The sequence below is a fragment of the Anser anser genome (assembly GCF_964211835.1).
Source record: "Anser anser genome assembly, chromosome: 5".
Taxonomy (NCBI): Eukaryota; Metazoa; Chordata; class Aves; order Anseriformes; family Anatidae; genus Anser; species Anser anser.
In genome coordinates, this window is record NC_139725.1 from 48,788,919 (window position 1) to 48,860,540 (window position 71,622).

The 71,622-nt window shown below is 45.9% G+C and overlaps 2 protein-coding genes and 1 long non-coding RNA gene across 7 annotated transcripts in view; all 3 read right to left on the reverse strand.

The window, feature by feature from the left end:
• The window catches only part of LOC310900213 (uncharacterized protein), a 6,190-nt gene extending 4,887 nt beyond the window's left edge, over positions 1–1,303 (reverse strand). For both annotated transcript variants that reach the window (XM_083837820.1, XM_083837819.1), the window contains exon 1: positions 1–1,303. This exon is cut by the window's left edge and continues 418 nt beyond it. The gene's annotated coding sequence lies outside the window, so the exon portion shown is untranslated.
• Positions 1,304–12,225: 10,922 nt separating this feature from the next.
• On the reverse strand, positions 12,226–16,897 carry LOC310899839 (uncharacterized protein). 3 transcript variants are annotated; one of them, XM_083836781.1, is made up of 3 exons: positions 16,328–16,897; positions 16,117–16,168; positions 12,226–15,914 (listed from the first exon to the last, which is right to left on the reverse strand). In XM_083836781.1, exons 1-3 carry the CDS (start codon positions 16,478–16,480, stop codon positions 15,079–15,081), a joined length of 1,041 nt encoding a protein of 346 aa, XP_083692907.1. In that variant the 5' UTR covers positions 16,481–16,897; the 3' UTR covers positions 12,226–15,078. The 3 variants fall into 3 exon arrangements, with proteins under 3 accessions (XP_083692907.1, XP_083692906.1, XP_083692905.1); XM_083836780.1 differs by having other exon boundaries at positions 16,117–16,171; XM_083836779.1 differs by having other exon boundaries at positions 16,117–16,897.
• Positions 16,898–35,819: 18,922 nt separating this feature from the next.
• Positions 35,820–58,652, reverse strand: LOC310900775. Of its 2 annotated transcripts, none has more exons than XR_014585381.1 (3): positions 58,115–58,652; positions 55,037–55,098; positions 35,820–36,732 (listed from the first exon to the last, which is right to left on the reverse strand). It is a non-coding gene; the product is annotated as an uncharacterized lncRNA (long non-coding RNA). The 2 variants fall into 2 exon arrangements; XR_014585382.1 differs by lacking the exon at positions 58,115–58,652 and adding an exon at positions 57,027–57,593.
• Positions 58,653–71,622: the final 12,970 nt, after the last annotated feature.

The window sequence follows — 71,622 nt, forward strand, 5'->3', positions numbered from 1 at the left end:
GAGGGCGGTAAGACCGAGGAAGCAGTGCGTTTCACCGGCCTGAAGGTTCCAGGAGCCTCAGGGCAGTAGTTTCAAACACTTCCTCAAACTGAAGCAGCTCTCTGCCTGGCAATACCTACTTGACTTGCCGAGGCGACCGGCTCCGGGGCAGACGCGTGCTGCAGCGGAGCGCGGGATCGGGACAGCCAGGGCTATTTTTCGGGCATCGAGCCTACGTGAGGGAGCCGCCAGGCACCGGCAGCCCTCGTGAGGGAGGCTGACGAGGCGTAGGCGGAGCCAGTAGCGTCAGCGACAGCTCCTCCCCCCGGCCGTTCAAAGGCAGCCCTCAGGGAGCGCGAGCGACCAGGAGCGCAGCGACCAGGGCCGGCAAACAGGGAGTGACACGGGGGGAGTGACGCGGCAGTTAGCGAGGCAGTGAGTGCAGGCAGGGCGGGCAGGAAGGGCGGACGCTCACACCCGCCCATAGGGACAACTCCTCTAACGGCACTCTCCCGTCAGCTGGGCTGCGATGGTCTCCACCAGGCACGGTGCTTTCTCTAGGAAGTCAGTACACACCCAGACCGACTGCCCGTCCAAACACGCGGCAGTTCAGGTCTCCGGATGCGGGGAGTGTCTGAGCCTCTTGCTGCCATCGGCGGGAGGCAGAGAGACTGCTTGCGTGAGGTGCGAGCAGGTGGACGACCTGGTCCGCATGGTGGTGGAACTCAAGGAGGAGGTGCAGAGGGTAAAAAGGGGGACGGGGCTCAAACAAGGCTTGTTGGAGCTGTGCCGGGGGAAACAATGGCTAGGCCGGGGAAGAAGGCGATGGCCCAGCTGAAGTGCATCTACACTAATGCACGCAGCATGGGTAACAAACAGGAAGAGCTGGAAGCCATCGTGCAGCAGGCAGGCTACGACTTGGTTGCCATCACGGAGACGTGGTGGGACCGCTCCCACGACTGGAGTGCTGCAATGCCTGGCTATCGGCTCTTCAGGAGGGACAGGCAGCACAGAGGGGGTGGTGGCGTGGCTCTCTACGTTAGAGAATCTTTTGATGTTGTGGAACTCCAGGCTGGGAATGATAAGGTTGAATCCCTGTGGGTTAGGATCCGCGGGAAGGCCGGCAAGGCTAGCATCCTGGTCGGGGTCTGTTATAGACCGCCGAACCAGGATGAGGAGACGGATGAGGAGTTTTATAGGCAACTGACAGAAGTTGCAAAATCGTCGGCGCTTGTCCTCGTGGGGGACTTCAACTTCCCGGACATATCCTGGAAACACAACACGGCACAGAGAAAGCAGTCTAGGAGGTTTCTGGAGAGCGTGGGAGGTAGCTTCCTGACGCAGCTGGTCAGTGAACCTACCGGGGTGGTGCCCCGCTAGACCTTCTCTTCACTAACAGAGAAGGACTGGTGGGAGATGTGGTGCTCGGAAGCTGTCTTGGGCAGAGTGACCATGAAATGGTAGAGTTCTCTATTCTTGGCGAGGCCAGGAAGGGGACCAGTAAAACTGCTGTATTGGACTTCCGGAGGGCTGACTTTGAGCTGCTCAGGACGCTGGTTGGCCAAGTCCCTTGGGAGGCGGTTCTGAAGGGCAGAGGAGTCCAGGAAGGCTGGGCGCTCCTCAAGAAGGAAATCGTGATGGCACAGGAGCGGTCCGTCCCCACGTGCCCAAAGACGAGCCGGCGTGGAAGAAGACCGGCCTGGCTCAACAGAGAGTTGCGGCTTGTGCTTAGCAGAAAAAAGAGGGTTTATAATCTTTGGAAAAAAGGGCGGGCCACTGAGGAGGACTACAAGGATGTAGCGAGGCTGTGCAGGGAGAAAATTAGAAAGGCCAAAGCTCATCTGGAGCTCAACCTGGCTACTGCCGTTAAAGACAACAAAAAATCCTTTTACAAATATATCAACGCGAAACGGAGGACTAAGGGGAATCTCCATCCTTTACTGGATGCGAGGGGAAACCTAGTTACTAAGGATGAGGAAAAGGCTGAGGTGCTTAATGCCGCCTTTGCCTCAGTCTTTAGCGGCAATACCGGTTGTTCTCCGGACACCCAGTGCCCTGAGCTGGTGGAAGGGGATGGGGAGCAGGACGTGGCCTTCGCTATCCATGAGGAAATGGTTGGCGACCTGCTACGGAGCTTGGATGTGCGCAAGTCGATGGGGCCGGATGGGATGCACCCGAGGGTACTGAAAGAACTGGCGGAGGAGCTGGCCGAGCCGCTTTCCATCATTTATCGGCAGTCCTGGCTATCGGGGGAGGTCCCAGTTGACTGGCGGCTAGCCAATGTGATGCCCATCTATAAGAAGGGCCGCAGGGCAGACCCGGGGAACTATAGGCCTGTCAGTTTGACCTCAGTGCCAGGAAAGCTCATGGAGCAGATTATCTTGAGGGTCATCACGCGGCACTTGCAGGGCAAGCAGGCGATCAGGCCCAGTCAGCATGGGTTTATGAAAGGCAGGTCCTGCTTGACGAACCTGATCTCCTTCTATGACCAAGTGACGCGCTTGGTGGATGAGGGAAAGGCTGTGGATGTGGTTTACCTTGACCTCAGTAAGGCTTTTGACACCGTTCCCCACAACATTCTCCTCAAGAAACTGGCTGCTCGGGGCTTGGACTGGCGTACGCTTCGCTGGGTTAGAAACTGACTGGATAGCCGGGCCCAGAGAGTTGTGGTGAATGGAGTCAAATCTGGTTGGAGGCTGGTCACTGGTGGTGTCCCCCAGGGCTCGGTACTGGGGCCGGTCCTCTTTAATATCTTTATCGATGATCTGGATGAGGGCGTCCAGTGCACCCTCAGTAAGTTTGCAGGTGACACCAAGCTAAGTGCGTGTGTCGATCTGCTCGAGGGCAGGAAGGCTCTGCAGGAGGATCTGGATAGGCTGGAGCGATGGGCTGAGGTCAACTGTATGAAGTTCAACAAGGCCAAGTGCCGGGTCCTGCACTTGGGGAGCAACAACCCCAAGCAGAGCTACAGGCTGGGAGATGAGTGGCTGGAAAGCTGCCTGGCCGAGAAGGACCTGGGAGTGTTGGTTGATAGTCGGCTGAATATGAGCCAGCAGTGTGCTCAGGTGGCCAAGAAGGCCAACAGCATCCTGGCCTGTATAAGAAGCAGTGTGGCCAGCAGGTCTAGGGAAGTGATTGTGCCCCTGTACTCGGCTCTGGTGAGGCCGCACCTTGGGTACTGTGTTCAGTTTTGGGCCCCTCGCTACAGGAAGGACATGGACGTGCTCGAGCGAGTCCAGAGAAGGGCGACCAAGCTGGTGAGGGGTCTGGAGAACAAGTCTTACGAGGAGCGGCTGAGGGAGCTGGGCTTGTTCAGCCTGGAGAAGAGGAGGCTCAGGGGCGACCTTATCGCTCTCTACAGTTACCTTAAAGGAGGCTGTAGAGAGGTGGGGGTTGGTCTGTTCTCCCGCGTGCCTGGTGACAGGACGAGGGGGAATGGGCGAAAGTTGCGACAGGGGAGTTTTAGGTTGGATGTTAGGAAGTACTTCTTTACCGAAAGGGTTATTAAGCATTGGAACGGGCTGCCCAGGGAGGTGGTGGAGTCACCATCCCTGGAGGTCTTTAAAAGACGTTTAGATGTAGAGCTTAGCGATATGGTTTAGTGGAGTACTTAGTGTTAGGTCGGAGGTTGGACTCGATGATCTTGAGGTCTCTTCCAACCTAGAAATCTGTGATACTGTGTGATACTCCTGACTTTGATAGCGCTGCTTTTCCTGGCCACGGCTGGGAGGTTCTGCTGAGTTTATGGCAGTTGCTTGACCGGTGGCTTATTGCTCTAGTTTTGCCTTTGCCTTTTTGGCCGTGGTTGACGATGCTGAAGGATTTCTCTGGAAAGGGTTGTGGTGGCGTGAGTCTTGGGGCACAACATCCTCGGTGTGCAAGTACCTTCACAGCTGCATTCCAGGGCTTCGGAAGTGTTGTTTCTGCCTGTTTATTTCCCGTGTTTATTTTTGTTTACTGTTTTATATTGTTGTTATTTTTATTTTGTTTATTTTTGTTCATTTTGTCTACTGTTTCTGTTTTGTTTGTTTGTTTATTTCCCATGCCATGCGCATTGGTATACAGGCAGTTTAGGGAAGCAGCAGGCGCAGTTGCCCCTAGGGGGATGCAAGAAGATTCCGGGTGGGGTATCGGAAACATTACCTTCTCTGAGGAGCCCTCGGACAATCCGATGGGATCCTTTTGATGCAGTGCCCTGACCGGTCCCGCTCCCTGTGCTTGCTACTTCCCTCTACCTCGATGTGCTTCTTGGGGCCTGAGTTCCAACTACTCTCCAGACCCTCATCCCTTTCCTGCCCGAGAGCCTCGAACCTATTACCCAGGGACACCGTGGGGGTTGGTGGCACCATGGGTGTTGGGGGCAGACGCCTCCTTCTGCTTTGAGCAGAGACGAGGGTCCGGCCCCTTTCCTCTCGCGGGCTGTCAAGCTCTCTGTCCTGCAGGTGACCAGCTGGCTCAGCTGCTACCCTTTGCAGGGACTTAGGAGGGGGCTGCTGGGCTTCAGTAGGGGTAGGTTCACACCTCCTACCCGTCTCCCTCAGAGACTCCCAGGAGCCCCTCAGGCTGCCGATTTCTCGCTGCAGCCCACCCATCTGCTCAAGCAGCTCCTTGAGCAGGGCACACCTGCACCCACGACAGCCCTCTCTTCCCTCAGGACCCAGGGGAGCCTCCAGATTCCGGAGCTCCCCACAGTCACCACTCTGGACTGCCGCTTCACCTCCCAGGGGATCCAGCTGGGTGCCCACATGAGCCCAGAGAGGCCGTGTCCCCTCAGTTTGGGTTGCTGCCTCAGCCCGGCGGCTATGCCGGGTGCCCACCAGGGTGAATTATAAGTCATAAGAGGCAGAGTTCCCAAAGGAGAGGAGAGCAAGAGCAAGTGAAGTGGGAAAGAGAGGAGAGGATCCTCCCCGCACTCCTCCCTGCCCCGCTTGAACTGTCCCGCACAAACTGCCTGTGCTAACTGCCAAGCCGGTCCTGTTTGTGCGTCGTGTTCGCGGTGCTCCTGGCACTTTTTTTTAGCCCCTTTATGACTGGCCTGTGCCGCATCAAGGCATGAGGGAACGGTGTGATATGGCCCAGGGTGGACATTGACCAAGAGAGGCACGTCCAATGTGAGTGTGATCCCCCCTTCATTTGCTTGCCCCCATCAGGACTTCCCCTCCCCTTTGGCACCCTGAGGTGGCCTCACCTAATGAGGATGGGGACAGCTAAGACTTTGCTCTCCCAGAGCCATCCTGCGCCTGCTTTCACTTCCCTGCTGGCGCTCCCAGGCCCTCGCAACAGTGCAAGAGCCCAAAGAGGGACATCAAAATGGTCCCATTGTTGGTAATAGAAGATGAAATATACAATATTGCTTAATATGTGTTACATTTGCGATGTACTGTTCCGGGGCTGCGCTTGGAAGACACAAAATATATGTGCAAAGATAGCATGAGGGAACGCACCAGTTCATGATGAGGAATAAGGAGGACTAAAAGAATGCCAAATTTGCAAGACATCTAGATAACTGGGGCCTCTCGGACCCCGAGAACTGGATCAAACCAACCTTGCGGTTTGGACTGAGACCAAGGGCTCAGAGAGCATGCGTAAGAAGAAAAGGTTAAAAGGTTCAACTCTGATGAAGACATCTTACTTCATCCTGACGACCACCCGGACGACCACCAGAGAGTGATACGCAAGCGCAGAAGGACTGATAAGATAATTAGCATACGAAGTGGGGCTAGGCGGAGCTAGGAAATGAGTATGCGTAGATGTGTTGTGAAACTAAATGCATATGTAATATTTTAGGAGATAAAAGAGAACTGAGTGAACAAATCGGACGAAGTTAGATTTGGGCAGGCATGCCCCTAACTTCCGGTGCCTAATAAAGCACCTTCATATAATCACTTTGTGGATTATGTGTTTTCATGAATGCCAACACCATGAGCCCTGCGTAGGGGCTGCTCTCTGGAAGTCCCAGTCTGCTGAGGTGGGCGGCATGGTTAGAGGTACCATGTTCCTCATCCCGCAGCCCTGGTTCGTTGGCGCCATGGGGAGCCTCAGAGCCCTCCCAGACATCTGTGCTCATATCAGTGCAGCCCAGAACAGGTGGAGATTTAATAGGAATGGGTTTAATGGATTTAACAGGGGTAGGAAGAGGTAGTGACGGGGAGGCTTCCACGTTCCCTCGCAGCTTCTGTCCCTCGCAGCACAGGCAGCAGGGGATGTTTTCCATGGGACACCCGCTTTCCTGGTGCCCAGCCCTGGATCTTGAGGGTGGCGCTGAACGTGGAGCCCTGCGCGCTGCTGTTAGGGGACTGATGGCAGTGCCTGGGGTCCTCCCAGCGACCCTGCAGGCAAGCCCCATTGGTGGCACAGCTTCTTCTCACGGATGTGCATCTCCAGGAACTCCCGCACGTCCTCCGGCAGGAACAGGGCCTCCGCTGAGCAGAAGTAGGAGGGGGCAGGACGGGAGTGCAGCGGCGCGGGAGCTGTGCGGCGTGCCATCCTGTATGTGTACCTCCTGTGGGACTGCTGCACCGTGGTGGGGAGGGCTCCCAGCTTCATCTCTATGGACTTCCTCAGGGTGTGCATCCGCAGCAGCTTCCAGAAGCCCAGTCCTTGCTCCAGCCTTTTCATGGGACGAGGATCCACACCAGCGGGCAGGTTGCCGTCCTTGTCAGCTGCGTCAGAGCCTGTGGTGAGGGGCAAGCCAGCCTCGTGGTGCCTGGGAGCCATCTGGGCAAGCTCCTCGGCCTGTCTGAGAGGCCCAGCATCGCAGGGAAGTGTGGTTGCCCCATAGATTTTCAGTGTTGTCTGGGGCATCGCTGCACGCTGGGGAGAGGGTCTCCTCCGCTTCCTGTTCCGCAGCACTGGCTGCCACCAGGATCTGACGGATGTTAGCTTGGCTGGGTGGAATGATCTGGCCGGGGCCCTGTGCTGGCTGGAGTCGCTGGCGTCCGAAGAGGAAGAGGAGCGTGGATAGCAGGAGGCTCTGGCCTGCCTGGCAAGGAGCCGCTGCTGCCTCTCCCTGACAGCCTGGCTGCAGCGTTCACAGTCGCGATCGTAACACAGAAGCTGGCCTAAGGGTCTGCTGCCGATCCAGATCGGGCTGCTCCCGCAGCCGTGAGCGCGCGCCTCAGCATCTGCAAGAGATGGGGGACACGGAGCGCCGTGAGCAAGTGTCTGCTGGGACGGGCCCTGCGCCTGGCCCAGGTGGCCGGCTGGCCTCTGAAGGTGGGGCCCGGCTGCCCGCGGCTTGGATGTGGCCCAGCCCTGGGCGGCAGCGGGGCCCTAGGGGACCCCGGCGCCTGCAGGAGCCAGCGCCAGGGCCGAGGAGAGCTCTACCTGTTTCATGAACCTTGCTGCGCCTTCCCCTGCCTCGGCTCCCGTCACAGACCTGCTGGCAGAGAGCAGAACCCCAGTGAGCCTGGCCCCAGCTGAGCCCCCCGAGAGGCCTCGTGTCCCATCCCCCGGTGCAGTGGGACCCCCCCGAATCCCCAGCCCCCCTGCCCTGCCAGGCTTCCTGAGAAAGGCTGGCCTGGAGCCTCCCTCCTACCTGGTGGCGTTTGCCTGAAGTGCTGCGGCAGCAGCGCAGGGTGGCCCAGGCCACCAGGAGCAGGATGAGGCCGGGGCCGAGGCAGAGGCAGCCGTGAAGTGCCAGCCCCAGGGTATCCAGCATGCTGGGACCAGAGACGAGTGTCTGTGCCATCCTCTGGAGACGCTGCTCCGTGCGACACAGGCCTCGGTGGCTGCTGCCACCGGGGGATAAGGGCAGGAGTGAGACTGTGAGGTCACCGCCAGCTCTGTGACACCGCTGAGCGCATCAGAGAGCCCAGGCGGAGGGCGCAGACGCAGGACCAGAGAGGGGCACCCAGCAGGGCCAGGGGCTGGGGGCTCTGCAGGGAGCCCCTGGGCAGGAGGCTGGGGTAGGCCAGGCCCTGCTGGCTGGGGAGGGCCGTTCGTAGCTGTCAGGAGAGGGCGGTAAGACCGAGGAAGCAGTGCGTTTCACCGGCCTGAAGGTTCCAGGAGCCTCAGGGCAGTAGTTTCAAACACTTCCTCAAACTGAAGCAGCTCTCTGCCTGGCAATACCTACTTGACTTGCCGAGGCGACCGGCTCCGGGGCAGACGCGTGCTGCAGCGGAGCGCGGGATCGGGACAGCCAGGGCTATTTTTCGGGCATCGAGCCTACGTGAGGGAGCCGCCAGGCACCGGCAGCCCTCGTGAGGGAGGCTGACGAGGCGTAGGCGGAGCCAGTAGCGTCAGCGACAGCTCCTCCCCCCGGCCGTTCAAAGGCAGCCCTCAGGGAGCGCGAGCGACCAGGAGCGCAGCGACCAGGGCCGGCAAACAGGGAGTGACACGGGGGGAGTGACGCGGCAGTTAGCGAGGCAGTGAGCGCGGGCAGGGCGGGCAGGCAGGGCGGACGCTCACACCCGCCCATAGGGACAACTCCTCTAACGGCACTCTCCCGTCAGCTGGGCTGCGATGGTCTCCACCAGGCACGGTGCTTTCTCTAGGAAGTCAGTACACACCCAGACCGACTGCCCGTCCAAACACGCGGCAGTTCAGGTCTCCGGATGCGGGGAGTGTCTGAGCCTCTTGCTGCCATCGGCGGGAGGCAGAGAGACTGCTTGCGTGAGGTGCGAGCAGGTGGACGACCTGGTCCGCATGGTGGCGGAACTCAAGGAGGAGGTGCAGAGGCTGAGGGATATCAGGGAGTGCGAGCGGGAGATAGACTGGTGGAGCGACTCCCTGCAGGACCGGAGGGAGAGGGACCAGGGTGAGACGCCCCAAAGGGGGGTGGACCCCCTGCCCTGTCGCCATCGGGCAGAGGGAGGGGACCTGTGAGTCGAGGAGGAATGGAGACAGGTCCCTGCTCGACCTCGCAGGAGATGCCCTCCCCTTCCGGTGCCGCCTTCCCAGGTGCCCTTGAACAATAGGCTTGAGGCCCTGGAGCTGGAGAGACTGGTGGGTGAGGATGAGGTAGGAAACCTACCCAGGAGGATGCCTGAGGTGAGGAAGTTGACTCCACGCCTCAGGACTGCCTCCACCAAGAAAGAAAGAAGGGTGATTGTTGTGGGCGACTCCCTCCTCAGGGGAACGGAGGGCCCTATTTGTCGGCCCGACCCCACACATAGGGAAGTCTGCTGCCTCCCTGGGGCCAGGGTCAGAGACGTTACCAGGAAGCTTCCAAACCTGGTTCGCCCCTCTGACTATTACCCGCTTTTGATAGTCCAGGCTGGCAGTGACGATGTTGAAAAGAGAAGCCTCAAGGCTATCAAACGGGACTATAGGGGGCTGGGACGATTGGTGGATGGAGCGGGAGTGCAGGTGGTGTTTTCGTCTATCCCTACGGGGGAAGGGAGAGGCACGGAGAGGACACGGAAAGCTCACGTGGTTAATAGGTGGCTCAGAGGCTGGTGCCAGCACAGAAATTTTGGGTTTTTTCACCATGGGGAGCTTTACTCGGCACCCGGCCTGATGGCCCCAGACGGGTCCCTATCTCCAAGGGGAAAACGGATCCTAGGCCAGGAGCTGGCGGGGCTCATAGAGAGCGCTTTAAACTAGGTAAGAAGGGGGACGGGGCTCAAACAAGGCTTGTTGGAGCTGTGCCGGGGGAAACAATGGCTAGGCCGGGGAAGAAGGCGATGGCCCAGCTGAAGTGCATCTACACTAATGCACGCAGCATGGGTAACAAACAGGAGGAGCTGGAAGCCATCGTGCAGCAGGCAGGCTACGACTTGGTTGCCATCACGGAGACGTGGTGGGACCGCTCCCACGACTGGAGTGCTGCAATGCCTGGCTATCGGCTCTTCAGGAGGGACAGGCAGCACAGAGGGGGTGGTGGCGTGGCTCTCTACATTAGAGAATCTTTTGATGTTGTGGAACTCCAGGCTGGGAATGATAAGGTTGAATCCCTGTGGGTTAGGATCCGCGGGAAGGCCGGCAAGGCTAGCATCCTGGTCGGGGTCTGTTATAGACCGCCGAACCAGGATGAGGAGACGGATGAGGAGTTTTATAGGCAACTGACAGAAGTTGCAAAATCGTCGGCGCTTGTCCTCGTGGGGGACTTCAACTTCCCGGACATATCCTGGAAACACAACACGGCACAGAGAAAGTAGTCTAGGAGGTTTCTGGAGAGCGTGGGAGATAGCTTCCTGACACAGCTGGTCAGTGAACCTACCAGGGGTGGTGCCCCGCTAGACCTTCTCTTCACAAACAGAGAAGGACTGGTGGGAGATGTGGTGGTTGGAAACTGTCTTGGGCAGAGTGACCACGAAATGGTAGAGTTCTCTATTCTTGGCGAGGCCAGGAAGGGGACCAGTAAAACTGCTGTATTGGACTTCCGGAGGGCTGACTTTGAGCTGCTCAGGACGCTGGTTGGCCGAGTCCCTTGGGAGGCGGTTCTGAAGGGCAGAGGAGTCCAGGAAGGCTGGGCGCTCCTCAAGAAGGAAATCGTGATGGCACAGGAGCAGTCCGTCCCCACGTGCCCAAAGACGAGCCGGCGTGGAAGAAGACCGGCCTGGCTCAACAGAGAGTTGCGGCTTGTGCTTAGCAGAAAAAAGAGGGTTTATAATCTTTGGAAAAAAGGGCGGGCCACTGAGGAGGACTACAAGGATGTAGCGAGGCTGTGCAGGGAGAAAATTAGAAAGGCCAAAGCTCATCTGGAGCTCAACCTGGCTACTGCCGTTAAAGACAACAAAAAATCCTTTTACAAATATATCAACACGAAACGGAGGACTAAGGAGAATCTCCATCCTTTACTGGATGCGAGGGGAAACCTAGTTACTAAGGATGAGGAAAAGGCTGAGGTGCTTAATGCCGCCTTTGCCTCAGTCTTTAGCGGCAATACCGGTTGTTCTCTGGATACCCAGTGCCCTGAGCTGGTGGAAGGGGATGGGGAGCAGGATGTGGCCTTCGCTACCCATGAGGAAATGGTTGGCGACCTGCTACGGAGCTTGGATGTGCACAAGTCGATGGGGCCGGATGGGATGCACCCGAGGGTACTGAAAGAACTGGCGGAGGAGCTGGCCGAGCCGCTTTCCATCATTTATCGGCAGTCCTGGCTATCGGGGGAGGTCCCAGTTGACTGGCGGCTAGCCAATGTGACGCCCATCTATAAGAAGGGCCGCAGGGCAGACCCGGGGAACTATAGGCCTGTCAGTTTGACCTCAGTGCCAGGAAAGCTCATGGAGCAGATTATCTTGAGGGTCATCACGCGGCACTTGCACGGCAAGCAGGCGATCAGGCCCAGTCAGCATGGGTTTATGAAAGGCAGGTCCTGCTTGACGAACCTGATCTCCTTCTATGACAAAGTGACGCGCTTGGTGGATGAGGGAAAGGCTGTGGATGTGGTTTACCTTGATTTCAGTAAGGCTTTTGACACCGTTCCCCACAACATTCTCCTCAAGAAACTGGCTGCTCGGGGCTTGGACTGGCGTACGCTTCGCTGGGTTAGAAACTGGCTGGATAGCCGGGCCCAGAGAGTTGTGGTGAATGGAGTCAAATCTGGTTGGAGGCTGGTCACTAGTGGTGTCCCCCAGGGCTCGGTACTGGGGCCGGTCCTCTTTAATATCTTTATCGATGATCTGGATGAGGGCGTCCAGTGCACCCTCAGTAAGTTTGCAGATGACACCAAGCTAAGTGCGTGTGTCGATCTGCTCGAGGGCAGGAAGGCTCTGCAGGAGGATCTGGATAGGCTGGAGCGATGGGCTGAGGTCAACTGTATGAAGTTCAACAAGGCCAAGTGCCGGGTCCTGCACCTGGGGCGCAACAACCCCAAGCAGAGCTACAGGCTGGGAGATGAGTGGCTGGAAAGCGGCCTGGCCGAGAGGGACCTGGGAGTATTGGTTGATAGTCGGCTGAATATGAGCCAGCAGTGTGCTCAGGTGGCCAAGAAGACCAACAGCATCCTGGCCTGTATAAGAAGCAGTGTGGCCAGCAGGTCTAGGGAAGTGATTGTGCCCCTGTACTCGGCTCTGGTGAGGCCGCACCTTGAGTACTGTGTTCAGTTTTGGGCCCCTCGCTACAGGAAGGACACGGACGTGCTCGAGCGAGTCCAGAGAAGGGCGACCAAGCTGGTGAGGGGTCTGGAGAACAGGTCTTACGAGGAGCGGCTGAGGGAGCTGGGCTTGTTCAGCCTGGAGAAGAGGAGGCTCAGGGGCGACCTTATTGCTCTCTACAGTTACCTTAAAGGAGGCTGTAGAGAGGTGGGGGTTGGTCTGTTCTCCCGCGTGCCTGGTGACAGGACGAGGGGGAATGGGCGAAAGTTGCGACAGGGGAGTTTTAGGTTGGATGTTAGGAAGAACTTCTTTACCGAAAGGGTTATTAAGCATTGGAACGGGCTGCCCAGGGAGGTGGTGGAGTCACCATCCCTGGAGGTCTTTAAAAGACATTTAGATGTAGAGCTTAGCGATATGGTTTAGTGGAGTACTTAGTGTTAGGTCGGAGGTTGGACTCGATGATCTTGAGGTCTCTTCCAACCTAGAAATCTGTGATACTGTGTGATACTCCTGACTTTGATAGCGCTGCTTTTCCTGGCCACGGCTGGGAGGTTCTGCTGAGTTTATGGCAGTTGCTTGACCGGTGGCTTATTGCTCTAGTTTTGCCTTTGCCTTTTTGGCCGTGGTTGACGATGCTGAAGGATTTCTCTGGAAAGGGTTGTGGTGGCGTGAGTCTTGGGGCACAACATCCTCGGTGTGCAAGTACCTTCACAGCTGCATTCCAGGGCTTCGGAAGTGTTGTTTCTGCCTGTTTATTTCCCGTGTTTATTTTTGTTTACTGTTTTATATTGTTGTTATTTTTATTTTGTTTATTTTTGTTCATTTTGTCTACTGTTTCTGTTTTGTTTGTTTGTTTATTTCCCATGCCATGCGCATTGGTATACAGGCAGTTTAGGGAAGCAGCAGGCACGGTTGCCCCTAGGGGGACGCAAGAAGATTCCGGGTGGGGTATCGGAAACATTACCTTCTCTGAGGAGCCCTCGGACAATCCGATGGGATCCTTTTGATGCAGTGCCCTGACCGGTCCCGCTCCCTGTGCTTGCTACTTCCCTCTACCTCGATGTGCTTCTTGGGGCCTGAGTTCCAACTACTCTCCAGACCCTCATCCCTTTCCTGCCCGAGAGCCTCGAACCTATTACCCAGGGACACCGTGGGGGTTGGTGGCACCATGGGTGTTGGGGGCAGACGCCTCCTTCTGCTTTGAGCAGAGACGAGGGTCCGGCCCCTTTCCTCTCGCGGGCTGTCAAGCTCTCTGTCCTGCAGGTGACCAGCTGGCTCAGCTGCTACCCTTTGCAGGGACTTAGGAGGGGGCTGCTGGGCTTCAGTAGGGGTAGGTTCACACCTCCTACCCGTCTCCCTCAGAGACTCCCAGGAGCCCCTCAGGCTGCCGATTTCTCGCTGCAGCCCACCCATCTGCTCAAGCAGCTCCTTGAGCAGGGCACACCTGCACCCACGACAGCCCTCTCTTCCCTCAGGACCCAGGGGAGCCTCCAGATTCCGGAGCTCCCCACAGTCACCACTCTGGACTGCCACTTCACCTCCCAGGGGATCCACCTGGGTGCCCACATGAGCCCAGAGAGGCCGTGTCCCCTCAGTTTGGGTTGCTGCCTCAGCCCGGCGGCTATGCCGGGTGCCCACCAGGGTGAATTATAAGTCATAAGAGGCAGAGTTCCCAAAGGAGAGGAGAGCAAGAGCAAGTGAAGTGGGAAAGAGAGGAGAGGATCCTCCCCGCACTCCTCCCTGCCCCGCTTGAACTGTCCCGCACAAACTGCCTGTGCTAACTGCCAAGCCGGTCCTGTTTGTGCGTCGTGTTCGCGGTGCTCCTGGCACTTTTTTTTAGCCCCTTTATGACTGGCCTGTGCCGCATCAAGGCATGAGGGAACGGTGTGATATGGCCCAGGGTGGACATTGACCAAGAGAGGCATGTCCAATGTGAGTGTGATCCCCCCTTCATTTGCTTGCCCCCATCAGGACTTCCCCTCCCCTTTGGCACCCTGAGGTGGCCTCACCTAATGAGGATGGGGACAGCCAAGACTTTGCTCTCCCAGAGCCATCCTGCGCCTGCTTTCACTTCCCTGCTGGCGCTCCCAGGCCCTCGCAACAGTGCAAGAGCCCAAAGAGGGACATCAAAATGGTCCCATTGTTGGTAATAGAAAATGAAATATACAATATTGCTTAATATGTGTTACATTTGCGATGTACTGTTCCGGGGCTGCGCTTGGAAGACACAAAATATATGTGCAAAGATAGCATGAGGGAATGCACCAGTTCATGATGAGGAATAAGGAGGACTAAAAGAATGCCAAATTTGCAAGAATCTAGATAACTGGGGCCTCTCGGACCCCGAGAACTGGATCAAACCAACCTTGCGGTTTGGACTGAGACCAAGGGCTCAGAGAGCATGCGTAAGAAGAAAAGGTTAAAAGGTTCAACTCTGATGAAGACATCTTACTTCATCCTGACGACCACCCGGACGACCACCAGAGAGTGATACGCAAGCGCAGAAGGACTGATAAGATAATTAGCATACGAAGTGGGGCTAGGCGGAGCTAGGAAATGAGTATGCGTAGATGTGTTGTGAAACTTAATGCATATGTAATATTTTAGGAGATAAAAGAGAACTGAGTGAGCAAATCGGACGAAGTTAGATTTGGGCAGGCATGCCCCTAACTTCCGGCGCCTAATAAAGCACCTTCATATAATCACTTTGTGGATTATGTGTTTTCATGAATGCCAACACCATGAGCCCTGCATAGGGGCTGCTCTCTGGAAGTGCCAGTCTGCTGAGGTGGGCGGCATGGTTAGAGGTACCATGTTCCTCATCCCGCAGCCCTGGTTCGTTGGCGCCATGGGGAGCCTCAGAGCCCTCCCAGACATCTGTGCTCATATCAGTGCAGCCCAGAACAGGTGGAGATTTAATAGGAATGGGTTTAATGGATTAAATGGGTTAAAACAGGGGTAGGAAGAGGTAGTGACGGGGAGGCTTCCACGTTCCCTCGCAGCTTCTGTCCCTCGCAGCACAGGCAGCAGGGGATGTTTTCCATGGGACACCCGCTTTCCTGGTGCCCAGCCCTGGATCTTGAGGGTGGCGCTGAACGTGGAGCCCTGCGCGCTGCTGTTAGGGGACTGATGGCAGTGCCTGGGGTCCTCCCAGCGACCCTGCAGGCAAGCCCCATTGGTGGCGCAGCTTCTTCTCACGGATGTGCATCTCCAGGAACTCCCGCACGTCCTCCGGCAGGAACAGGGCCTCCGCTGAGCAGAAGTAGGAGGGGGCAGGACGGGAGTGCAGCGGCGCGGGAGCTGTGCGGCGTGCCATCCTGTATGTGTATCTCCTGTGGGACTGCTGCACCGTGGTGGGGAGGGCTCCCAGCTGCATCTCTATGGACTTCCTCAGGGTGTGCATCCGCAGCAGCTTCCAGAAGCCCAGTCCTTGCTCCAGCCTTTTCATGGGACGAGGATCCACACCAGCGGGCAGGTTGCCGTCCTTGTCAGCTGCGTCAGAGCCTGTGGTGAGGGGCAAGCCAGCCTCGTGGTGCCTGGGAGCCATCTTGGCAAGCTCCTCGGCCTGTCTGAGAGGCCCAGCATCGCAGGGAAGTGTGGTTGCCCCATAGATTTTCAGTGTTGTCTGGGGCATCGCTGCACGCTGGGGAGAGGGTCTCCTCCGCTTCCTGTTCCGCAGCACTGGCTGCCACCAGGATCTGACGGATGTTAGCTTGGCCGGGTGGAATGATCTGGCCGGGGCCCTGTGCTGGCTGGAGTCGCTGGCGTCCGAAGAGGAAGAGGAGCGTGGATAGCAGGAGGCTCTGGCCTGCCTGGCAAGGAGCCGCTGCTGCCTCTCCCTGACAGCCTGGCTGCAGCGTTCACAGTCGAGGTCGTAACACAGAAGCTGGCCTAAGGGTCTGCTGCCGATCCAGATCGGGCTGCTCCCGCAGCCGTGAGCGCGCGCCTCAGCATCTGCAAGAGATGGGGGACACGGAGCGCCGTGAGCAAGTGTCTGCTGGGACGGGCCCTGCGCCTGGCCCAGGTGGCCGGCTGGCCTCTGAAGGTGGGGCCCGGCTGCCCGCGGCTTGGATGTGGCCCAGCCCTGGGCGGCAGCGGGGCCCTAGGGGACCCCGGCGCCTGCAGGAGCCAGCGCCAGGGCCGAGGAGAGCTCTACCTGTTTCATGAACCTTGCTGCGCCTTCCCCTGCCTCGGCTCCCGTCACAGACCTGCTGGCAGAGAGCAGAACCCCAGTGAGCCTGGCCCCAGCTGAGCCCCCCGAGAGGCCTCGTGTCCCATCCCCCGGTGCAGTGGGACCCCCCCGAATCCCCAGCCCCCCTGCCCTGCCAGGCTTCCTGAGAAAGGCTGGCCTGGAGCCTCCCTCCTACCTGGTGGCGTTTGCCTGAAGTGCTGCGGCAGCAGCGCAGGGTGGCCCAGGCCACCAGGAGCAGGACGAGGCCGGGGCCGAGGCAGAGGCAGCCGTGAAGTGCCAGCCCCAGGGTATCCAGCATGCTGGGACCAGAGACGAGTGTCTGTGCCATCCTCTGGAGACGCTGCTCCGTGCGACACAGGCCTCAGTGGCTGCTGCCACCGGGGGATAAGGGCAGGAGTGAGACTGTGAGGTCACCGCCAGCTCTGTGACACCGCTGAGCGCATCAGAGAGCCCAGGCGGAGGGCGCAGACGCAGGACCAGAGAGGGGCACCCAGCAGGGCCAGGGGCTGGGGGCTCTGCAGGGAGCCCCTGGGCAGGAGGCTGGGGTAGGCCAGGCCCTGCTGGCTGGGGAGGGCCGTTCGTAGCTGTCAGGAGAGGGCGGTAAGACCGAGGAAGCAGTGCGTTTCACCGGCCTGAAGGTTCCAGGAGCCTCAGGGCAGTAGTTTCAAACACTTCCTCAAACTGAAGCAGCTCTCTGCCTGGCAATACCTGCTCCTGACTTTGATAGCGCTGCTTTTCCTGGCCACGGCTGGGAGGTTCTGCTGAGTTTATGGCAGTTGCTTGACTGGTGGCTTATTGCTCTAGTTTTGCCTTTGCCTTTTTGGCCGTGGTTGACGATGCTGAAGGATTTCTCTGGAAAGGGTTGTGGTGGCGTGAGTCTTGGGGCACAACATCCTCAGTGTGCAAGTACCTTCACAGCTGCATTCCAGGGCTTCGGAAGTGTTGTTTCTGCCTGTTTATTTCCTGTGTTTATTTTTGTTTACTGTTTTATATTGTTGTTATTTTTATTTTGTTTATTTTTGTTCATTTTGTCTACTGTTTCTGTTTTGTTTGTTTGTTTATTTCCCATGCCATGCGCATTGGTATACAGGCAGTTTAGGGAAGCAGCAGGCGCAGTTGCCCCTAGGGGGACGCAAGAAGATTCCGGGTGGGGTATCGGAAACATTACCTTCTCTGAGGAGCCCTCGGACAATCCTATGGGACAACTCAGAGGTTTTTCTCTACTATCTTCAGCAGTGACAGCAGTGACAAATTCCCCCAGCTCTTCTGTGTCACATCTAACTCCCTTTCCCCGTCTAACCTAGTTTAAAGGCCTGGTAATCAATCCAGAGAACTTGCTCCCCAATACACTTGTGCCCCACCTACTGAGTTGGAGTCCATCAGAAGCCCACATACCCAGCTTTTCAAAGGCCTGCCCAAGCTCAAAATACCTAGAGCCTTGGTCTAGATACCACCCCCTCAGCTAGTCATTTACCTGTCCCATTCTCCTCCTTCTTTCTGGGTCCCAGTCACCCATTGGGAGGACAGATGAGAACACCACCTGCAATGATGGAGCAATGTCAGCCAGCATTTAGACTGGCAGTGAGCACCTGAGTGCTGAAGGACATTGACACCCAAGGACAAAGGACTTGCAAACCATGCAAACCAGCAGGACTAGGAGTGCAATGGGAAGCTATATGATCAAAAACATGACCAGTAGCATTTATATTCATATGTTTACTATACGGGGCAGCTGGAGCATCTGCAGGGGGCTGGCAGATATGATAGGACCTCTGGGAGACCCTCAATATTTGTGACAGCGACTGGAGGCCAAGGCATATCTCCCTGGGCATGGCTGACACCATATTCATGTCTTTGGGCAACTGAGTCCAACACCGTCTTCAAAACTGCTGTGTAATGTCCTGCTTTTTCTTATTCAGGCACCATGTTTTCGCCAGAGATGGCTGCAGCCTCGTACTGGATGGACCGACTTCCAACATCTCTTACAGACGAGCATTTGCCAAATCCTTCTTGCTCATTTAATTGCAAACATTACAATGCATCACTTCGCAAATGGGTCTAATCCTACAAGGCAGAAAGCACCAACTGCGCTGGGAAAGAGCGACGAGTACTCAGCAGATCCTTGGCTCAGGCCCAGCACCTGAGTCACTCTGTCTGTATCTCTGTTTAATCAGTCTCCAGTTTCCACAGAAACAGTTGTTAGAAATATTTGTTTATTGATTATTCTCTTATTTATCTGACATTCTAAGCACCTTGTAATTATCTCATGATCTGTCTATTTATTTATTACATTTCACTTAAGTTTAAGTGTAATTAGCAGCAAAGCTGCTAGCAACACCTGAATATTTCTGCAGACATTTGAAAGAATAAAATACTCTCATTTTCTAAAGAAATGCTGGCTGTCATGTATCTGCTACTACAGATGGCAATATATAACTTGCCAAGAGCATGAGTAACTATTTTTTTTTTTAATTAGTAATTCTAGTGTGGGTCAGAGTTGTCGTGCCTGATGGGCAGATTGTTGCCCATTGCTTTCTGTCAGATGGTAAGACTGAGATTCTGGTGTTTATGAGAGAGTCTATTTTGTCTGCCCAAAACTTTTCTTATCTGGGCTTCGAAGCAACCAGTCTGCAAGAGCATTCAAGGATTCAGATATACAATGGCCTGTGTGCAGTGGTAAAAATAGAATTGGAGTTAGGAAATCTGGTCTACAATGATTAAGTGAGTATTTCAGACCTAACAGCATCTGTATATAAAGTTGCACCAAAAATGCAGATAATTTCAAGAAGAGTTACAGCACTTTGCATAATAATTACATTTGCACATTGAGGAATAAGGGCATGTTTTCCGCTGATAACTTTTCAGCAGCACACATACGATTACTGTAAATTTCCCCAACGGAGGATCCAGTCAGGTGGAGACAGAGATCACAGCTGATATTTCTTAGAGCACCTTTTCTGAACTAAGCTGGTACCCTGAATAGGATCCAGCTGTTGTTGTGGGGACCAGATAACTATCGTGGAGCACATTCAATTACTCCCTTGAGCGGACACATGCCCACGCTCCCAGTTACCACCTTGGAGCAACAGCTGGGGGGGCTGAGCCCAGCTGGTTCTCAGAAGCAGAAGTTCATACCAATGTACTCGTGGGTTCAGCAGAGCCCTCGGGGTCCCTTGTTTCACTAGGCGTGTTTTTAAGCCTGTAGTTGTCTGCATATATCAGGCCCTGCCTTCTCAGGTGTGGTTGGATTTATAGGCTGTGGTGGATGCTGATGTGTGCCGGTGGCATTGGACAGATTCAGCAGCCTTTTTATGTCCTGAATTTGTGATTTCTTGTGGATTCAACAGTATTGTAAGTCTCTGGAGCTTATCAGCTCTCGGGAGTCTTTCCCATGTTACCTCTCAGCGTGAACTTGCTTCTTTTCAGCCTCTTGTTTTCTGGAAACTATTTCTCCATCCATATGAATGGGCACCAGAGAGGCCATTACCACAGACTCATGGATAAGTGGCTTCTAGGACATGATAAAGAAAGCAAGGACCCAAAATTAAAAACCCTTGGTTTCTCCCTCTTGTATATATGCTGAAGTCTAGAACCAGACATCCTTGTCTGGAGGAGGAAATCCAGCTAACCCAGCCTCATTGGGTGCCTTGGTTCTAGCTCAGCCAGAACTGCAGTTACAAAGCTTTGGGGCCAGAGATGACCACCTCAGAGGCTAGCTGGCGTCTGCACATCTGCATCCGTCAGACAGCAGAACAGAGACAGCAAAACGGGGTGAAATTCCTGGAGGCTCTGCAAGCTCATTACAACACAAGGGTAACATCTCTGGGTTGGTTTTGACAAATGAGCAAATTTAAATTGCAGGCTTCATCTGCACCTTTATGTGTGCAGATAGCACACATACCCAGTGGCAGCAAAGGGTAGTGCTTAGAGCCTCTGAATGAAAGTTTACCAGGGGAACCTAACCCTTCGCTGTGATCCAGACTGTCGTATGTATTTGTTCCTTTCCATTAGAGGGGTAGCTGATCCACAGTGTGAACTAGTCCTCGTAAGGACCTCTGTGCACCTGTCTGTAAAGCCCTGGTGCTTTCGGATGCTAGGCAAATGAAGACTGACATAATCCAGACATATGAGGAAGGGCAGATCTTTCCCAGGGAATATGAGAGAGTAAGGACACAGTTCCTGCTGTAACTCTGTATTTCCTTGCTTTTGCCTGCCTAAAATCCTGGCCTCCTCCTCCTAATTGAGGGAGTGTGTTTTGGCAGGGAATATAAATTGCATTTTTTAGCTCTTTGGTTGGACAGTCTTAAAATATCTGTCAGCCTTAGTTCTGTCAGAGACTGGATAGCGTGGATATTTATAGTAAAATGGATTTGATGGGTTAAGACTAAAAAATTAGAATTTATATTACATTTCAAAATATTACTGTACGATTTGGAGATGCTGCCATGGAGACTGCAGTATCACCCTGCTTTACATGCGCATTCAGTCACTAGGTCTCCCCAGGCTTTCAGAGCAATTCAGTATCCTGATGGTTTTTTTCCCCTTCTTGTTGCAACTTGTCTGTCTGGTGGCTCAAATATTTGCTAATCCCTGTCAGGGGAGCACAGACCTAGACACTTTCTGAGCCCTGGCACTACCGGTGCAATCCCAAGCGCTGCAATTGCAGCTGCTTGTGGCAAGAAGGAAAGGGGTCTGGCCTCACATGTCCCCTCTGACTCCAGGAGCAATTGTGGGCACTCAGTTACTTAAAAAACACTTATAAGAACAGCCAGTTCACGAATTTAATAGAGGAGACATTGCACCTGGGGCTTCACCTTAATCTTCCTTTAAGCCCTCTGGCTTGGCTCCCAGTGACCCACAGAAGGATGCTCATACCCAGCTGTCAGCCCATAACCTCCAAGCCAGGCTCCTCGGTTCACTTCTGTCTCTCTCTGGCCACAGTCCACTTCCAATTTCCTACTATAATGCTCCGATTTGCTTTTCAGTGCAAAATACTCGCTAAAACTGACAAAGCAGCCCGACGCTAGCTCTTCCTGGCACAGAGTGGCTCCCTGCCTCTGCCTTCTCTCTGCTCCACGCCTGGTGGATGAGGCTCATGATTAGGATAACGCTGGCATTTTCTCATCCCAGTCAGAGCACAAAACCTGGGCTGGGAGCAGGGAGCTGCACCACAAGTCGTGCATGGGGCCTGAGGACAGCAAGAACAACCTTTTTGTATGTTCTGACATAGCCCACTTTTACCCATGCTACAACTCTGTCCCCTGGTCTGCACCCACCTGGCAAGATGGGTCTTTCTCAGGGGATGTGGGAGAGTTAGGACAGAGCACTAGACCATTTCTAGCAAAGGGTTAAATACAATGAGGAAATATGCAGCCTGTGGCCCAGTAAAAGATGTGTCTGTGCTTTCCACCTTGAATTTCATTTGACTGCTGTAATGTGCTTCCTTTTGTTCATTTATTGCCTGAGTCGTCATTACAGCAGAATATTATTGATGCGGTTATTCATAAAGTAGCCTCATGAAATATGCGTGTTGTTGTCATGCTGGTCCCAGTGAGCAGCAGCCATACGATCTCCTCTGCAATATACTTCTGAGCAGTACAAAGCATGTAAAGCAAGACTTGCAATTGAAGCTGTCAGGCAACTACACTGAGGGGGCTCTGTTTGAACTGAGATGACAACATCAAGACTTTTGAAAAACTAAAGGAATAAAAATGTCTGGACCAAGTAACTAAGGGGTTTAATTCAGTGAACAGGTTTGGGAAGGCCACTAGCTTGACCACATAATACTCATAACAATATCTGATGTTTGCTACTCCTGATGTATTTGTTTCCTCTGTAACTTAAAAGACATCTGCAAAATATCTAAAGCTAGACATATTTTTATTCTTAAATGAAATAAAACACTGGCAACAATTGCAAACTAGTATCTTTGCTTGAAATCCACTAACATCAATGAAGTCAAAAACGATTTGGATCAGGCCCTGGTACTTTTTCCACTTCAACATCCATATTATGACCAGAGAATAATAAATTCTGCAGTCTGGAGATACCTTCATAATGATCAGGGCAGGTACAATCCTTTCTGTGACCTAGTTAAACAGCATTTGCCCTTGATTTTTGCCAATGTTATGCACACCGTCAGACAAGAACAAGATATAACAGAAAAAAACATACAGTCTAAAAGGCATTGAACTACAAAATTTTATTTGACGATGATCTAAGTCAATGGGAGCATGGCTGTTATACTGCTGGTGACCTCAAAGATGATTGTGTTAATCGCCTGATGTTCATTATTCCAAACAGTTTCACAACCTTTTTGGATTTGAAAGGTGCTCACTTAGCAGAGAGTTTTCACAAAATGTAACTCCCACAACGGTTTAACATTACAGTTTAACAAGTTAGCACAGCATTCTCAATACCTGTGGATAGCCATGAGGCTTCTGCTTTTATATTTGCCATTTGGATATTCCTGTGGAGGATTATAACTGCCTCATGCAGTGGGGAGGGCCTGCACATGATCTAATAGGCTCAGACCTCCCACGCTCACCGCTGTGTTTTCTCTAAAGCACTCCTCTGAGTGGCAACCATCAGCAGACAGCCCAGCACGAGTTTCGAGTGATGGCAACAGAGGTGTCCTGTAAGAAAACCCATTCCCCTTGCTACATAGAGAACAACTTGCTATCATATCTAAACGCTTCCGAGCGTGGGGCACTTGCCTACGTGCAGGTAACAGGGACAATTTAATATTGCAGCACTTGCTGCCCAAGCATCCAACATACCTCACTGCAACAGGGAGAAGCAATGCTGTGTCAGTTGCTCTCCAGCTACATCACATCATGTCATGCAGCACACACTGATGTGACCTAATGCAGTAGGTAGTGGGATGTGAGCCAAGTTACTGAATAGAAGGAAAATAGCCTTTATCTTACAGACCATTTTAACACATTGGGTACTGCTGTCATGTTGAACATATTTCTGAAGGCTTTTGTGGCCAAATAAATTATGCATGCCTTCTATATACATGTGCTTCATTTCAAAAAAAAAAAAAAAGAAAAGAGAGAGAGAGGGAAGTAGCCAGCAATTACCACCATCACACATTCACCTGCATTTTCATAAGGTCAGATGCCCAAAGGCTAATATTTACAGTTCTGCCTGGAATCCTTAGATCAGAACTGTGCCACAAAGACCTCATGAGCACCCAGGTGAACCACAAGGCAGAGAGAGCTGTAATGAGACAACCCCATAATAACCTCTTCTTCCTTGATCCCTAAGCTGTGTATCGGTTGGAGACGTGAGATAGGAGTCCCAGAATATTCAGTTGCATTTTGTGGATGAAAATCTCAGAGGAACCAAGGAACCATCTGCTAGAGCACAGCCAGGGGATGGAAGCTCTCACTGTCCGTATGGCCCATACACACTTCTTGCTTTTGAGCTTGGATTGCAGAACAGACACCTGTAATGTCCTTGAAAAGGTAAATGTGGACTTACATCCTACCTGCTTGCTAACACTTTCTTCGGTATAGTTGTCTGGAGTACAGATGAATTCTGGGGAGCACAGAGTACCTGGGCTTCCAGCTTTTGGGAAGCTCTTCCACCGCTGAACCATGCTGGCACTGTATGCACGTTACCTCACTGACACTGAGCACCTTCTTTACCCCACTGCAATACAGTTCATAAGCCATTTTCAGTAACTGTCCTTGTAACTTCAGTAGTAGAAACAAAGCCACTACCTGAGGAAAAGCTTGCTTCTGTCTGGCTGTAGGCAGAAGGAGTATTCAGGGTGTGAATACGATGTGGTCACGTTAAGAATGCAGCCACACGCACCCTGACGTGCTAAATGTGTAGCGCAGTTCCCAATCTTTTGGCTTTGCCCCCTTTTGAACATAGCAAAAATGGAACAGCTTCTGTCCCCAGACACACAAGAAAAAGAACAACTTCTGCTTAGATGAAGTCCAGTGAAGTGATGAAATCATTGCTTCCAGCACAGTAACTCCAGGGGGTCTCCTCAACTGCCAAGACACTCTTAGCACTTTAAACAATTCACAGACTCAGCAAATCTCACAAGAAATTAGCTCCAGAGCAGCTGCATTTCCTCCCAGAATACTCTTGCCCAACATCCCTCCTAGCTGCCTAGATGCATTAATTTGTTCCCAGACCCCGAGGCCAGAGTGGGAGGGCATCAGCGTGGACAGTCCTGCTTCAGTGCTGATCCCACCGCACAAGCACTGTGCCTCATGTTGATGTAGATCCCATCAAATCAACTCAAGAAAAAAAATGCATATCTTTCCAGATAAGGTACATGGCCCATCCCTCATCACGGAGATTAGTCACTGCATGCAGGTGCTTCCAGAAATTATACATATTTACTTAGGCAGATGAATGATTGTGGATTCACTGCAACACAGCATTGCTACTGATAGATGTCAGAATAATATGCATACTAGATATGGCATTGGTAGGCAATTTATCCCCAGTATTTCCTTAAATGCCGTCTTGCAGATGGACACTGCTGTTACTTCTTCCCTTGGACTGTGTGCAAGGTCAGGAAAATCACCGAAAACGGGGAGCTCAGGACATGACACCTTTCTTGATTTCCAGCTCAAAATAAAGCTCTAAGGCATCTAGAGCCTCCTGCTCCTGCTAAGCTTTTGCTGCTGTTCTCAGAGAGTCCAAAATATTCTTTGTAGCTTTGAATTATAATCATCAGGAATAAAGCACTGCCTAAAGCTGCAGCTTTATGATGATGGGTACTGGTGATGTACAGAAATGTTTTCTGCATGCTTCAAGAAATACATTCAAGCTCACCTTCTCTTCTGGGCAAAGTATAAAGAACATTCAATATTTATTACTGGAACCTCCATCTACATCAATGCTTTTTTCCAACCATCACCAAAGAGATACAAAGAGGCTGTCAAAATATGTAGAAAACTTCAATGTTTTTGGTGGCACAGTCAATAATAAGTACTGTTGTCTCCTTCCCCTATGTCAGAGACATGCTAGGGAGCCTGACAACAGCTTCAGTCACCGACATAAGACGGAGACTCTCAAAATCAATATAACAGCCAGAAAATTCCAATAATATAGCTATTGCTTGGCATATATCCAAGATCATATTTACCACTAGAAGTACATTCAAACTACCTCTGTTTTCAACATCGGTAGTCTGTGATACACAACAGAAAGACAAATGCAGTTACAAATGCAGTATTTTTGGTATCGTTTGTAGAGATGGCTATGGGAGCAGGTATAGCCATGTTTATTGTTGATCTCCAGGAAGGAGACAAACAGCCTTTATATGATCATTTTCTGATGCCTTTATTCATGCTAAATACCATCATGCTTCATCTGGGTTCACCTGAAGTTTATTTGTGCAGTGATACTTGCAAAGGGAAGAGGAAGCTTTAGTGTAGGCATCCCACAGACTTGCCCAACACATGTGTATTATTGTGCAACTCTCATACATTCAGGATGAGCAAGGCATTTTCTCCCTGACCTTTAGACAACAGCCAACCAGCTCAAATTTTCCTGGTGAAAAGGAGGACCTCTCATAGGAAATTCAGGCATATGGTACATATACAAGCTGGTAAGGATTCTCTATGCTGGCACATCATGCTCACAGTCCCTGCAGAGCAGGGCAAAGCCACAGTCCCCACTGCCAAGTGCTCCTTTCCCTAGAGAGCAACAGGACTGAAAAACACATGTGTCCAGCTATAAATGCAGCTAACTCTCTGCTTCATCCTTCTTTTGGGACAGTTTTCCTTGAAACAGCACAGGCCGGACTCTACAATTGAGACAGTCATGAAATAGCATCATGAGACAGTCTCATGAGACAGTCTTTGAAATAGCAAAGATATTTTTCTCAGTGTGATTGCATAACATTGTCATGACTGTAATATTTTCTACAGTGAATAAAGGTTAGATATTAAAGCGGATGCTGTGTTGACTTTTCTTTCCTTCTTCTCCCAAAGGCAGAAATGTGCGCAGTACAAAAAGCAGAAGGGATTTGCTGCTTTTCTGGCTTTTCAGAAACACAGTGCTCAAAAAGACCTTTCTGGTCATGTAGTCTCACTTCCTCCTCCTACAGATACCCACAACATTACAGCTTTTTCGGTGCTGCAAGGATGGTAGGCAAGGCAATATCAAAGAAATGTATTAAGCACATACAGCTTTCAGGGGGATGTCTAATTCCTGAAAGAATTAATCCCTTATCGCCAGGACTCACATTTAGAAATGTGCACATGCAATACAGGTTTACTGGGGCACTAGGATTCTTATGCAATGCCCATGGCCATCAAAATGCTGCCAGAAACACTAGCCACCAAGTTGCCATGATGTTTAGCTCTCTATCTTGGATCAAGTCTGTTGTCACAAAGATATAAATTAATGCCAGCTTTTCCCTAGTTTCTTCCTTCACCTTTTTGACAAGTCATTTTGATATCAACTATTCAAATAGCAGTAATAACTGACTTTCAAAAATCAACACACATGGCCTAGCTTTCATAAAGTAGGCCATTTCATAACCCTACCATAGGTTCTGATTTGCTAAAGTAAGCTTATGCAGGGGTGGTTTCAGGCATACTTTAAAACATTTTTATCTATGATTCATCCTACGTGCCTTGGAAAGTTGTTTTTTTGTTTGTTTTTGTTTGTTTGTTTGTTTGTTTGTTTGTTTTTTTGCCAGAAGGCATAGTTTAAGTTTGTTGTATTATTCATCCATAATGTTAGTTGACACTGCTTCAATACAGGTAAGTAAAGGATAAGAACTAACTAGAATGTGAACCATAATGCTTAATCAGGATCATTTCTGTACTGGGAGCAGTAAGTGATGACATAAGCAGTAAGTAGTATGTCTGAGTGTTCCTCACTTACAGGGATCTGAATGACATTCTTAGCATGTCTTGTGTTTAAAGACAAAAAGTATATTTTATATGTTTGCCCATTATGCATTTCCTACCCAGTCATTCACTATCTGTTAATAGTTCCATAGTTCCCTTCCATGATATCTCAGGATGACAAACAGAGCAGAAAATGTGATTTTCAAGGTGTGTAGTGCTGGTTGTGATGACAAACAGTGAATAAGCACTTTCTGAGAGACAAAGATTTGGTCCAGACTCCAGAGAGCATATATCTGTTCATGAAACATAAAAATTAGTTGTTTGGGTTTCCCAACCAGTGTTTTACAAATCAGAGTTTGTGTTTCTCCTAAATCAAATAACAGTTACATCCAGAACAGGGATTAAACCAATTCAGATCTTGTTTACTCCTACAATTTCATAGCATGGAAATTACACAGGATGATATCAAATTCTCTTTCTCCTCCCTGGTACCTTGCAAAAAGCTGCTCCCTGTAGGTAACAACAGAAAAGTGATCAGTCCTGTTTTAATGGCATGTTGATGCTCTTGCTGTCACTGGACAATCACATGCCCCCCAGGGCATGAACACCACATAGGACAATTTTGCAAACTATGAAGTTTCACCCGGGGTTGCCAGACTTGTACCTCTCCTAATTTCTTAATTTGACTCACACCTGACAATTTCAGGTGTGGTTCCAACAAGACTGTTTTCATTGTCCTAGATATTTCAGAATAATTTCATAGGATGCCACTTCAAAGTTTCTTCTTTTTTTATTTTTTCCAATACCTTCATCAGGACCCATCCATCATGGCCTCTAGTATGTATAGCTGTCCTCCATGTGCTATATCCAACGTACTGGATTTAGTTGCCTGAACATCTACAGACTGTGGGAAACATGCACCATGTCTGCAGTGAAACATGAAGGACCGTTAGCATGTCTTAAAATTTTTAAATGGCATAGAAATCTAAATTTAAGGAACTGAGTCCTACCCACAGACATATAGATCCTGACAAGGCACTTGCTGTAAAGCTTCCTCTATTTATATGTGACAGGTAGGCTCCACCACCTCTTTGGCAGCAGTTAAAGTTGGAGAAGACAAAAACCCAAAGGGAAAGTCTTTGAATAGATTAGAAATCTGTAGATGAAACGGATGCCCTGACAGTTCTACCTAATTTATTTCTATTTATGCATATGTCATATCCACATTAGCGCAGTTATAGGAACACGTAATTGAATAATGAGACTGAAATCTCCACAGAAATGATACTTCATTATAAAATTGTGACGTTTCCTTTATATATATATTTTTTTAAAACAAGCAAAATATTTCCCAAAACATTTTTCTGGGGGTGGGGTGGGGCAATAACTGGCTTTTCATTTATAAAACAAACAAAAATAAATGGAAAAGATATTGTCAGATATATTCAGATACATGCAGCAGACCCATCAGAGAGGATGGAGAAAAGCTGAAGGTGGAATCAAATGGATATGGTGCAAGTCTGTGTGAGAGACAGGCCTGTCTCGGATGTGATACTTCTCAAAGACTAGCAATGACTAAAAGATCCAATGAAATGATTCTTATTTTATTTTTATGACAGGATAACATCAATTACTTCAGTTTAAGTGAGAATAGAGTTGAACAGTTATTGTCAGGACTAAACCTTAACATTAACCTTCCATAAATTAGCTGAGAATTTGGCTCATGATCTGGGTCTATTCAAGTGAAATAGTCTCAAGCTCTAATTTTATCCTCAGACCTATGAGTGTATCTGCCATTAGTTCCCAGTTATATGTAGAAAAAGAAATCTTAGCCCAGAAATAATCTGCAGTGCAACAACACTTGTCAACATGTCTATTGCCAATCAGAGTGAGTGGGAAAATCACCTGCCTGAATGTTGATTTTGTTACGGAAGGTTTCTTTATTTCATATGCATTGGGTCGGCAGGTGTCCTCTTAATTACAGGATAATAGTACCCGGTCTCCACGGGTGAGAAACCTACCTCAATGGAATCGTCTCTGCAGGAATCCTTCTGGAGAAACGGTGACCTTATTAGCATCATTTGAGCTGCAGCTTTTACTTGTCTGGAGTGAAACACAAATGCCAAGAACACAATTCTTAGCACCGGCTCCAGCTCTATGGCTTGATGTGCAGATAGCTTGATCCTTCGCACCTTCCACTTGCTTCAGCAGGAAACTCGGATAATTAAGAGGAAAGCCTTAAAAAGAGCAGTAGGTGCAATCAGAAGAATCCTCACTTGGCCTCTAGCCCAGGGTGGTGAGGCTCAGCTACAGCCGGTGCTGCCCAGAAACCCCGAGGAACGCCGCTGGCAGACGGCCAGGAAAGATCACCCTGAGATGGTGCCGAGGCACAGTCAGGGTGCACGCCCAGGCTTGGCAGCTTGGAAACACTCTTGAGTCCATCATCCGAGAATGAGCAGCAGTGTTTCAGCCTCTTTGAGTTGTTTACTCTAGCACTTAGCGATGTACAGACTGGGTAAGATAAGACCCCAGGACCTGACCCCATTAGCATGCTTGCCTTCTTCCCATACATACTGGCCTGGATTCTCCAGCTGAATACGGTTGCTGCCCTGGCTCCATCTTACTGTAAAACTATTCCTTAGAGGGGATGACATACGAGGAGCGGCTGAGATCACTTGGCCTGTTCAGCCTGGAGAAGAGAAGGCTGAGGGGGGACCTCATCACGGTCTGCAGCTTCCTCATGAGGGGGAGTGGAGGGGCAAATGACCTGTTCTCCGTAAACACCAGTGACAGGACCCACGGGAACAGTTAAGCTGAGGCAGGGGAAGTTTAGGCTAGACATCAGGAAGAGGTTCTTCACCGAGAGGGTGGTTGCACACTGGAACAGGCTCCCCAGGGAAGCAGTCACTGCACCAAGCCTGTCTGAATTTAAGAAGCGATTGGACTGTGCACTGAGTCACATGGTCTGAACTTTTGGGCAGACCTGTGCGGAGCCAGGAGTTGGACTTGATGATCCTTATGGGTCCCTTCCAACTCGGGATATTCTATGATTCTGTGATTCTATGATCAGCCTAGAATAAAAAGATCGTTTGGTAACACAGAGATAATTACTTTTATGCCCCTTCCTTTCTCTCACTTCCCTACCCATCCATACTGCAGGGGGAAAGGGCATGGCCATTTCAGGGGGCTAGGACTGTCAGGTATGAGCACAAGGCAGAGAAGGTTTCACCCCGTCTAGAGCTGGGATCACCAGCAGTGTGGGAGCTGACCCACAGCTGTTTCACAAGTTTTCAGCCACAGGTAAACCTGGAGAGTGCATTTCCATGCCCGTCAGGTCAAGGCCTTAATGCTACTGGGACATAGCATGAACACATAATTCTTTAAAGTGGCTGGGGTTGCCTGTGGTCACAGCACAAAACTGGCAAGCGGATGTGCTGGCTTTCTCTTCGGGCTTCAGCAAATGAGCAGGTGGCAGGGCCCCCTTGCTCCTCAGCTTCCCTCCTTATTCTCTTATTGTTGGAGTAACTGACAATATCACCTACCTTGCAGATATATTATGAGGATTCAACATCTCCTTTTCATAAAACGTTTTGAAATCCTGTGCTGGTGGATACTAACGAGCCCTCATATACGATAATATACTTAATTTAAATCAGAAGAGATACTCTGCCTTTCCAGAACTCTCATAGAAACATCATTCATTAGAATACCTAATAAATGACATGCATTTTTTATTATGCCAAGTGTCTGAAGTACTTCTTTTTTTTTTCAGTTACATTAAGTTATGCAGTGAAATAGTCAATAATTGTTACTGCATTCTCATTTTCAATTTATGATATGTTGTAGGGAGATGAAGGGAGTAGAAATTCCTCATCATTAAAGGCTGTGTGACTAAGAAGTCTTAGCTGTAAGAATACTTTTCTCAGTATTTCTCCTCCTTCCAGGGTTGGCACTAAATGCCTTCCCAAGAGTGTGCCTTGCCTATTATGGGATTCCTATTAGACAAAAGTACAGATGTTTCCACACCAGGAAACTCACAGTTCATTAGGTGAGAAACATCTTGTGAACCTGAACTGGTCTCACAGAACACTTTGCAAACACTGCTAAAACTGAAAATGATTAGTCAGGGCCAAGCTGCCCTAAGCTTGGACCATGAGTCATTAGGCATTACTTCACTTCTCCACCAGAGTTATTTTGATATGGAGGAAGATGTCCAGTATCAGAAGGAACCAGACCCATGGCTTTTCAAAATTAAGGGTCTTTTAAAACGCAATCCACAAAGTACAGATGGACAAGTAACACTTTGCACCCTCACAACTGAAACTTGACCCTCACAGGCTTGGCTTTCGCATGACACATTTCAACCTATAGCAATTTTTCATGGCTGAGGTATGAAGCCCAGAAGAGCTGGCAGAACCTTCTCTGTGCAGCAGCACAAGTGCAGCCAACTACAACCCAGTTATAAGAGACAGGGCTCCCCTTCCTCTGCCCTTTTATTACCTCCCAAGCAGAAGCTAAGAAGTGGTCTGACAAGCAGAGTTGCTGAGTCTGTTTGCCCTCTTTGCTCTTTCTCCAGGTTCGGGGCATGGAGTGGCATGGACGAGGGCTGGGCCCGAGGGCTGGTGAACTGGGGAGAGCTGCAAGAGGAACATCCCTTGTTTCCTCACCTCAAGGCATTCTGAGGTGGAGATATATAATTTACCGAAATGCATAAATTTCAGTGATTCCTCTGAGATCTGGGTTTTGGTTTTGGCCTCAGGCAATGCAGTTTCAGTTTTCCTTGGACTGCCCCGAGGATGTTGGAATATCAATATATCACAGAAAAGTTCTTGTAGCAAAAGTTTCCATCCCTGAGAAGCACAGCACAGGCATACAACAAGCCCTTGGTTTGTGTCCATCACTGTTGTGACCTCGAGACACATGTTGGGTAAACTGCAGGAGAGCTGGCTGGTGCCGTATGGAGAGGGCAATTTAAGCACAGGAGGGTGAGTGGTAGATGATATGACTCTTCCTTATGTCTGAAAATGTCCTGGCAGTCTCACCTTTCTCACCCCTCCCCTTGCTCCAAGGATGCTGACTGTCATTCAGAGGACTGTTCTAGGTAGCAATTTGTCTGATGAGGAGAATTTTTGTTGACAAGAGAAGTTATACTGCAATCCCTTTATAGATGTTTTGGAGACATGAAGAAGCCTGAGGCATAAAGGGGTTGTCATGCAAGTAAGATAAAAAGGACAAGTCAGAAATAGATTTTTAAAAAAAAAAAAAAAGAGGGAAAAATCCTAGGCTTTTGACTGTTTTTCTCCCCACAACCAGAAGTCCACTGGCACTGAGGGCTTCTTTAATTTCCATTCAGTAGAAGAGATAAAAAATGGCTTGTTATTCCTTTTATTCTGTCTTAGACCAGTTTCTTCCTGTGGAAGAAACAAAACCAAATCCATAAATTACCAAGGGCATGAGAAGAGCTTCTCAAAATTGTGTAATTACTACTGCTTAATAAAGACAACGTGGAGGACAGGGCTCAAGAACTATACAGCACATGAGTATTTAGATATCCAAAGTGGCCTAAAGGGTGCCAAACTCAGAAAAAATTCATATGGCAATAGGATGTTGGGATGTCTGCCTTACCCTTTGAGGGAAGGTAATTTGTACCCACACTACTATTTTAATATTTACCCCTATCCTATGAGATAGGATAAATCCATTGCCACACCTCACACCACACTGACTAGAGCAATGTCAGCTGAGACATTTAGAGCAGGGACTCAGCCTTTGTTTTCTGTGTGCTGGTTCCCTGCTACAGTGCAGTCAAAAGTAGACCTCTTCAGCCAGTATTTTGTTCCTTTGGACTGTATGCATAAAATGATGCCTCTATATCTGTGCTTCCCTGAATTCCCCACTGGCTTCTGTGCAGTGCAACAATACACAGAGGATTTTTGAAGCCTGTTGTCTGTAGTGGTTTTCCCTATGTGTCATCTTCTGACACAAGACCTTCAGCAGAAAAGATGGACCATAGTGAATATGAAGGTTTCCCTTGTTCTTGGTGCCACTGAGTGTGAAAATTCTCACAGAAAATAATTAGCAGCAAAAATAGCTGTGTTTTTTTTTTTCAACAGCAATAGGATAAACTAATAAACAATATCTCTGCAATGAAAATAAACTCATAGTCTAAACATACAAATAAAGCCACTAAGTATCACTGGACTTGTGCAGATTTCCAACTGATCCCAAGACATTTTGCTTATTACAAATTTAGCTCCAGTCACTAGGAAATGGTCAGCATTAACACTCAAAGATCAATAATCCTCATTATTTATCACTTAGAGAACTGACGAGTTTTGAATACAAATACCAGATCCTAGAAAACTCGCAGGTACTTTTGATCAAGACTACTCAAGTTAAAGGTTTTTGGGGCAGACTGCTTAAGCACTGAATGTACATGTGTGTGACTGATAATTCTATAGCATACACCAGCTATGCAAATGCCAGATTTTGCTACTGCATCCTATTAAGGCTCCATGTTGTGGAAACCATGGCCCAAATACTCCATAGTGTTCTGAGGTCTTTCATTCCTCAAAATATTTCCATACGTTGTCCATTTTTAACTGTAACTGTAGATGAGGAGCAGAAATATTTCAGTTTTATTATTATTCCTGCAAGCCAAAATTAGTCCGTTGCTCATTCAAATCCATCTGGCAATCTGAAAATTTGCATTTGTTACAGGAAGGAGTGATTGTGATTTGTTCCAAATAGCTGCTATTTGAATTAACTGAGATCACAGAAAAACACAGATTTCCTCTACTTCATAGTCCTTAGGGGAGGTTTAAAGTACAGTGGCTGTTTTTGGAGATACTTCTTCTGTACTTAGCACAGAAGGTGCAGTCTTCTAATGGATAGACACCACAAATACTTATTGCTAATTCAGCATCAGCCCAAGGGTGATGTACATTAGTGTCTAAGTCTGGATCAGGCGGGCACTCTGGAAGTGCACTCTCTGTAAAGCTCACTTTACTGCGCTTTGGATTGCACCAGAAAGCTGTCCTGGCACACACAGCCTGGGCTCTTTTCAAGTGAAACTAAACTGGAAGATCATTGGGTGAACCAGTAATGGAAACCCAGTTCTCAGGACCAAACTAGAAATCACAGAATCACAGAATCGAAGGGGTTGGAAGGGACCTCGAAAGATCATCGGGTCCAACCCCCCTGCCAAAGCAGGCTCCTTAGAGCAGAAATAGTCTGGAGTGAAGCCCCTCAAAAGGATCACAGTGTGGATGACTGATCTGCAGCAACCGCAGTTCTGTTCTAGCCATCCATTCTCATCATGCTGCAGTATTTGGTAATGTAGACATAGTTTAAGGCAATCATTTCCTAAAATTCTGTAATGCTAGGTCATTGTCATTTGAAAAAAAAAAAAATCACTGAAAAAACATTTGTTTATTCTGGCAGCTGATTTGCTTACCAATTCCTGTTTCTCCCTGCCATGAGCTCAAAGGCAATTCTCCTTACAAAAGTTATAGGTAGAAGTAATTTATTATGTTACAATCAAATATATTTGAGAAAAAAGGGATTTTGGCCACGGTGGTTCTTGACTGCTTTAACCGTAAATGTTATTTTACAAAGCCACCAGCTAAGGACAAAACTATCCCTCACACTTTAAAACCTTTACTCAAAATTATTCAGGAATTAGTGAGGCAAAGAGGACTGATCACACTGGGCTGTATTTCAGCCCAAATCACCCTCTGCCCCATTGGTTTTCTTTCTATATCCCGCAGAGTCATATGAATTTCAGCAGGATTCACGTCATCTCTGCAGCACTACACCTGAGTTAGGCAGACGGTGGCTCCGGCTCCAGTCCTACGGGCTCGATGCCTTGACCGAGTTCCCCGCCACGCCGGTGCAGGCAGCATGGCACTGGGCCTTACGCGAGGTGGGTGTAGCAGGGCAGCTCCTCTGTTCTCCCTGACGGGAAAATAATGCATCCTTAAACCACAAACTACTAATTGCGTGGCTGGTGGGTTTTATCAAAGGACACCTTCTCCACAAGGTGTTTGTAACCCGAACGAGCAGCTCCCTGTTCAAAGGCACTGCCCTGTCACTATTGATTACCTGCGAAGTGCTGCCAGGACTGGCAAAAGTGCTTGAGGTGCTAAAAGTGGCTAGGTTTTGTATGAGCTCCCATTATCTCCTTACAGTGAATTAATAAAACAATAGCTTGAACCAAGTAGGGTGCTATATCAATGACTGCTCCCGATACACTATTCTTTTTAAATAGCAGTGGGATGGTCCAGGTTACCGGCAGGCTTCAGAAAAGGGGCTGCAGCCTGCTGAGAAACGTGTACCATGAGTAAAATTAATGTCACATGTACCATGAGTTTTACATCCAGATACCCAGACACAGTTCCCTTGCTTCCCAGAACCTAGGCTTGGCCCCAAGGAACTCAGAATGCAATTTACCACAAAGTCCAAGAATGGATTATGGGATTGCCGATTGCTTTCCCTCTCTTTACTTTGTTGTTTCTCTCAGTTTGCCCTGTGAGGAGCTTTGATTTAGCTGCAGAAAGACAAGTGGTTACCTTGGGAAGTGTGTAGGTGGGGGAGGCTTTGTCCCCTTAGCAATGCCAAGCACTGCTGCAGGAGCCAGTGCTGACACCGAGCTACTGCAACCTCTGAGCACTGGGCATGAAAAACTCAACCTCACACCCTGATGGAGAGATAATTTGTGTCACTTCAACAGCCTCATCCTTCACCGCTCCCACTGCAGGGACTGAGACGAGCGTTTCCATGGTGCAGAGCAGCACTACGCATGCCTCAGTGAAATGGGAAACAAAACCCTCTTCTCGCTACTGGGTAAGTCCCACTACGTAGCTGTGGCTGATGATCCATTAGGATATCGCCTCAGATCTCACTAGCAATTTTTCAGACATTACTCCTAAGGTGCGTCTCTTTCTTTCTCTGCAGAACAGTTAGTAATACACGTTACTAACTGTAATATGTTTAATATGTAACTTGGTATAACTAAGTAATCTGTAATCAGTATAACTAGTTATACTGACAGGAAAAGTGGTAGTGATGGAGAGTCTAAAACGAATGAGAAATGTTTGTATCAGTGGAAGACTTTCCTATTAACAGATATGACAGGTCTCCCAAATTGACACAAGGACAATACGAGCTTCCTGGAAAGTAGTAAACACTTCATCATCACTTCTGTTTCCATAAGCTCTTAGCAACAGCTTCTACACTATTTCCAGAGGGAAATAAACAGCAAAAGCAAAAACAACCCAAAAAGCTATTGGAATCAATGCAACCTAGTCTTGATGTTTCAACAAGAAAGGAATTTAGAAACTAAAACGCAATAGTTTGATGAAGTGAGCACGAGTAAACATTTCTTCTTCATCATAGCAAACGAGCAGTAGTTTCCCATTGCTTACTATCAATGGCAAATGTGTTCTGCTCAGCCATACCTAGAGGTGGACAGAGGTCAGATACATACTCGTTGTTTCTGCATGAGCTTCTCAAAAAGCTCTCATAGGGTTGGAGACAGCCACACAACTCAGCATGATACTTGACATAATCATGTAGTATTTGATTCTGGAAACACATTTGTTGCTTAGATTCTACCCATGATTACTTTGAGAGCTCTACATAAAAGCCCAAATATTGCAGGACATGGCATTTCCATGGCTGTACAGAGGGTAAAGAGAAAAATATGTGTGTGCGTACAGATTGGGAAGTCACCTCCTCCACTGATCTGTAAGAGAACACAGAGAGAAAAAAGAAATCTGTTAGCAAGAAACCTTAAAGACAAGGTTGCTGTGCTTCTTCCCTACCAGTCTGTCTAAAAAAAGAATTCCTCAAGGAACAGAGCGGTGTGTCAGGCAGATTATGCCGTGAGGAGCCAGGCTGTAGATGGATGTGTTTTTTCTGGCCCTACTCTGTGTAATATTAGCTTACCAAGTGGTAAAATAATGTCTTGCCTGCATAACACCCATACCATCATCACTGCTGGTGAATCTGCCTCACTGGGAGATTTTTTTTTCTATTTTTTTTTTTGAGAACTGCCAGCAAAAATGCAGCTTTAACATATTGAAGCCTATCACTGTGTAGAGGAGAAATCATTTTAAATGAGGAAATTTTACTGTGAATCACACTCCTTGGGTAGGAGAGTCAAGCAAAGATTAAATAAAGGTTTGAGGCATTTTTCTCCACAGTGTTGCACCTGGCAAATTTCCAGAGAGAAATAATCCCCGAGATCTAGGAGACAGACTGAAAGCTTCTCAAAGACAAAATGAAAAGCTACTTTTGGCTCCATTAAAAAAATTATACCAATTTAGAAGAAATGCAGAATATAAATCTAGTTGGAACGAAGTTAGGGCCTCACTAAAAGCAAAATTTCTCTTGCAGATCTTGTGGCTTTGTATTTATATTACCATATTTGATATACAGCATAAATAGAAAATACAGTCTTTCATGCCAGACCTAAAAAAGATTTAAAGCTATTCCCTCATTGAGCAATGCATTTCCAGCACTCTCTATATACATACAGTATTTGCAGAATATTTTAAACACTGTCCATTAGACATACAGTTCCACAAAGCGTTCTGTTTCTCAGACAGACTAATACTTCAGCTGCATAGCAAAACCTTGTCGTTTAGCATTTCTAGTGGAAGGATCTCCTTTTTTTATCACAATGAGGTCAGAGATCAGTGACGGTGGCTATTTCTTCCCCACCTCTGTTATCTAAGATTTTGTTGTATGTGGTTAGTTTCATTTTTCATCCTCTGCTTTCAAAATTAACTCAGCCTTGGATGAAGATATATATCCTATTAGCACTATCCCTTTGGGGGATGCCTACAACAGCTGCAGCTGCCATTTCATTTCTCCTTAATACCCTTGTGTCCTAGAATACAAATAAAACAAATGTTGGTATCTTGTCCACTGCACACCCCGCATCATACTATTTTAAACACACTGTATAGCTACCAAAAATTCCCCTGATAAGACATTGTTAGTCACTTTCAAAGAAGCCATTAGAATATCAGTTTATGCCTCCGTAATCCATGCAGGAATAATGAAACTCCACGCTGAATACTGATAAATGATTCAAGATTTCATAAGCCTTCTTAACTCTGAACAGTGAAATACTAAAATCCTGCAGAAACCATGACAGCTGACAGGTGGAGTCATCAGAAAAATGTATGCAAATCCAGCAGCAAATGACTCTGCATAAAATAAAGGGGGTTACAGCTAATGACTTGTACTGGCGCACTGTCCCATGTTCTCAAAAGAAGGCATCTAACAATTATATTGATGACAGTTAAAACAGTAATGTGTTTAAATTCAGATATCTTTTGTCCTGCACTGGGCTCAAACTTGGGTGACAAGACTTAAAAAAAAAAAAAAAAAAGTTAACAGAGATCTCAGATCTTGCTTATACTTACATTTTGACATGTCAGCTTATGTATTTAAAATTCAGCTAAGGATAAAAACCCAGATTATCATCAGCTTTGAATTTCCATCTGCAAGATACTGTTGCTGACTAAAATAAGACTTTTGAGTAGCAAAAAGCTCAACACATTTTTGGATCTTTGTCTGATATTGTCTCACATATTTGTAACTTCCCTCCTCAAGTCATGGCACAATATGCCAAAGGAGGAGCAGATGATACCTAGTGTATTGGTAGGCACGTACTGGCACACTCGGTGAAGTAGTTTTGACTCGTGAATGGAGTTCATGATGCTAAATGTCCTTTCCTGCAAATGGGGATAGAGACCATGACCTAAGACTAGGATTCACAACCAAGCACCATCAAAGGAAGGGACGCGAGGAAGAATAGCGAAGCCTACTCATCCTGAACCATGGCCTGCCTAAGGCGGCACAAAACCTCTCATGTACATTCTCTGCTCTATGCAAGAACAGAAGGAAGTATGGATCCTGATAAAATTATCTTGGTCTGTGCGAAAAGCCTCACAGTTGAGGGTTTCACACGTTAAGAGTTCTCTGTTTCCTCTAACTTCTCCAAAGAACTTAAACTCACTATTACAGCCTTCAAAATGAATGAGGTTAATATTAGCAACGGAGGTATGGCCACAAAGGGTACTACATTCATTGAGCAACCTCTAGTGTCTGGTTATTTATGGACTCTCAAAGGGCATGGCTTCATAAATAGTGCCCCTAAAGATGGTCTGAAATCTGGCTTTCTGGCACGTCACAACTGTTTCTGTAACTGCCTTCATGATTTGCCTTTTGGTGTAGTTTATGCATGGTGTCTTGCCCTGCTTTCACTGGGGATTAAGCACCTGTCGTGTTATTACAGGAGATTTGTGCTCACATAGGTAGTTACTGAGGACTAGGTTTTCCACTCGAAGACCCTCTGCAGCTTGCCTCACGGTAACTTAATCATGCAGCCAAACCTCTGAAAGTTTTACTTAATCAATGGAAATTCATGGAGATTGGAATTGAAAACACGTCTGCCCTTTCAGGATGACACTCCCTGTTAGACAGACAATGAGACAGATTGAAAACTGGCTGAATCACCGAGCCCAGAGGGTGCTGATGGGAGTGTGGTGCAAAAGGAGACCAGCAACTAGTAGTTAGCTCTTTTTATTTTTTTATTTTTATTTTATTTTTTCCCTAAAGTGCAAATATTTATCCTCTGAAAAAACTAGGAGTAGGGGCAGTTGTTTGAAATCCCAGTTTTAAAGCTTCATCAAATATATTGTGCCTATTCCAAAGCACAGCACAGTGGCTTAAAAGGAAGAGACAAGCAGAGGTCTATTCAATTAGCATCCTCCAAAAAGGTAGTCATACTCGGATTATATGGGATTTCAGGATCAAAGTAAAACTGATCCAGAAACCCAGCCACTTTTAATTGCTTTGAAACTGTATTTTTAATTATAACACTCTTTATCCAAGTATTTCTGCATTTTCCTTGAGCCTGATTTTAAAATTATACAGGGTAATTTTAGCAGACAGGGATTATAAAGTCAACGTTTTGATTAACAGAAAGCCCATTCAAAACTGCAAAATAAGACTTCATTAACATTTCTTTCATCTATTCAGTAATTTGTACCATGCCAACAGGCAGCATCTGCAGTGTCACCAACAATTTCAAACACAGGTACCTCCCTGCTCACAACAATCTGGACAAATTACCTACAAAGGAGAGTGTGCTGTGACTTAAGATATCCAGATACTAAACAATTCCAGAGAACTGTTCTCCCTGAGATTCCATTGAAGGTCTTCTCAACACACACCCCCACACACCCACACACATATATATAAAATAAACTGTAATAAACACATTTTTTCAGGGGTTTATGGCTTGGGCAATTTTGTAGCCATCTTAAATTAATCTGCAAGAAGTGGTACCGGAGGTAGTGCTGGTTTCTTCAAGGACTACACCTGCTGATGAGGCAATAAGAGCTGTACACTTCCATAGGTCACTGTCAGCCCTTGGCCATGGCATTCACTTACGGCTGACCGGGAAGCAGAAGCTGGCACCAAGGGCATCAGAAGGCTGATGACTGAGAGGGGAAACCAGGAGAGGGTGCCATGCTCATTGCAGGTCCCTACAGAACATGGGAGAAAAACCAGAAGGGATTGGTTTTGCTACTTTTGCCCCTGTGCCATGAAGCAGCTGTGTAATCTCATGGTAGCTGGCATCTCTGACTTCTCCTCATTCATGTTCTTCAGAGTTCTTCCTCCACTGTATATTAGCAACTATTCATAAAATTCAGCTGACTCCTTCACACAAGAAAAGTAATACAAAGAAATGCCACACAGGAGGTGTGCAACCATATTAATGATAGTTTGAGGTCTTCCAGCTGCCTTAATCTCATTTGTGTCCTTTAGAATACAGTTTTCAAGGCAAAGATTATTGCAACTGAACAACACTTTCAGTTATTCTCCAGGATGCCTGTACACCCACAGTGAATTTGCTGGACTGTTTTGGCTAGATTTCCATGGCTAGAGTCACAGCACTGCCAGGAGGTTAATGCTGGTGATGATAGGAGAATTTCTTGCCATGGACCCAGACTGTATGAAGCACATTTTTAATCAAGCATCTTGATTCTCAGTTCCAGGAACTTGTTAATTATTTATGCAAAATGAAATGGTATCAGCCTGAAACACTGACACCAGCTTTCCCTAGAAGGCTGACCAGCACAGGGAGGAGGAAAAACAGAAAACGTGGAATCAATCCCTCTGAGGAGGACAGAACTGAATCTGAGTGTCCTGTGTCCTTAGAGAAAGTCCTTACCATACCGTTAGTACCTAAAGGTCTTCTGCCTCCAAGTTTTCCACTCTAGCTCACCCCCTTTTTCACTGTCACATACCAACAAAGTGTATCTTATTGCAGAGGCAATAGAAACCCTATGCAGGAATATGACTTTGATTTCCATGTGAAACTTCCTTTAAAAAATATCTTTGCCCTCATCACTGTTCTGTTTGTTTGACACAGGTCCATTTTCAAGGATTTCTTTGGTGATTAAGAAGTAAATAATCACTTCATCATTCATAATGTAATAAGCCTACAATTAAACCAAAAATGTTTCTTAAAGAGGAATTCTGCAGGAGGAATAAATAGAACATTTAAAAACAAAAAGAAAAAAAAAACCACTGTTATCTCCTTATAATCTCCTTATAACTTACAGAAGACACCTGACACCTGCCAGTAGAGTGCAGAGAAAAATGACTACTTTCAGTACATGCTTTTTTTTTTTTTTTTTTTTTAATTTAATAATGAAAGAGATGTACTGTTCCTTGGTTTTGCAGGGTTCCTCTGGGTGTCTTATTTACAGATCAATCTTACAGATATGACCTCCTGTCTTACACGACACAAATATATGGCATCATTTCTGCTCTGGTTGTGCTGATAGCATCCATAACCAACAAAATGATTTCCAAAGAGAACAGAAGGCAGAGAGCTTGCAATGAGAAACATGTAGAATCCACATATAAAAACAAGAAGCGGATGGGCAATGTGTGTGGCAAAATATGCTTGGGTCTCAAGCAAAGATGTATCATGTACTTGAGAAGTGACATATGGCACTTGCCTACAACCCTGGTTGGCTAAATGCCCAGTGCAATGTGTAATTGCTACACACCAGTGAAAAGCCCCTTCTGCACATTATAAACATATTCCCATCGACTCCTTAGTTATGAGATAGAAGATAGTGACAACGCAAAGTAATTTTAGAAAGGAATGAAGTCAGGCAGTACAATTACAAAGACACAGCAACGCTTTATGCAATGTCCAAGAAATGTTCAAATATTAACAGTTTCTTATCTTGTGCTGTCCATATAAATAGATATTATGAAATAAACAAAATTCCCTCCTATATATTGTGCAGAAATGTGTGACTGTTAAAATGTTTCTTACTGGATACAGGACTAGACCCCCTAAGCACCTACTACATTGGCAGGCCCATAGACCAGACCTCCTCAAATTTTGTGCAGTGTGAAAAGACGAAAATAGGTCAGTACAGCTAGTTAATTAATCTAAATCAGAGCTACTGCAGAAAAACAAAAACAAACAAAAAAAAAACAGACAAAAAACAACCAACCAAACTAAAAAAAACCCCACTGTTGCTCCCTGCTTCTTATTAATTTTTATTTCATTTTCAAAGTAATCTATTCAGATCTACTTATGTGGCTGCAGCCATCTGCCAGCCTTGAGCTGTGATCAAAGGACTTCTGTCCATATCATCCAAGCTAATTGTTGGCCAGGTACACTTGAACTCCATTTTAGGCTACACCCTCTTGTTTATGATATGCTCATTGTATATTCTTACATTTTGAAGAGTTCCTTCTGTGACTTCTTGGGACATTGCAGTATTTCAACAGCAGCAGGATGCATTCTCCCAGCTCTGCTTGTTTGCTGAAAAAAACCTTCCATCATCTCCTTACACCACCACTTCCTTACCTATAATTATGTTATTCAGTTCTTACTACCAAGTGCTAGAATTATAGAAACAGCTCATTTGAAATGTGCAGACTGTTTGCTTGTAAAACATTTGGCTCTGCCCTTACAGGAATAAAGCTGTTTTATGCTGTAAATAAGGAGTAGGTTGCAATGCCACATGGCTGCTCATTATCACTGCATGAAACTAACTGCAGAAAAAGCACATGGCCTATGAGTTCACTCCTAAGTGGATTGGGCTCAATTTCACTGACTCCTCCATTCCCACAGCTCAACATGTGTGATTGTGAGACACCCAGCAAGACAGCCTGAGGGGTAAGACAGATGTCTGCCACTTGACTACAGGAACCAATAGCAGGAAGATCACTTGATTTTCATCCATATTTCTTCATGAAATTGCCTTCATGAGCTGTATCCTCCGACTTCCATTATATATTCACTAACAGCCTTTGCTGCTTGTCTGCTGCTCCTGTTATATGTCTGGGTGTTGTCAGGGTCCATAAATCTGTCTGAGTGCTGCCAACTGTTACCCATATGAATTCCAAAACACAACATCGTTAGATTTAGATGTATCAGAATAAGAATCTCATCCTATTTCCAGAAACATCTACCTGATTTCTGCCATTGCTATCAAAGGGAACAGATCACGGAGAAGCCAGAAATCTTTCTGTAAACATGCATTTGAAGCCCTGGCTTTTGCTGGTGGTTGGTGTTTGTTCGTTTTCTCCAAAGGATGTCTCAGTTCCTTAGTTTTATGTTATTGTGGCTTTAAAACAAAAACAAAGCAATGATTACCGATTTGCATCTTTGATACACTGGGTAGGTATGGACCAAACTGAGTTCTCCCTGCTTTGTTGGGAAGCTGTTCCTTTCCTTAATCCCATTTTGCAAATAGAGAAACTAAGGGACAAAACTGACCAACTTTCTCATGTTTTGTTAAATTTGACAAGATTTGTTCATTCATTACATTCTTGAGACTTTAGCCCTTTGTTAAATCTTGTTTCATTTTTTTTTCAAAACCCTCAGAAATATTCTGGGTTTTAAATTCTTTCTTGAACTGAAATAATCTCACAAATGCAACAATGCCCCTACATATGATTAATCCCTTTCCAAAATGTCCATGAGCAGCAGGCATTAAACGAGACAATAAATAAAACTTTCCACTGATAGACCAAATTTAGTTGAAATCTTAAAGCACTTTACAAATATGGACACATGAAATGTTCCTATTTTAGAGATGGGGAAACTGAGGTACAAACAGATTTAAAAATGAGATGAGCAAGCAGCAATATGTGGAAAACAGTCCAAATTTCCTGATTTTCATCCCATTACTCATTCAGTACACTAAATCAGAACAGCCAGACTGAATTCTGATCTGGCTCTTAAATGCTTATGCATATGCAGAAGCATTTGAAATTTTAAGGGCCTTTTTAATAAATTTGAATAAACAAGTAGTGTATAAAAAGCTTCCCTTTATAATGATACAGCTAATGCTGCTCTCTATTACAGATCACATTTGAGAATTTCTATGAGTATTATGTCAGATGAACAAACAGTAAGAGGAACATTTTAAGTAGTGCACTCTATGCTGTGAAGCTTTTAAACCATGATTTACCTTTCTTCTTCACGGTCCCAAATCAATATTCCCAGTATTAAGAGATATTGGCAAATGTTTAATCATCTGCATGTATAAGACATTGAAGATTCAACACACACGTGCACACACATGCAAAACCCACAACTATGCCAGTTTCCAGATGAAGAATGATCAGTTCAGTGAAGACTCATACTAATACAAAAGCTGCATGTGCCTTCAATGCTTCCAAATACCCTAGCTCAATAAATATGTTAACCGGGTCTTTCACAATGCCATTTTATTTTTATTTTCCCACTGACTGTGGAGAACAGAACAAATGGTTCAGACAAGTGACTGCTGCTGACTCTGCCTTCACTTGCCAATGAAAGACCCAGCTGTCTGAGCTTTGTGCAAGGACTGCGAGAAACATGGATGCCTGCTTCCTTGTGTGATGGGCTCGTTGGTCCCAGTTTGTATCAGACTGATGAATACTTGCATGTTAACTGCTTTCATTAATTCTGTGAACATCTGGGGAAACAACATAATATACAAGACAATACTGAGAGATATGAATCACAGACACTACGAATGTCCATAGCATGACTTGGGGTAGAGGAGACAGTGACAGCCCTACTACAGAAAGTGAGCCAGACATCTGGAGTACAAATTTAGCTGCATGAACAGTGCAAGCCGTCTTGGTAAGAGTGAAAGGACCTAAAAAATCCGCACGCCTCTTTCATCTAAAACTCTGCATGGAACAGAATTATGATATTCTATTTTAAATGTCTGTCATCTGAATTCAGCCTTTTCTCCACTGTCCATTATGAAAAAAAAAATTACTTTCCTGCTAGCTCTGAGTAATTTTTGACATTGCCAAAGCTCTGGGTTGAAACTGTTATTTCTTGCAGAAAGTCAGAAGGAAGAAAAGCTGTAGCTGATCCACAAACAGCACATGATCCTGTGTTTAAGCTGCATTTTCTTTAAAGTTTAGTGCAATTTCTAGCTGTGTCTGTGTACAAAATTGTACTAGATTTACACAAATTAAAACAAATAAAAAAGAAGTACTTTATTTTAACAGAGATTGTAGGATCTTAGATTATATATGTATATAAAAATAGCATGATTGTTTGTGTATAAGCATCACTGAAAATTAGTAAAGAAAATTCTGCCAAGTCAGGTGATATCATTTTCTCTGTGTCCTTGTAATTGTAGGACTATGACTGAGTAGGAGATATCTTCTGACTACTTATTTTTTACACTTAGAGCTGAATTCCATCAAAATAAAGAATCTAAACTGAAAAGCCATTGCTGAACATCAGTTCCAGATGCCCACGCAATTTTGGGGTGCTCAAGACCAGGACTCAGGTATTGGGAATACGGATTCACCAGAGACTCAACGTGCCCAGCAAGAGCTGAGTTAGCAGGGTCTAGCATCACGTGCATGGCTTTCTAACTTCAGAGAAGCAGGAAAGTCTCATCAGAAAATTTCCGGGCAGCAAAATCAGCTCTTATCTATCAACTTGTCAGCTAGCTAGCAGGCATGGATGGCCTCCCAAATGACCAGCCAAAGATCAGGAGAGGCAATAACTCCAGCTGTTTCCTGGCTGTCAGCAACAGCCCATTGTGTCTCACCAAAGGATGTCCTTGGTCATTAAAAGCTCAGACTTTCACAGATGGCATAAATTAAGGGAAAAGTTAGTATAAATTAAAGACTGCTAGAGTGAAAAGTACGTGGAGGAGCCAGCTGGGCTGTGGGTGTCACCATGTGGATGAACCCAGAGTGAGAACCTGACGTGAGCCATTCATTTATTTTATGCAGAAATGCAAGCTAAGACTGGTCTCAGCCCTGAAGGACAAGCTGTTTTTTGTTTTGTTTTGTCCTACACGGAGGTCTGTTTGCATATAAGACATGAAAGATCATTCCCAAAGTAGCTTTAAATTGACCTTTCTGGTAAAAAAAAAAAAAAAAAAAAAAAAAAACAGGTTGTGTTTCATATTTTATTACTCGATGTGGGCCTGTGAGTGGGCCTGGCTTGGGGCCCAGGGCAGGGCAGGGCTGGGCTGTGGGGAGATGGAGCCCAGCCCTAATGCGGCCTCACTGGGGAAGGGGCTGATGGCCCCATGGTGACTTGGGAGCCTGGGCAGGGTGAAGGAGGCCGCAGGTTGGTGGTTTGGGGCCTGTAAGGGCTGACAGCATCCTCAGGGCCCGGACGAGAACTGCTCGTCCATGTCTGTCTGTTGCTAAAACCAGCAGTTCGGTTTGGGGAGCAGGAAACACGGGGCAGTTTGTGTTTAACCGAGGACTTCAGGAGCCTGAATCTGGGTCATTGAGAGCTTCATCCAAACAGCTCCTGTATTTGGCAAGCATGCAGTTTAAGTTGAGATTGTAACGATGATGAAAGCAACTGAGTGGGGGTGTCAAAAAGTTCACCAAAATATCCAAAATGAGATTTAAGGAGACTACTACTAAATATGTAGTTATTATGTAACGTCTATCATACACATTGCTTCCTTCCTCATGGCGAGGAGATTTCCACCCCACCATTACCCTTGTCCAAGGCCAGGATAAACCTAGTGTTCCGTAGCTAGTGGATAATTTAAAATTACTTGGCTTTAAAATTTAGTGAACCACCTACTTTTTCACCACAACAATTGTTTCCCACATATTGCTTATTTATAAAATATGTATCTAATCCTGACTCTTCACTTCCTATTTAATCTAGTAAATAGATCCTCTGTTCTGCACAGGCAGCCCTGTCACCGTGCCTTAAGTCTGGGGACGTGCAGAAACCTTTGTACAGTAATTATGGAAAGTTAGTGGGGTAGAAGGAAATGTTATCAGCCATTATCTCTTGCTCCAGAGGATGTGAGGAGAATATAAATAAATCCAGACACCGCAAACGCTTTGCTGCAAGCTAGGCGATTAAAGTATTTCAGATTCCTACAAGTCTATTTAAAGCAACTTAAATCTTTTTGATGGCCAGTAGTTCACTACATTCTAGCTGCTTGCACAGGCTATGCCTCCCTAACAGGCTGCACAAAGTCTGCAGGAAAATAGCTTCAGCTCCTGAGGAATATTAATACAGATAAGACCTTAGGTTAAAGATATGTCCTCAGAAAATGTTGTAGGCTACTTCTGTTTATTTTAGAGATACATAAGACCCCCTATGAGGCTTAATACTGTTTCTTAGGCTCATATACTTAAACCTATATTGGCATTGGTATGAATTCCCCATTCAGAGCCGCAGCAGGTCAGAAACTGTATTTACAACAGCCTGTAGAGGCGGGGAGCAACTTAACACTCTCTTTCCCAGTCAGGAAGTACTGCATGGCATTTGCTGGCAATACTGAAAGTACCAGCTTTCCCTAAGCTTGATGGGCCAGTACATTGTGCAGGCTATTTGGAAGGCTGTGCAGTGCTTTCACTGCAAATATATTGATATTCCATGTATTTGACTTCAGCGATGTTGCAAATATATTGATAGTGTTTGAGAGCTTTACATTCCCAAAGGATTCTGGAGCACTGTATAAATTCAGATGTAGCTTCACCTATCTAGCAAGTTATTCCCAGAAAGACGGAAGGCAACAGCCAGTTTAATAGCCTGCTCTGGGCGATTTGCTCACAACTGCCCCTATTTGCTTAGAGATAGCTAACAGGAACCCAGGCCTAGTCCACTTAAAGCCTGCTAAAGGAGAGTTGGAAAAGCCAGGTAAACACTTGTTATTTTGATATGGATACTGCAAGCTCTTAATATTGATTTACAAAAAGGAAAAAAAAATATTTGATTCTTTTTTCAAATATGTAAGTTAAGCATGAAGGACAGAATATCATGGAGTAACATTTGCCCACAACTAATAAAAATGAGGTATTAGATATTATTTCCACCTTGAACATATCAAAATGACAAGTACTATCTGTCCCCACTGGGGGAGGTTTTTTCAGCACTCCCTTCATAGGAAGGAATGTTTGGTCTTTAACAATGGAAACAGACATTAGACTTTTTTTTTTCCCAGCTACTTGTTTTAAAACAGGGCAAGCAAGTCCTCATCTTTCAGTTCTTCAGATTTATTTCCTTGATATTTTTGATTTAAAAAAAAAAAAGCTTAGCAGAAAAAAAAATTTACAAATTTCTAAGCTGTAGACAAGTGTTTTTTGTTTGTTTGTTTTTCTTGCCTTTGCTTTTGTGTCAAAAAGAACTTAAGGAAAGAAACCTTTCCATATTACTATTTCATGTCTCTTTAAATGCTCTGCCAAAGTTATTGCAGCTTGTGCTGCAAAGAGAACCTAAGGAACAAATTTTTGTACTGCACTCATCATTTTCCTCCCTTTCAACTAACATTCTTATCAGCTTCTGTTATACATTAAAAAGAAACAAAAACTTGAAGACGTGCTCTGTGGTGAAAAATCTCTCAGTGCCTTCCAACATGATCAAAGCACATCAGCTAATAACAGCTACAAAATAAAAAATCAGCTCTAGACATTCTGAAGTGAGGGAGAAACAACTGAGTCAGACAACGCTAAGAAGAGGTCCAGTTCTTTTCAAGTAACAAAATACATTTTTTTCTTTTCTCTGCCTGGGAAATTTAAGGACGAAATGTCTAAGGGGAGATAGGGTAGGTAAACAAATCATGAAGGTTATTTTGGAGGTCAGTAACTATTTCTTGTTACCTTATTTAGCACAGGTGGAAAGGGAAACTGTCACCAAGCTGTGTAGCAGCAGCAGCAAAATTAAAACTCATTGTGCGTACCTTTTTAAGTGGAAGCAGACTTTGAAATTTCAGAGCTACGTAGTACGTTTCACTCACAAAATTAATGGTTAATAGTTTGTGGTTTCATTGCATACAAATTGCACAGCATGGGGGACTTTATCCTGAGGAGCTACAGCTGTGATGAGAAATACAGATTTATGGAGACCTAATGGGCTCCAGTAAGGTAGAGACGGAACCCACATTGCTCACGTTTCCTACAGCTGATTTTCAACGGCCAGTGGACACTGATACTCCAATGTTTTTATTAGAATTATTATTAGGTGGCATATTCTGCCCATTGCATTTAATCTAACCATACCCAAGACCCTTGTGTTCACTTTGCCAACCTAGTGAAATCAGAGTACCATCACAAACAGCTGAAAGTGCTGAGCCACTGGGGAGGGGAGGCTGTTTGGAGCTTGGCAAGAGCATTTCAGTATCAGCACAAGGCAGTTCTTGACAGAGGCATGCTAACAATTTGACAGCATTTCACTAAACAGTATTAGCTGCCATAGCTAAACCCTCCTCAAAAATGAACAAGCATAACTACAAGCAAAGTCAGCAACCTACAAAAGCAAAAATTGCTCAAGAGCGGTGAGATCTTCTATTACTGAAACCAAGGCTGAGCATTACTGACAGATCCAGATGACTCTGACCACCTTCAGTCTAAGTTCTAGACAATGAGCTAAGACAAAGCTTAGGCACAATGATTGTTTCCACTAATGTACTATTTTCAAAGTTCACGTCAACATCCTTTTTCTTTCCCTTGGTGCCTTACTTTTTATTCCCAAACTTCTTGCAGATGAACCCTCAATTTGGCTTTGCTTCCACAATGTGTAACCCTGGCAAGCAGACAGAATGTTTCAGCATGCAGCCTTAGCATTTGTCTTAGCCCTTTACAGTATAATAACCTTTATATCTTCTGCACAAGGCAAATATTTTAACACATGTTAGGGTTGGAGGGCAGTGTGAGAAAAAAGAAACCATTAGAGGTAGCTCAGAAAAGCAAATATTCCAGTTAGAGGAATGTGAGAGAATTCAGACTTCTTGCTGTATTTATTTTTTAACTTGATCTTTCAAGCTTTTTCTGATTAGCTGCAAGAATTATTTCAATTGAGATGCCAGCTGTTTTAAGAAACTCATCTGTGTCCCACCTAGCCTAAACTACAAAACAGTCTGATATTCTCAGCTGCTTTGAGCTGTGAGCTAAGTCACAGCTGGTTTGAAATTCAGGGCTAAGACACACCAGACCATGTGCTGTGTCGAATGTCAGCCTGCCTCAAGTGCATTTGCAAAGCACAAGGCAAAGCTGAGTGTCTGAATAAAAAAATGCCTTCAGAAGCGACAACATCTATCATAACATGAGTCCTAGGATGCCTTCTAATTGCAAGAAGTTTGCTATGTACTGACCTCCCCAACAAGCTGGCTGAGAAGGTGTCTTCCCTTCTAATTTTGTGTTTTCAGAGGTACAAGCCACAGTGTATAAACCTGTCTGAGAATTAGCAGAGTTGGACTTCGTTAACACTTGCTGCTTCCATCTTAGCTGGACAAGAATTTTCACTTGTTAAGGAAGGTTCATTCTAACAAATGCTAACAACACAATATTTTCCTTGTGAGGTGTGTTGCACAGTTTGGAAGTATTTATTTTTTTAATCAAACAACTGACTCCACGAAAAAATACCCTTTGCTTTGTATCAGTCATACCTTGCTGCCCTGACTGATGACAGTCTGGGCTATCTGCATAATCCAATATACTCAGTCTGACTTGATGACTCTCCATACAGCTATAACCTTAATTGTGTCTGATACTCTATACTTCCAATTACATCAGAAGAGCTCAGCCTTTGGCTCATGGGCTGAGTTCAGCCCGTAAGGAAAACTAACCCAACTGAGCCTGCACGGTGTGGTCTGCTCACTACTGCCCCGGGTCCTTGACACCATCCCGCCCAGGACAAGTGCACGTATGTATCTGTTTCCTTCTGTCACCTCCAGAACTGCAGCAGTGTCAGCAGAGCGAGCTATGGCATTCACCTCTGAGCCACAGGGGCTGCTCTTCCAGGAGGGCTGGATCCAGCTGTATCACATCATTCGATTAGAAGAGCTGAACACTGTGACTCAGTGTCTGCTGTGAAATCTAAGGAGACTTAAGGGCTGTTGACGACAGCATAACTTTGCCAGAACAGGAGAATGAAGACAGCCTGGCAAACACTGCTGGTTTGCTAATGATGCTTATCTGCTCTAGCAATCACAGAGAATTGGAAGTGGCAGAGGAGAGAGAAGAAAATCCTCAGGGAAATCAGTGTGAAATAAACTTCTGGAGTTGCTCAGAGAGTAGGAAGACTGTGAAAGACCCCTATTACAATTAAAAGCCCTCTCAAATAAAAGACATCTAAAATTAGAGGTGATTGTTGCAGTTTTTGTTGTTCTTTAAAGGGCTGCCTTTAGAGCTGTGCATCTCAAGCACTATATCTACTAGCAAAGTGGTTTGAATTTAAATGAGTTTTCACAAAGATGTGCAAAACATGAAGCTTTTCTAAGTCTTTGAAAGATGCAATTATTAATCAGAGTGTCTATGGGGATGGAGGTGGTCTGCAGGAGGAGGGATGTCCTTAAGATACCTGGGGAGTCAGCTCTGCTCTTGGGGCTGGGGGCAGCTGGACTGTGGGCTCCCATGCACCTAGTGGGGCTAAGCTTTCCTGCTTCCAGCAAAGCGTTTTTCACTATTTTGACAGTTCTCATTCTCATCATCTCATACGTTCCTACTTGGACTTTCTTCACCTGAGAAAATTTACCACTTCGCTAGAAACAAAAAAAAAAACAAAAAAACAAAAACAACAGTTGTCCAGGAAAAAGGTATGCAGTACTCTAACACTGACCTGGCAGATTATCAGAGATAACTAGGGCATATAGAGGTTTTTACAGTTCTGCCATCTGGTACCACAGCCCTAGTGGTCTGCATTGCCCATGGAAATGGCCTTAGGGCAGAATGCTTGTTCCTTGATACAGATCTTCCACATGCACTTTTATCCTGCAGAAGGCAAGAAGGGCTTTCTTTGCCAGACCTCTACTGCCAGTAAGTCTGTAAAAGCACTGCCGTAATGGAGTATTATCTGGTGTTCTTGCCATGTTAGATACAGCCAGACCAGTTTTATTTCCTCTTTCTTTTCTCCTGTTCCTGTGGGTGTTGTCCATTTTTGAAATACTATTATTAAAATAGTTTGCTGAAAAAAGTTACATGGAATTGTATTTTAGTCTTATATGCAGTCTGTCAAAATCAACGTTCTTCTGAAATGGGATTGATTTGTTATGCTTTATTTATTTTTTAATGGAATAAAACTGGAAAAAAGTTCAGGCTGTTGAAACATCCTTTTGACATTTTTGGAGTAGAATACTGTGGTGTTGTATTTTGAAACAATAGCAGGTTATCCCTCTGCAGAAGAAAGATAAGTATTGCAAATGATCAATATCAAGAACATCAAGAGCTTGCTAATGACCTAAAAATCAAAAATGAAGAGTTTAAAAATGGAAACATGGACACTGACTGAACATAAGTTAAAGCGGTTTACAGATAACATCAGAAAATCTGAGACATAAAAACAGCTGCAACCAGCAAAGGACATAAAAGACAGTAAGAAAAGCTTTCAGAAATACATTTGGGATAAAAGAGAGTATTGCTCTGGTCTTAAGCAGGAACGATGAAAAATGGTATAAAGAATATAAAAGAGCAGAATGTTCACTGCCTAAGCCTTCATTTAAAAAAGAGTAGCTGTGACCAGATTCTTAACAAATTTAAGTGCTTTGGAGCAGTGCTAGAATTAGGAGAGCGCAGATAGTAAATACTTGGATGAGATATGCGTGGCAGGGGAGCCTGCTGAAATTCACCTTAGAAGATTTAGGAGTAATTGAAACAAGCTGAACTACTTTAAGACACAAAGAGAAGTGACGAGGACAACTATAGTGCTGTGCTACAGAAAGGGAAAAGGAGGAGCTGGAAAATTGTAGGCTGTTCAGCTCAAGTTTAATACCTGTAACAAAATGTGAAACAATCTGCGGCTAGGAATCCAGAGACTTAAAGATGATAAGAAACAGCCAGGTTGTATTTATCAAAATAAAGAGTGTTAAACCAGGCTAGTTTCTTTCCAAGTGAGTAACTTGGCGTTTCAGAATAGCTCAGCTTTTTGGGTGGAGGAAGGTAGGAGAAGTGGATGTTCAGTTTATTGAGGCTGTTGCAGTATCAGACAATCTCCACAAGCAGACTCAGGGAACGCAGCCTCAGCTATGTCACCATAAAATAAGCCTGTCAGCTGTGGAAAAGACGTGCTCAAAGAATAGTCAATAGTTTTCTCATTCCTGTTTGAAATTGTGCCAACCTCTGAAATACCCAAATCCTTCACAGCGTGGAGTTCCTATTCTCAGTGCCCCTGTAATTAAAAGGGGCGATTTCTGGTCAGCAGAGAGAGTTCTGGTCACCTTACGGCAAGGGAAGTGTGCCAGCCCATACCTGCACTTACTGTCACATCACACGATGAACTGATGGAGACTGAGGCAGATGGTTAGTCTGGAAGCACTAAAACATCTCCGCAGGGAGCAGCCACCTAGCCAGCTCTCTGCCCGTGCACCATGACTGGCAGTGTCGGGACAGGGGCAAGTAGCCACAGGGTCTGTCACGACTGATTTCCAGCAGCCCTAACACTTTGGTTGTCTGTGACTGTCAGAGTGATGAGGTGTTTTCATCTCCAGCCAAAGTATTCCTAGGAAATGATGGTTAGTGTTGCACCGCAGCACTGTGACATCTGCCTATGCTCCAGTTTCTCTTCCCTGGCACACTTTGCCCCAAAGATCCTCTGACTTTGGCAGACAGAAAATGAGTGTCTCTCAGAGGGCACCTCAACAAGCCCCTTGTTCAGCGTCTCAGTAGGAAGCAAGGAGACAAATACTGGTCTCACGTTCTTAAGGTAAAGCAGACAAATTCAATTTGGTTGTACTACCCCTCGATGAAATTCTTGGTAACACTTAGTCCCAGATGGGAAAGGCACATGCCCACGTAAATTCATCCAGCTGGTCTTTACTGTTTATAATTTAAAACATCTATGGCTTTATCAGAATATTAATTGACTCACAATATAGGTCAATACTAATTCACAGTGACCAAACTGATACTTTCAGGTCAATAACTGTGAGTCATAAAATCTGATATATATGAAATTCTAATAAAATAGATAATGCAGGAAGAATGAATGGATTTTTTCAATACAAAAATGCACTATTTTGCACATGTACATTTTTTTACAAGGAGTATCAGTAAATTACTTACTACTATATTCCTAAGTTACTGATCTTGAGCAACTGTGATACATTAACCGAGCAATTAAATGAGGAATTGAGGCATACATCCAGTTCCCTATAATAACTTCAGCTGACGGGCTGCCATAGTTAATTGGATCATACTGGATTGGATCACATGGGTCTAAACCTTGCATTATGTCTGGATGTAGTCCACTATATTTTTTTTTACAACTTTCCTAAAGCTTTCTTGGTTTCTTTATTAATAGATAATATTGTCCCTCACTAACAGAAGCAGGTAAGACTGTTTCTTTTCTTGTCCTTAAAAACAGGAGACCAAGTAATAGTTTCTATTCTTACCATGAAGTAAAATAAATGTTTAATAATAAATATTCTGTGACTAAAATGCTTCTGTTTCTATCAGCTTTTCTTTGGGTCATTTTATTTCAATAACAAGGTCAGGGACAACTACTAGACCATGCAAGACTAATCTCTCCCTCAGGAAGGTGTTAAATTATAACTTACCTTATCTGATTTAAGTTCAAGTAGAAAGTGATCTACAGTTTCAGCTTCTGGGCTCCTGTGGCCTTTGAGGTGCACAGAAATGAGATTATTAGCAAAAGTCACCTAGGGCTTTTCTACAGGGGATGCTCAAAAAAGGGGCAGGATTTCATCCAAAGGCAAATGATACAAAGGCAGAATGCCTGTAACTAACAAGCAATTAAGACAGGGGTGTAATGACAGGTCATTGTCCTGTGCCAAAAAGCAGGAGTCATGACATCTTTGGCTTCTTAGGTTCCTGCTCTCAGCTTGATGAGGGTGGAGAGCAGGGAAGGGAGAAGTCTTCATCACCCGGCCAAACTACCGCTCATACTTGGTACCCCTGAACCGATGGCAAGGCATCTTACCAAATTTGCTCAGCCAGCCCACATCAAAGCTTTACCACCTACATTAGCAAAATAACTTTACATAAAATAACAAATTTTTTTTCTGTAGTGCTCGGAGGAAAGAAGAGTAATGACAGGAGTCTAAAACTGCTGTGCCAGGTTACCATCCAGCCAAAACCATTCCTAGCAAGAAAGGAACTGTGGTAGAAGAGACCGTAGCTCAGCAGAGATCAGAAAGCAGTCAAAAGATCAAGGAGAAAGGGAACAAGAAGCCTCTGTTTTTGTCCACTGCCAGAATTTTGAGGAAATCTCCTCCTGTGTCTCCTGCCCCAACCATTGGTAGCAGCGATAGAAATGCTAACGTAAAGTGAGTTTGTGTGTGTTTGTACTACAGGATAGGTTGATAAAGGGGATGAGTAGCTGCTTTCCTGCTGTGCTGTGTACTTAATGAATGTCAAGGTGGTAAAGAGATGCAGCCCCTGAAGCACTACGCAGTTTGCTATCACTGGGAGCACTGCTGAGACCTCATTAGGGATGACTTGTGGCTCAGAAATTTGCTAGTGTGAATGTGTGCCTAATCTCCGGATCCAACAAACTCATCAGTAGTTCCTTCATAGCACTCATTTTTCTTTGTCCTTAGCTGCCTATATTCAGATGAATTCATATTTTCATCAGCTTTTGGACAAGAGGACTCTGGTCTACTCTACAATATTGATGGTCCTGACATTTGCCAGTTTCTGTGGAGCAAGCTAAGCTAGAATTTGAGTTTGAAATATAGGCTATTAGGAATTTAATTATAATAACCTCAAGGACAGTGTTTTGAATAGCTCGCCTGAACTAATTAGTCAACTGGCTTTTTAATGTTTAATTGTTAATAATTTTATTTTCACAGATAATAATTTAGAGAGCAGCTAACAATCAGTGTAATTACATCCTTCGCTCATTTTTCAATAGCTAAGCTTTATAAAGATAATAGCTCTGGTCATCCTTTGCATTAGCTGGCACACTGCATTGTTATTGTGCTTTAGAAGCCTCCAGAAAAAGCAAAACCTTGTTTGGGCAAACATCTCCTAGTGTCTGTAAGGTTTTCTTTGCCCTGTTTTCTCACCACCACTCTCTGCTATCACAAAACTCTTTGGTGCTAACTCCAACACATCAAAAACTCGTACTTCTTTCAGGACAAAAACTGCTAACTAGCATTAGAAAACACCCTGTTAGGATATATAATAAAATTGGCTGAACTTCACATTGTAGGATCAGAAAATGGAGGCAGTGAAAGGCTTTGAGGGATTGTTCCCTTGTTTGTTTTGGACACACCCCAAAATTAGACAAAGTGGAGAGGCAGTAGCAAGTGAAGTAGGAATAGCTGCAACCGCAAAGGTAATGAACATATTAAGAACCATAACGTAATCTGAATTTCCTCAGAAGCCATCAGTTTAAATGATCAAATAACTTCTGTTATATGTTGTTAGGAATCCAAAAATTTTAGAAGTTGCCTGCATCTTTGGCAAAACAACCTCAGAAATTTAAGGCATGTGAAAATCAAAGAGGAGCACTCTGGCTACAGCAGAACTCAGTAACTTTCCACTCCGGTGCTCCAGGCTACAAAATGGTGACTTTTAACTTACCCTTAAAAGTCAGGCGTGTGCAGGTGTAACTGCTGGTCTTAGCCTTGCACTTCACTAACATTCAGTGTCCGCACAGTTCCTTCTACCCATGCGCTTTTTACAAAGGGACGGATGAACTCCAACACTGGCAGCCAAATACCAAAGTCCTCACTTAGCATCCAGCCCACACTTCCTTGGGATGAATCAGTGGGAGTTTTGAGGCAGGTGTGAGTAAAATATTAAGGATGCTGCCACAGGGCACTGAGTATAAGTGAATTGACGTTGCTCTCATTGTAATGAAATACACTCAAGCAAGAGGCACAGCTGAATGAAGAAAGTCTTAAAGTCTAACAGCCCAGTCCCCCTGGACTTTAATTTTACCTACTTGGTTACATGATTTTATTTCAATTGCACCAAGTAACTGATTCTGATGTCATTTTTGACTTAAACAAACGTCACAAATTTTATGAGGCAAAACAATATAGATGTCACCATCGTCTTATTTTAGGATTTTATTTTCAACTTAAACTCTGGAGGCCTTGGTGGGCAATCAGAAGTTTGATGATTGTTGATAGCAGGAGAAATAAACTTGGTTCAGGAGGATTTATTAAAAAAAAACAGCCTTGGTAAATCATTTAGCACAGCACTGAGGATTAAGCAAATGACACAGACTGAGCCCACATCACCTACAATTCTGATATTTATAGTGGTCTCTGTATTGCCCAGACCTGCATTACATCTTCACCCAGTTTCTCTTTCTTAGCCAAAAGGAAATTAAGCCCCCGAGGAAGCAGAAATGCTGGAATAGTGGAATAAAAATGTCTTGTGGGGGGAAAACAAAAAAAAATCACAGGAAAGTTATCTATTTTTAGGGGGGCATTAAAAAAAAAAATTGAACTTGTCTGTGAGCGTGCATTGAAAAAGCATATCTCAGGGCTTTTGTGATGGGATAAAGGAACAAAGAGATATAAATTGAAGACCGGCTTTTAAAAAGCAGATTAGAACAGTCAGAGCTAAATGCAAATGAAGGGGCGAAGCAGCATGAAGCCAAAAGAGCAAGGATGTCTGGAAAGCCCAGGGGAGGATGGAGGAATGGATAAAAGACATACTGGATCAGAGGCTTGAGCTGTTACTGCAGCATCACCGAGGGCTGGGTGAGATCCGGGCTCCTGTCAGCGGTGGTTTAGGAGTATCAGGTTTGCCTAACCAGTCTGACATTTCCTCAGATGTGTTTATCAGCTCTGTTTGAGGGCAGCTAGCCCCTGGCACTTTGCAGCTCTGAGGGGAGGAGCAAGAATTGATTCTTCATGATTGATGGTGCTGTGCTTGAACGCAGCCCCTAATTCCTCTGCACAGCAGGTTCCCCTTATCCCCCAAGCACAGCTGGACCACAGGCTGCCTGCACTGGGTGTGCTCTAACAGCCCCCGTCTGTGGTGGACACCTACAATACTTTACTCGTCTGTTTTTTCATCAGCCAGCTGGAGGAGAACTCAGCAGATAGGCTGCCCTGCTGAGCAAACTATGCAGAACGGGGCAGGGATGTGAAAATCACAGCGAAGACAAGGCAGTAAAGAAACCTGATCATAACGTCCAGCTTTATCTGCACCGTTTCTATCAGATTCAGGCTTGGTCCTGTGTTGGTATTTCTGCTCGGGCCTTGGAATGTAGACTATTTGTGTTGGCACTTTAATTATAATAACCTCACAGGCAATGTTTTGAAAAGCTTCACTGAACTAATTGGCTGACTGACATTTATAAGCTAAACAAGCAGCCGTGGTGTTGCAGCACACCACAGTTAGTGCCTTCTCTCAGGCTGCATCTCTGTTGCTGTGCTTGCTCAGGACTCAAGCTCTCTCCTGACAGTCTCCTTCATTATCCATAGCCTCCTTTACCACCCACATTTTGGGTGTCTCCCTAGCTCAAATCTAGAGCAAGCAATCTGCTTCACCAAGTGGGAACACAAGCCCAGAAGGACCAGCTCAGGCTCACATGCTGCTTGACGGACTTGGTGAGCTCAGGCTCCCAGAACCCAGCCTGAAGGCATGGTCAGAGGCAGAGCACAAGTGGCTCAGTATGGACTGCAAATCCAGCCCACAGTGCTGGGCACTCAGGTGTCAAGCTGCCGAGCTCCAGCTGTCTGCATTCTCCCAGATGTTGCTACTTAATTGTACAGGCAGTAGAGACACCGATTGTGCCAGCAGCAATGTTTTTGAGGGGTGAGAAGGTGACTGCAAAATAGTGATGACAGTGCTTTCTGGTTCTGCTTCCACTGTTCTGGTGGGACAGTGGAAATATTTAAAACTAAATTTGTGAATCCTCCTTAAAATAAAGCCTCTTTATTGCATAGCTGAACTGTATGGCTCTTCAATGCTATATTTTATCAATCTTAAAAAATATTAGCACATTGGTAGCGACAGCTGTCTCTATACAGCTGCTACATGCAGTGAGAAATACATGTCCATGTGGTTTTACTCTTTATTAATTTCTGTTACAAATGGCTTTTGGTGTGGATTACAGTTCTTGCAGTGGCAAAGCGATCAGCAGTAGCAGTGCTCTGAAGGGAACGAGCAGACATAGCCATACCTCTTTTCAGGACTGTATCGTGATTTGAGGCTGTTTACACGTACAGGCCCCACGGTCATTAGCCAGTCTCACGTATACAGCAGGGGGATTGCAAGCAACAGCATTCTTGTCCAAAAATAATCTGTAACTTGGTGACCAGAAGGAACAGCTCCTCTGTTTATCTCCAAAAGGAATGAAAGTGCTTTCCTTGTGAGCAGCCAGCGCGCAGGGTCTGTCTGAGGGATAATCAGATACAGGCAGACGGGCAGACAGACACATGCAGCATTAGTTCGCAGTCTGCCTGCTCTGATGTCAGCAAAGCAGCCTCTCTGATCTGAATAGAGATTAGCACAGTTGCTACCAGCCTTATTTTATGATCCTCCACTTACAGACTCCTGATTCATTTATGTTCATATTAAGATAAGCTGAACTGGGTAAATCTAGAAAACCAGTCCTAGAGAAGCAGGCAAGGGAGCTGAATTATCTTTTTATTTTCCCTAATACTTCAGGTTCACATTTCTAAATTTCATTTAAGCTTTACCTTGACCTTAAGGCTAGTTCTACTTTCAAACTAATTTTGGTCACCTGAAAGCCAGAAATATAGTAACAATCTGAAGAGACCACTGAGTTTAGTGATGACAGCAGGAAATTTTTGTATATAGATATGATACATAGCTTCTAAATGAACAGTGTTTCATCCCTTCTAAAGTAAACTTTTTTCACCTATTCTTAAGCCCCAACAAATCACACACACACGAGATTTTTAAAGGACTCTCCTCTCTACTGCCCTATGCATTTCATTTTATTCAGACCTACTGTAATTGTGCCTGGATCCTGTACTGTCACAACCTAGTGTTCCCACCATTAAATTATAGACTGTATGGGAAAAGGCCATGTTTTATCTTTGGCAACATCACTCTACAAAACCTCTAGACACACATACACTGAAATGCAAGCAAGGTGAGGATCATATATTGCACAGCTAGCTAAATATCTTGGGGAGCTGCAATAAGACATTGCTGTTTGCTTCTCTTCTGTTCTTCGAGGTGTTGTACCAGTAACACCTCAAAAATATATATGTCTATGTGCCTATAAGTAAATAATTATAAGTATATATTTGTTTTACTAACAGTAACATGTAGTAGTGTGTGTAAGGAAAAAGGATTCCTTAACAATGCAGAAAACATTAGTTTTCTTTAAAACACAACAGTAACTCTCCTGGCAAACACTGAATGATTTAATTCACCTGTACTTTCTCATTATCAGAGGCCCCTGCTCTTTTTAAACATCCTAATTCCAACGCTGACATTGCAGTAAATAACATCCATACCAGAAGCCGAATGGGTTCATTAGCTGTCCCTCCATCCATAGCTAACTGGCTCAGAAATATGATCTTTTGCCAAGAATACCAGTAAGCACAGATTTTTCTACTGTTACTCCTCTGTGAAGATTGCCTTGCATCATCATTCAAAGTCCTAATGCATTGAGCTCTCACTGTGTCTGGGGATGCATTTGGCCTGCGTCTGGCCTTGAACAGCAATGTTTTAATTACTTTGTTTTAAAAGGGAGAGATTTCTTGACAGAGGAAAGGGAGCAAGGAGACAGCTAGCTCTAGAGGTCAGTACACCAGACTCAGTCAGTATTACAGCTGGTGGTTGTGTTCAGACTTCTAGACCATGTTCCTTTCTACCCACTTTCAAGCAATGCTTGTGAATTTGTTAATGCCACCCTCTGACAGAGTAACAGGACCACTGAACTTGTAAAAATATGTGGTTAGGCATCAAGGTGTGGAACATCCTGGAAAAACCTGACTAGGCAGATGATAGCTTTGTCATGCGTGAAGAATTTTGTATTGTTTCAGCAACCAGAAGAACAGAATTAAAGGACAATATATAACTAAAATGTATCTTTAGCAGACAAACACATTTTTTTCTTTTTGATATTACTAATAACACCTTTGATTATTGCAAGCAAATATTTTTACTGTTCATTGGAGACGTTCTTGATGGCTGCATTCACATCAGGTGAGGAAACAAAATGTCTCAACTTTTACTTCTTGTCTTTACCTCACTGGCACAAACCTGAAGTCATCAAGCGTTGAGTATTTAGGGACAAGTCCAGAAACACAAGTCAGAATTTCCTTAGTTCATTCCTGACTAAGCCAATGGAAACGTACCTTATTAATCTTAGATTTTATAAGTTCTTTGAGTTTATGACGTTTTGGCAATACATGTGCAATATTAAAGCATGTAGAATATTGAAAGAGTTTATATTTCATTTTTCCTCTGAAGGCTAAACCAGTTTTCCAGTCATTGACTTCGATTCCCTGTTCCCATTATCAAAAATGATATCACAATGAAGTAAGCTAGGCTTAGATATGTTAATTTTGCTACATATCTGGAAAGAAAAATAGTATAATCATGAAGAAAACAGCCTCTCATTGTGTAAGGCCTCCTGCTGCTGAACTGAGAAACTGGCTATAAATTTACTTGGTGGGGGGATAACCAAAAAAAAAAAAACCACAACAAGGAGAAAACAACAGGGAGATAGATCTTCAGGATGAAGTCAGAATATCTTGCAGTGATGGCAGATTTGCCTTTGCAGATACAGCGGTAATTCCCACGGTCTCTGCTAGTAATCAAATTGAAAACACAATTAGTATGGTCAGGCCCTTCACCACATTTCAGAGAAACAAACCATACAGACATTTTCTAATGACATCACCAACAACTTTATCACTGGACCTAGTGAAGGTCACCTCAGCTTTTCAGAGCAAAGCTTTGACACATTTCTCACCTTCAGCCACAACAGCTGCTAAACCTTCCTTCAGCAGGAAATGGAGACCTTTGAAGACATTGCTTGTAGAGGATGGTGGGAATTTTTGGGTCACTCTTTGGCTGGGATTTGGGAATGGTACTTAGGTGTATGGGATGGAATAGGCTCCAGGGAGGCCTAGGTGCATCTCCTGTTTTCCACTCTTGCATGTGTATGAATGAGGTGGGGGCCCGAGAAGTGGCTCTGGTTGGTCTCACCTCATGCAGTGTTAACATCCAGGTCCCAGCACGGAGCAGCAGGGCCCAGCCCCAGGCCCACCGCAGCCACCTTCACCTGGGGGCCGGGATGCGCTGCTGAGTCCCTGCCCCCAGCTGCAGTCGTCTGCAGGTTCCTGTGGGGTCAGCTCTAACAGGTTGCTCTCTGCTGTGTATAGTACGACAGCAGTATGATTGTAAAAAACTATTTTTAAAAATCTGCTGTTCTAAAATAGGCCCTGTTTAATTATAAAGATATGCCTCTGAAAAATGAAAATTCAATCTCATCAGCAGAAAACGCAGTCACCCACTCTGGACCCAATTTTCAGGTGCTCTGTGACCCAGTGTCCCCAAAACACCCAATCCCCTAGATAGTTCCTGGCCATAGCGGATGCCCGAGTATGTCCAGAAGCACTTTGCACAAGCACAGAGACCCGGTTTTGATGAGCAGGCTCTCCCTCTGGAGGCCTCCAAGAGCATCTGCCTCTCTCCTCCTCTTATATAACAACGTGCAGTTAATTCGGAGGATTCAGTTAGTAGATTCCTAAAATGGAAGCACAATTTAAATGCTGACATTAGGTGGCTTAGCTCCCACTCATGCAGCTTCCCAACTGCTATAAAGGCGCACGCATCAACCTGTCAGCATTTTAGAAAAGCCTTCCATGGTAGTTTTTGTATATAGCTATGACAAGCAGGAAGAGACAAACCCTATTCCTGTAACATTTGCTGTATGTAAGGAACAGATCAGTCACGCATCATTTGTATGATCTGTCCTTCCACGGCAAAAACCTCACCATCCCATCACCTGCACTCTGACATCAATCACGCTGGGCTCCGCCCGGCCCAAGTGCAGAGACTGCTCCTGCATGTTCAGTTATGTTTTCTGAATGCTGCTTTATAAGCACACAAATGATTTCTTAAGACAATCTGCACCCCAGAGATCTGGTATCGCTCTGGTGAGCCATGGCAAAACTCAGCTCCCCCTCACTCCTGAAACTATGGCCGTAGCAGGCCTCTGACCAGCAGCCCGGAGAGAGCAGGCCCACCTGGTGCTGGGCTGGTGTCCCTGCCTATGTACTTCGGGAGGATTACTGAACCAGGGGACCGGTTTTGTTGTTGGTCAGCTGGGGACTCTGTGGTTAGGACAAAGCACTGTTTTCCCCGAAGGGATGAGGAGGCAGTACTCAAACAAGAAGTCACTTCAGGCAGCACCACAGCCCTCACCACCGTGCTGACACGTCGAGCCACAGCCGTGGGCACAGGGAGCTGCAGCCCCCTGCAGCTGCGAGCATCTTCAGGAGCAACACCACACGCTGAGCCCTCACAGGGCGAGCACCGCAGGTGTGGGCCTTTCCCCGGCCTAAATGTATGCGTTCATTTCCCTGCTTGATGTCGGTAACTGCTGCGGTGTTTGCAATACTAGAAGCTAAATGTCTCACTCGCTAGATTTCTGAAAAAAACCTAATGCATATTTTTAAAGTGTGGTGCTCAAGAGGATTATTTGTGCTGAATTTTCTAGCTCTTTCTATAACCTAAAAGAAAAAGAAAAAAAAAAAAAAAGAGCCAAAGAATTATTGCACCTCCTCTGCCCAGCCTCCAGCACAGAAATAAAACCAACAGCTCGGCCTCCCCGACAAGCTGTGAAGAGTCAGATAATCCTGCCCAGTTTATTCTCCACTCAGGGGCAATTTGTTCCTTTTAAAACCCTTAACAGCATTTTGCCGAAACTCCCATGAGGGAAATTGTGCGACTTATTCAGCCATCCCCATACCACTCTCCAAGGCACTGCGTGGTGCCCCGTTCCCCGCTGGCACACAGTGCATGCAGGGGTTATCCAGGTGACCTGTCTCATTCCTCACTCTTGGTTTATCCACACCGTTTATTCCCCTCGTAACAAAACCCACCGCGTCCACACGCGCGGTTCGTGACCACCCACACAAAATACCCTAAAATAAGGACAGCCGGCAGCAGGCTCAGCGCAGGGACACTTAAAAATTCAGCGAGGCCCCAGCGAGGATCGAACTCGCGACCCCTGGTTTACAAGACCAGTGCTCTAACCACTGAGCTATGGAGCCTCCGCTCAACAAGGGCCCCCGCTCCGCCTAACAGCCTGCACCGCCCGCCCCCGCCCGCCCACTCCGTGCTCCCCGCCGAGCCGCCGCCGCGGCCGCGCTCCCCCCGGACCGGCCGCCGGGCCCGGCCGCCTTCCCCCGGCCCCAGCGGGACGGGGAATGGGGCTCGTGGCCCTGCGGCCCTGCGGAGCGGCCGCCGCCGGGAGGAGCCCGCGGCCCGCCGGCAGCCAGCGGCCCGTGCGGGCCCGCAGCGCCGCCCCTCGCCCGGCGGGAGGCGGCCGGCCGCGTGTGGGGGGCGCGGGTCGTGAGGCGGGGCGGAAAGAAGACCCGAAGACTTCCTCTCTCATTAACCCCCTTGTATTTTGTAATAAATGGCAGCAATAAAATTGAGAACTAAACTCTGATCAGTTGTTGTTGACTGCGAAAACTAAGCCCCGTGGGGCCGCAGGACGGTAGATACAACACAAGGGGGGCAGGCCCATTTTCTCCACAGAGGGATACTCATTGCCTGGGTGTGAATTCCAGTCACCTTGGTGACAATAAGTGTTTAAATCCACCAAGAGTTTCCTCTTAATTCTGTAATGGCTTTGGAAATAAGATAGAAGTCTAAATCATCATGACACACACAGAAAAAAAAAAATAAAACTACAGATTTATATATTACTCAGGCATTATTGTTGTTTTGGTTTTTTTTGTTATGGTTTGGCTGGGTTTTGTGTGGGGATCAAGTCTCCTCTGAGATACTACAACAGGCCAGGGTGCAGGCTTGCCAGTCTCTAAAACTCTGGTGGGTGACAGTGGCAGCTTCAGTGCTTCCCTGGCTGGCAGGGATCCCAACGGAAAGCCTTGTATGTTTCTGTCTACATACACATGTGTCACACAGTACAAGTATAAGAAACCAACACTGGAGAACACAAGAACAGTACAGATTATTTATTATCACGATTATATTAACATGATAAGTTGTTACATTCTGGAAAACTGAAAAAAAATCCCTTTATCTTGTGAAGGACCTCTCCGCTTAGTTCCTGTGCCCCTGTCAGGCCCAGCCTGAGCTGCTATGCGCTCATCTGCGAACCTGGGGGACCAGTGAAACCCCTGCTGCAGGGTTTCGTGCAAGTGCATCAATGCACAAGAAGTCCATGAAATATTTAAGCATTGGTAAAAACAAACAAAAACCAGGAAAAATACCTGAAAACCCCAACAACAGCAACAAAACTATATGAAAACTTGTTGCATGTTACCATATTGTTCTCCTAGGCCTCTGTTGTGTCCTGCTGCTACTACACGTCACTGCGGAGGCAGACTGACAAAAATTGCTCAGTAAGGTTTTGAAGTCCTGACACCTTCCCTCAGATGCCAAAAGAATACATTGGCTGTGGTGCTCAAGCAGGACAAAACTACGTGGCAGCATCTGTCCGTGGGAGCAGTAGTGTGTTTCCTGCATTCTTCAAAGGGAGCATGATTGAGAAAAACACTATGATAATTAAAAAATAAATGTTTACTTCTCTTATTACCATCTTAAGTGACTGAAAGTGGGGTTTTAAAAGACTGGCTTTTCCTCTCCTTGCAGTCTCTTTAAGTAAGGTTCATTTAAAGCAATAAAAGAAGATTGATTGTCATTTGGTCCTGGAAGACATGCACAGAAACCCCACGGTAAGAATCTTGATCTAGCCATTGCGTAGTCCAACAGCAAGCAGCCAGGTCAGAGATGTCTGAATCCAAAATAGGAGAATGGACCCATTTCTCAAAGCAGAGCTAATTGTGCTTTAAAATTTTCATGTGCTTGCACTTTGTTGCTATGTTCACATCACTTTGGGGAATGTACAGATCATCTCTAAAAACCCTCGGATTAGTATGGAAATAAAAATCAACAAATAAACCAATAAATCATTTACATTCCTTCCAGTAATCTCATATTCTTCTACACTCCTCTATTTTATCCCCACCACCTTCTTTCAAACACAGTGTCAGAGCTGAGCCAATAGCTAGTTGGCAATTTTCCTTTTAAAATCTATAATTCATATTCACCTCAATATAACTGAGTATCCCATCTTTTTAAAACAGAGAACAATTTTTTGCATATGAAGTCAGAAAATGCTTGTCTACCATAAGCAACCAAAATCTATTATTGCAGTAATCACTCCCTCGCTAAGTCAGTACATCAGTGCTTGAGCTGGGAAACCCTCAGTTCCTTCAGTGCATTAGTATTGACAAAGCTAGTCCTTCAAATACATTTTTAATAACCTTTTTATACGGTGCAATATCACTGAAAGTTCACTGCATTTATTTTTGTCAGTTCAGAATGGTGGGTTTTCATATGAAAGGACTGAAGAGATTTTTCTATTAGTGCTCTCCATTCTAAGGGCCCCAAAACATTAATGCTGTGAACGTTAATATTCTGCCCTGATAAGTAATCTGGTTCTGTGCATATTGCAGTGGGGCTAATGGGAGAAACCAGAAAAGTAGCTTTGTGGATCGGGAGCACTGCCAAATTGCAGGGATCTCCTCTACCGTTGATGATTTCTCTCTCTTTTGATTTTTTTAATGTCACAGTACCAGAGCAGTGGCATAGGCTGCCTTTCAAGTTACCTAAGACATCAAAGGGGGATACTGAGGACCTGACTCTTCACTGTTTTCCACCTTTTTCCAGCACTGACACTCATGCCTAATGAGTGCAACATGCTGCAAAAATAGCATCCCTGTACAAGTCTCATGCTAGCCTTTATTGTGTCTGAGGCTTCAGCTTACAGCTTTCAAGCTCTTTGAAGCTCTGAGCCCAAGACTAGTCACATCTAGCCACGTGATGGATGCGCCCATGCCTAGGACCGTGAACTGGTCCTCACTGGCTCCTGGCATGGGATAGGGCTCACGACACACAGCGCCTGGCAATCTTCCTGGTAGTCTGAGTGGACAAGGCAAGGAATAAATGTATTTGCCCTGCACACATATAACTTAAAGGTTTGGTCCCATGGCTGGAGTGAGGTCCTTGGAAGAGAACATGCCTCTCTGTGAACCAGCAGAAATTTTGACATTATCCAGGGGCCCTCAAGAACATGAAGTTCATTTTCCAGCTATCACTCACAATTAATCTCTTTAATCGTCCAGAGGGGTAAAATTCAGTTCTCTTGCATTACACAGCTGTAAAGATCACCTGTGTACTTCCTGCACTGGTCTGTTTCCCAAGGTAAGAGAGAACTTCCCCCGAGTGGAACAAGACTGCCTCTTGCAAAGGGAGTACCACAGTCTCTTTGTTTTCCATCAGAATAAAATAATAATAATAATAATAATAATAATAATAAAAGTCCTTTTGCATTTCCCTCTATTTCTTTCTGTATTCACTTCCATTTTTGGTTTATCTTTTCACCAGAAGGATAGGCCAGGAGAAAGGCTTGCTGGGCAACTACAGTATGTGTATGAAATAATACTGTATCAAATGAAAACACCAATGTCAGGTTTTTATTTTTTTTTAATAGACAAGCTGATAGCAAATGAGTTCCCTATTGGCCAGAGTTGGGGGAGTGGACTTCATATAAGGTTTTCCATAGCATTTTGTAACCATCCAGCTAAGAACAGGCATCAAGCTACAGCAAGGGTCAACAGGTAATTTTCTCTGACACAGAGAGCATGATGCTCATGCCATTAAACCATGTCAAGGTAATGCAGTGAATATTACACTGACTTGCCAAACTGCATTAACCGTAATGCTTTCTCTCGGAGCCTTTAAGGGGATGCCTCTTGGAATAAAAGCCACGCGAGGCTGCTGGGAAATCTGACTGGGTATTAACATCTTTGCAAAGGCTAGAATCTCTCAGCTTTCTTGAAGAAGGAAAAAAAATCTCCCACTGAACAAATATCATCATATTCATACAGAATACCATATGAGACATTTTGGGGGACAAGAACGAGTTATTAAATACACTTCACTCATATATTACAACAGAGAGAGATTTAGAGGATAGGGTTAAGCAGTCCTATCATACCCCAGCCTCAGTTTTCTTGTGCTAATGCTAGTGTGAAATCTGCAGAAGGAATTAGGAATGTTCTTCTGCCTGTCCTTGGCAATGAGAAACAGGGTCCCAGCACTTTCTTAATTGTGATGAAGAGTTTTTGAACTTCAGTAGTTTTCCAACTGGAGTTTCATCTAACAAAAATCACAGCCTTGGGTATCTAGTTATGAAAGTGGGGGAAAAAAAAGTTCTAAACCAGAAATTAATTGCTATGGAAAGATCTGGAAATCTCTAAATTAAAATTAAATCTTTAATTTTAATTTAAAAAGGGTCTCGCAATAATTAGTCCAGCTTCTAAAGTAGTTAGATTAAATTTTCTAAATATGGATGGTAAGTTGCTTTAAAATCAGCACCGATACATGCCAGTGTAATTTTCTTGTTAAAGTACTTTTTTTTTTTTTTAACATGTTCTCATTATACTATTCTTGTTGGTTCACACAGATCATATCATAGTGGTACTACTGCGTCATGAAATGTAACCCTTTGGTGGCACGCACCAGCAATATGCTGATGCTTTTCAAATATTATGTGGTGTTATTTAACCAAGTGACATAAGGAACTCAGCATTGATATCGCAATGACTCCATCCTTCTGGAAGAAGCAAACACCTGACACCAGTCACCACAGCTCCTGGCAGTGCTTGCACTGTGAGTTACCAGGAGCTGTTCTGTCAAAGAGCCATGTTTCTTGTTTTGAAAAAAAAAGCCCAAAGAACCCATTTAAAATTATGGCATAAAGTGGCTTGGAGGAGCTATTAAGCATTATGCAGTAAATAAAATCAGTCTGTTTTTAATACAGTAAATACCATTGGCTGAAAGTCATATTTTAGAATACATTTATTATCAGAAAGTACTTAGATAATGAAAGTAAAGAAAATCTAATTTAATTTCCATCATTTATGCAGTTTGCTTTTTTTTTTCATTTAATTCTGCTTGGATAATGAAAACTGACCGCTTTTTTTTCCATTGGCAATATCATTTTTCTGGCTGTCAGGCACTTGCCAAGGCTATGGTGATGGGGTTGCAGGCACCACAGGGGAAGTGGCTACATCCTGTCTTCCTTGGAGGCGTGAGCAGAGGAAATCTGGAAAACACAGAGGTGTAATTCGGTCAGATCAGAGCCTGTCCATGGCCAACACTGATGCCTGTCAGCAAAGTAGCATGTACCAGACCGTGCTCCAAAGGTTAGGGCCTCACGTTCTGATTCTCAGAAATGAGAGCAAGGCCCTCCTGACACCGTACCTACAAGTTACTCCCATCCCACGCTCACAGCCAAGAGCCAGCACCCGGGTTCTGGCTTCTGGGAGCCGAACCGCCATTTTGGGTCCAATAAGCAAGCTCAATTCATCAAAGTGAAAGGTTCTGCCCTAATATGATGGGCAGAACTTGGCAAATAAGTAAAGGCAAAGCTGAAGAATGAGAACGTGATCCGTGGCTGTTAGGAGAAGATTTTCAAAGGTTTTTCAGGACCTAACTCCAAGCAGTGGGATGCAGGCCCAGCCAGAAGTCCAGCTACCTTTGACAGTCTGGGCCGTAGTTTTTGCATTTAAGCATTTAGGTGCATGAGTCGTGTTTTTGCAGGATCTCTTAACTGGGGCAAAGTCCTACATTACCATATCCCTAACCTTCAGTGAAACAGTTACAAAATTTACCTCAAAGTTTAGGCTGAACCTAGTTACTACATGGCTGAGTTCCAGAGATGTCTGAATTTGAATTGTTTGTTTTCAGTACAATATCATTTTTTACTGTGAATCCCTGCTATCTTCCAGTGCAATAAACATCCAGGTCAGCAGAACAAGCTTTCAGGTCCTACAACTGTTGAGTGCAGGGACGTTGAGGGATTACACCCAGAATGATCTCCAAGTTTACAATTCTTTCCCTTGAAGACGGGGTTTTATTATGGTTTAATATTAAACATCCTCATTCAGCTCAGCCTGTTGTAAGAACCTGAATTCCTGGACGTCCTTCTACACTAGGGGGTGCACACATCCTTTTAAAGATCCCAGCAACAGATGGTCTTACCGGTACCAGCAAGGAAAGAGGCTGGATCTGTACTAAACCTTGTGTGGAAGCAATCTAATTTTTTGTCATCTTTGGCTCATACAAAGGAATAAATAAGAGTACTGCTTTCAGTAACGGCTTCTTGATGTTGCCTGGGTTTATAGACGGAGCACAGAAGGTGGTAACATAGGAGTTGCATAAGAGGACAAGTCAGACCAAGCCCACTTTGCTTGCCATTGCCTGCAGCGTTCTCAGTCCTGTGGTGACTCAGACACTGCTGCAAGCTCAGTGGAGGGACAGTCTCAACTTTTCACCCCCACGTTTTCATATCCTTGTGTGATGATACACTCTTCTGACTCAGGCAGCTGGCTGAAGTCCTTACTTCAAAGCACTTATCCTTCTGTTGCATTAAGACCTGGCTCTTGCAAGTCATGGTGTGAGACACGCTGGGCTAATAAGGCCGTGTTGACTCACCCGCATGGGCTCCATCTGACAGTGCTGATTTTCTCACCTTGCACCAACAAGGCATTGCATTTCACTTGACTAGGAGCTGTCATGGTTCTGCTGAATGTGATGGGATTGCTCACATGCATAAGCATTAATCATACATTTACACACCTGTAAAAGGAATGGAGAAATGCTGGATGTGAGCACCAAATTCCAGCTGCAGCAGCAGTATACCTTCTGTGTCCCTGCTTATGTGTCCTTACTCACAGCTAAGGAACAGAGCATCTGAAGAGCTATCATCCTGTCATGACAATGCTCTCAGGTCGCTGAAATCATTCCACAGCTGCAAAGAAAGGCTTATGAATGCAGGATCCTCTTGTGTGGCACTTTTTATTTATTTATTTATTTATTTGCATTTATGCATTTGCCCAGTCCTTATCTCTGCAAGGCATGAGCCAGGCCAGAAAGTCCCTTCTCCTAAATCATGTACACAAAT

Bases quoted from the DNA above. Each gene is read 5' to 3' on its own strand.
- LOC310899839 (XM_083836779.1), bottom strand. From the start codon at position 16,480: ATGGCACAGACACTCGTCTCTGGTCCCAGCATGCTGGATACCCTGGGG. The intron at 15,915-16,116 runs GTAGAGCTCTCC...CATCTCTTGCAG, and splicing joins CAGCAAGGTTCATGAAACAG to ATGCTGAGGCGCGCGCTCAC.